Source organism: Macaca nemestrina, chromosome X (genome assembly GCF_043159975.1).
Source record: "Macaca nemestrina isolate mMacNem1 chromosome X, mMacNem.hap1, whole genome shotgun sequence".
Classification (NCBI taxonomy): Eukaryota; Metazoa; Chordata; class Mammalia; order Primates; family Cercopithecidae; genus Macaca; species Macaca nemestrina.
The window spans coordinates 87,367,705-87,439,793 of record NC_092145.1 but is presented as its reverse complement, the minus strand read 5'-3'; the positions used below and the strand labels follow the sequence as shown (position 1 = coordinate 87,439,793).

The 72,089-nt window shown below is 36.8% G+C and overlaps 1 protein-coding gene across 1 annotated transcript; it reads left to right on the top strand.

The window, feature by feature from the left end:
• The first annotated feature begins 48,713 nt into the window (after positions 1–48,713).
• Positions 48,714–60,072, top strand: LOC105476733 (zinc finger protein 681-like). The gene is given in 5 exon segments (XM_071088532.1): positions 48,714–48,844; positions 54,138–54,399; positions 58,798–58,984; positions 58,987–59,692; positions 59,694–60,072. Coding segments are annotated over 5 exon segments (1,665 nt in total).
• The last annotated feature ends 12,017 nt before the right edge of the window (positions 60,073–72,089 follow it).

The following is a 72,089-nucleotide window of genomic DNA, read 5'->3' as shown; positions in this document are numbered from 1 at the left end:
TAAACAAGAAATTAAAAATCATCTTGAGAAAAATGCAAACGGAATGACAACATACCAAAACACATGAAATGCAGCAAAAGCAGTTCTAAGAGGAAAGTTTATAGCAATAGACACTTACATCAAAAGAGAGTATCTCAAATAAACAACTTAACATTACACCTCAAAGGACTAGAAAAAGAAGAATAAACTGAAGCTTAAACTTCATAGAAGAAAGAGGAAGAAAATAATAAAAAAAAACAGAGCAAAAATAAATGAAATGGAAACTAGAAATACAAGAAAAAAGATCAACAAAACTAAGAGCTGAGTTTTTAAAAGATAAAATGAACAAACCTTTAGCTACACTAGCCAAGGAGAAGGACAGAAAAACTCAAATCAATAAAATCACAAATGCAAAAGAAGACATTATAATTGATACTGCATGAATACAAAGGATCATAAAATATAAAACTACTTCAAATAATTTACTAACAAATTGTATAACTTAGAAGAAATAGGTAAGTTCCAAAATAGGTAAGTTCCAAGAAGCATACAGCCTACCAATCATGAAGAAACAGAAAGTTTGAACAGAGCAATAATGGGTAAGATTTAACTGATAATTTAAAGTCACCTATCAAAACAAGTTCAGGACCTGAACTCAGTTTCACTGCTGAATTAGAAACATAGGACGAATATAGAAAGAAAAACTAATACCGATCCTTCCCAAACTCCTCCAAAAAATTAAAGAAGATAAAATGCTCACAAACTAATACTATGATACTAGCATTATTCTGATACCAATGCCAGACAAGAACACTAAAAAAAGTGAAAATTACAGGCCCACATCCCTAATGAAAATAGATGTAAAAATCATTAACAAAGTACTAGCAAACAAAATTCAAAAGAACATTAAAAGGATGATTCCTCATGATCAAGTGGATCAACTAATTCCACGATGCAAGGAGGGTTCAACATATACAAATCAATAAATGGGACACGGAACATTAGCATAATAAAGAATGAAAGCCATGTGATCATTTCAAAAGTTGCAGAAAAAAAATCTGACAAAATTCAACACCCTTTCATGAAAAAAAAAAAAAAAAACTCTTAATGAATTAGGTGTAGAAGAACTGTACCTCAACACAATGAATGCCGTACATGACAAGCCTACAGCTAACATCATACTCAATGGTGAAAAGTCAAAAGCTTTTCCTCTAAGATTAGGAACAAGACATGAATGTCCACTCTCATCATTTCTATTCAACATAGTACTGGAAGTTCTAGCCAGAGCAATTAGGCAAGAGAAAGAAATAAAAAGCACCCAAATAGAAAAGGAAGAAATAAAAGTATCCTCGTTTGCATATGGTATTACCTTATACTGTATATGGAAAACCCTAAAGGCTTCACTATTGAGCATTTATATGATTTCCATTTCGTCTTTACCCTTAGCATATTAGTTATATATCTTTTTAAACTGTTTTTAGTGATTTCTCTAGAATTCGTGATACAGTAGTTCCCCCTTATCTGTGGGTGATATGTTCAAAGATTTCCAGTGGATGCCTGAAACCACAGATGTGACCTTATATGGTCATTCATAACTTAAGGTGCATATCACCTTATATGATCATGCATCACTTAACAACATGGATACATCCTATAAATGCACCCATAGGAAATTTCAGCATGGTGTAAGCATCATAGAGTGTAATTACACAAACATAGATGTTATACCCTGCTCCATGCCTAGCCTATATGGTATGGGCATTGCTCCTAGGCTACAAACTTATACAGCATGTTACTGTACTGAATAGTGTAGGCAATTAAAACTCAGTGCTAAGTATTTGAGTGTCTAAATATATTTACACATATAAAATATATAGTAAAAATACCATATACCAGGTTTTTTAAAATGGTACACCTGTGTGGGGCACTTACCATGAATGGAGCTTGCATAACTGGAAGCTGCTCTTGGTGAATCAGTGAGTGGTGAGTGAATGTGAAGGCCTAGCATGTTACTGTTCACTACTGTAAATTTTATAAACATTATATGCTTGAGTTACACTAAATTTATTTTAAAATTTTCTTTCTTCAATAATAAATTAAACAGGTTGCTGTAACATTTTTACTTTATAAACTTTTAATTTTTTAAATTTTTTATACTTTTCTAATAACACTCAGCTTAAAACACGAACACATTGTACCACTACAAAAATATTTTCATTTATATCCTTATTCTGTAAGCTGTTTCCTATTTTCATTTTTGCTTCTTTTGCTTTGTAATTTTTTTGTTAAAACTAATACACAAACACACACATTATCCTAGGCCTACAGAAGATCAGGATCATCAATATCACTGTTATCCACCTCCACATCTTGTTCCACTGGAAAGCCTTCAAGAACAATGATACATGGAGCTGTCATCTCCAATTATAACAATGCCTTTCTCTGGAACACCTCTTGAAGGGCCTGTGTGAAGCTGTTTTACCGTTCACTTTTTTGTTGTTGTTGTTGAGACGGTCTTGCTCTGTTGCGCAAGCTGGAGTGGAGTGGTGCAATCTCGGATCACTGCTACCTCTGCCTCCCAGGTTCAAGCGATCCTCCCACTTCAGCCTCCTGAGCAGCTGGGATTACAGGCACGCATCCTGCTAATTTTTGTATTTTTCGTAGAGACTGGGTTTCACAGTGTTGGCCAGGCTGGTCTCAAACTTCTGACCCTCAAGTGATCCACCCACCTCGGCCTCCCAAAGTGCTAGGGTAAGAGGCCTGAGACATCACGCTGGGCCAGTTTATTTTTTTATATGTAAGTAGGAGTACATTCTAAAATAATGATAAAAAATGTGATATAGTAAATACATAAACTGGTAACATAATCATTTATTATCATTATCAAGTTTCATGTAGTACATAATTGTATGTGCTATACTTTTATATGACTGGAAGCACAGTAGATTTGTTTACACCAGCATCACCACAAACACATGAGTTATGCATTTTGATGAGAGATCTTTTAGCTCCATTATAATCTTATGGGACCACAGTCATATATGTAGTCTATCGTTGTCATTATGCAGTGTATGACTATACTATGTATCGTATATAATACTGTATTATGCACAGTACTTTGTTTTTTCTATATGTACATATCTATAATAAGGTTTAATTTATAAATTAAGAACAATAAGAGTTTAACAACTCCTAATAATAGGACAATTTTGACAATATACTGTAGTAAAAGTTACGTAAATGTAGTCTCTGTCTTCCAAAATATCTTACTTTACTGTACTCAGACTCCTCGTGATGATGTAAAATAATAAAATGTCTATGTGATTAGGAATGACATAGAAATTTTGATGAAGCATTAGGTTACTATCGACCTTCTGACAGTAGGTCAGAAGTAGGATCATCAGCATCAGGTAATCTTGGATCATCAAGCCATGGTGATGTCAATGGTTACATGTCAGGAGGAGAACAGGAGCAGAAGATGTCAATGACTAACAAGCAAGTAGCATATAAAGCATGGATACACTGGAAAAAAGGATGATTCATGTGCCGGGGGGATGGAGTAGGACAGCACGAGATTTTATCATGCTACTCAGAAAGACATGCATTTTAATATTTATTTATTTTTTAACTTTTATTTAAAGTTCGGGGTACATGTGCAGGTTTGTTACATAGGTAAACTTGTTTCATGGGATTTGTTGTATAGATCATTTTGTCACTCAGGTATTAAGCCTAATACCCACTAGTTATTTTTCCTGCTCTTCTCTCTCCTCCCACCCTCCACTCTCTGAGAGGCCCAAGGGTGTATTGTTCCCCTGTATGTGTCCATGTGTTCTCATCATTTAGCTCCCACTTACAAGTGAGAATATGCAGTATTTGGTCTTTTGTTCCTGTTTTAGCTTGCTAAAGATAATGCCCTCCAGCTCCATTCATGTTCCTGCAAAGAACATGATCTCATTCTTTTTAACAGCTGCATAATATTCCATGGTGTATATGTATCATTTTCTTTATCCAGTATAGCACTGATGGGCATTTAGGTTTATTCCATGTCTCTGCTATTGCGAATAGTGCTGCAATGAATGTACATGTGTATCTGTCTTTATGATAAAACAATTTATATTCCTTTGGATATATACTCAATAATGAGATTGCTGGATTGAATGGTATTTCGGTCTTTAGGTCTTTGAGGAATTGCTGCAATGTCTTCCACAATGATTGAACTAATTTATGCTCCCACAAACAGTCTATAGTGTTCCTTTATCTCTGCAACCTCACCAGCACCTGAAGCTGAAACCTTATAGTAGATAAAGAAGAGAGAAGGGTACGCCAGCAGCATCCCTTCATGGAAAACTGGAAGATATGCAGACAGGACGGTGAGCACCCAGCCTCAGAATCATGTCTATCATACACAGAAGTGTATGAAGGCAGGGATCATATCTAGCTCAGTGCCAGGAACCTATTAGGTGTACAATAAACAGTTAGTTTAATAAATAAATGGTTGAAATTACTTTATTTCTTTTAAATTAAATGAAATCTAATTTTGTGCATCAATTTGTGTTGGCAATTTGAGTATAGTCATGACTGGAGTCAGTTCTAGGTTCAAAGGTTCTGGGAGGCTTTGGGACATGGCAAAATACAAGGAAAACCCTCAGATACTTGGTCAACAGTAGGTACAGTTGAAGCGCCTGTCATTCTAGCTCACATGTTCCATTCAGGTACAGTGCTTCTGTGGTTTCAACACCATCTAAGGAGCAGAGAAATCTTTGCTGTGGTTAAGAATGCCAGGCCTCGAATTTCTACAACTCAAAAATGTTAACTATTCAGAAAAAAACCCAACCATCATCTCCTTCATCTAGAAGAATTTTCTCCTCTCTCACTTATGCTTTCTCCTCTACCTCAGAAAATTACATGTACTTTCCCCTTCTGTTAAAGCAGGGACTGCCATTTTGTAAACTTTTAAAAAAAAGCAATTATAGATTCACAGGAAGCTGTAAAGAAATACAGGGAGGCCCTGTGTACCATTCCCCCAGTTGTTATGTTTTATATAACTATTTATGATATCAGAAAAATTGATATTGGTACAATATATGTGTAGAGTTCTATATCAATTTATCATATATTTAGATTTCTGTAACCACCACTGAAATCAAGATACAAAACTTTCTCATGGCTACAAATATCTCAAATATGGTACCCTTTTATAATCATCCCCTGCCTGATTTTACTTAACCCCTGGCCACCGCTAATGTTTTTTATCTCTATAATTTTGTCATTTCAAGCGAACAATGACTGAGATCCATCCAAGTTTTTATTTTAGTTCTTTACAATTTTGGAATTTACTAATAAAGCTGCTATAAAAAATAGTACACACATTTTTGTATGGACATACATTTTCATTTCTCTGGGATAAATGCCTATAAGTGCAATTGTTTTTTAAAACTTTTTATTATAGAATATTTTAAAAATATACAGAAGTACAGAGAGCAACAAAATAAATCCTCATACCCATCACCAGTTTCATGTTACGACACTTCAGCAGACAGTCTGGTTTCCTCTGTCCCCTACCCACACCTTTTGCCTCTCCCGCAGACTCTTTTGATGCAGTTATTTCATTTCATTTGTATATTTCTTGGTGTTTCCAAAAAGTATAGACTCTTTTTAAAGGTATAGTAACAATATAATTATCACACCCCAAAAGAAAAATAATTCCTTAATATCACTTAATATCTAGTGAGTGTTCAAATCTGCCTAGTTATCTCTTAATTGTTTTTAAAGATTTCCATGATCCAAATCCAGTAAGGTCCATACCTACTGTTAGCAGATATGTCTCTTAACTTTTTTTTGACCCACTGCTATTCATTTTTTTTCTTCCTTAAAATGTATTTGTTGAAGAAATGGGTGATTTTTACTTTTTTTTGGCTTTTGTTTTTGTGTTTGTCTGTCTGTCCTGTAGCGTTTCCCTCAGGTCTGAGTTCTGTGGATTGCATCCCTGTTGTATTCTTCATTATTATTATTATTGTTGTTGTTGTTGTTTAAGTTCTGGGATACATTTGCAGAACGTGCAGGTTTGCTTCATAGGTGCGCACATGCCGTGGTGGTTTGCCGCACCCATCAACCCATCATCTACATTAGCTATTTCTCCTAACTGTATCCATCCCCTAGCCCCCCACCCCCTTCAGCATATAGTTGGATATTTGTCTTTAATCTCCTTTACCAATCTCCGTATTTAATTGGTGTATGTTGGTTCTTTACATTATATGTAATTTATAGTGTTTTATGGCTTAAGTCTGTCACTTTAGTTTTAGTTTTCTGTTTGTGTTCTCTGTTTTTTGTTTGTTTCTGTGGTTTTTTTTTTCCTGCCTTCCTGTGAATTTTTTGAACATTCTTAAAATTCCATTTGATTTATCTGGAGTTTTTAAATATTTCTTTTCATAGCTTTTTCATATAACTTTCTTGCTCTATACATTACATTATATATAAATTACCCATCATGTCTATTAATATCAACATTTTACCAGTTCAAATAAAATATAAAAACCTTACCTCCCTTTACATGCCTTTACCCTCTCTGATTTTCAATAAATTTTCAAAAAAATTTACTCTGCATATATCGAGAACCACATTAGAGAGTATAATAATATTTGCTTCACCTGTCAAACATAATTTAGACAACTCAAAAGGAGAAGAAAAGTCCATTGTCTTTACACATATTTTTGCACTTTCTGTTGTTTATTTCTTCCACCTGATGTTGCAAGGCTCCTTCTTTTATTCTATCTTATCTATTTAGAGAACATTCTGTAGCCAGCATTTTATTTTTGTCATAAGTTATTGGGGTACAGGTGGTATTTGTTTACATGAGTAAGTTCTTTAGTGGAGATTTGTAAGAACCTGGTGCACCCATCACCTGAGCAGTATACACTGCACGATATTTGTTGTTTTTTATCCCTTGGCCACCTCCCACTCATCCCCCCAAGCCCCCAAAGTCCATTGCATCATTCTTATCATCATTCTTATGCCTTTCCATTCTCATAGCTTAGATCTCACATATCAATGAGAACATATGATGTTTCCTTTTCCATTCCTGAGTTACTGTTTTTTGCTTCTTTGATAATGGCAATTCTTACAGGAGTACAGTAGTATTGCTTTGTGGTTTTGATTTGCATTTCCCTGACCATTAGCGATGTTGAGCATGTTTTCATATGTTTGTTGGCCATTTGTATATCTTATTTTGAGAATTGTCTATTCATGTCCTTAACCCACTTTTTGATGGGATTGATTGTCTTTTTCTTACTGATTTGTTTGTATTAGTTGTATATTCTGGATATTAGTCCTTTGTCAGTTGTATAGATTGTGAAGATTTTCTACCACTCTGTGGGTTATCTGTTTACCCTGCAGTCTGTTCCTTTTGCCATGCAGAAGCTCTTTAGTTTAATTAGGTCTCAGATATTTGTCTTTGTTTATATTGCAATTGCTTTTGGGTTTTTAGTCATGAAATCCTTTCATAAGCCAATGTTTAGAAGGGTTTTTTTCAAAGTTATCTTCTAGAATTTTTATAGTTTCAAGTCTTAGATTTAAGTTTTTAACCTATCTTGAGTTGATTTTTGTATAAGGTGAGAGATAAGGATCCAGTTTCATTCTCCTACATGTGGCTAGTCAATTATCCCAGCTCTATTTGTTGAAAAGGATGTCCTTGCCTCAATTTATTTTTTTGTTTGCCTTGTGAAATATCAGTTGGCTGTAAGCATTTCAGTTTATTTCTGGGTTCTCTATTCTGTTCCATTGGTCTATGTGCCTATTTTTATACCAGTACCATGCTGTTTTGGTGACTATGGCCTTATAGTATAGTTTGAAATCAGGTAGTGTGATACCTCCAGCTTTGTTCTTTTTACTTATTCTTGCTTGGGCTATGCAGGCTCTTTTTTTGGTTCCATACGAATTTGGGAATTGTTCTTTCTAACTCTGTAAAAAATGATCATGGTATTCTAATAGGGATTGTGTTAAATTTGTAGATTGCTTTTGGCAGTATGGTTATTTTCACAATATTGATTCTACCCATTCATGAGCATCAGATGTGTTTCCATTTGTTTGTGTTGTCTATGATTTCTTTTAGCAGTGTTTTGTAGTTTTCCTTGTAGAGGTTTTTCAACTCTTTTATTAGGTAGATTTGTAAGGTTTTTGCTTGTTTGTTTGTTTTCTTGCAATTATTGTGAAAGGGATTGAGTTCTGGATTTGATTCTCTGCTTGGTCACTGTTGGTGTATAGAAGAGCTACTGATTTGTGTATGTTAATCTTGTATCTGGGAACTTGGCTTAATTTTTTAATCAGTTCTAGGAGCTTTCTGGAGGAGTCCTTAGGGTTTTCAAGGTAAACAATCATATTGTCAGCAAACAGGGATAGTTTGACTTCCACTTAACTGATTTGGATACCCTTCATCTCTCTTATTTGAAATTGCTCTTGCTAAGACTTCCAGTTGAAGAGGAGTGGTGAGAGTGGGCATCCTTGTCTTGTTCCCATTCTCAGTAGTAATGCTTTCAACTTTTCCTGATTCAGTATTATGTTGGCTATTGGTTTGTCACAGATGTCTGTTATTACATTAAGGTGTGTCCCTTACATGCTGATTTTACTGAAGGTTTTGATCATAAAAGGATGTTGGATTTTGTTGAATGCTTTTTCTGCATCTATTCAAATGATCATGTGATTTTCTTTTTAATTCTGTTTATGCGGTGAATCACAAATATTGACTTGTGTATGTTAAAGCATCCCTGCTATGGAAACTATTGATCATTGTGGATTATCTTTTTGGTATATTTTTTGATTCATTAGCTAGTATTTTGTTAAGGATTTTAGCATCTATGTTCATCAAGGATATCCATCTGTATTTTTCTTTCTTTCTTTTTTTTTTTTTTTTTTTTTTTGGTTGTGTCCTTTCCTGATTTGGGTATTAGGGTGATTCTGGCTTCATAGAATGAATTAGGGAGGGTTCCTTGTTTCTCTATCTATTGGAATAGTATCACAAGGATTGGTACCAATTCTTCTTTGAATGTCTGATAGAATCCTGCTGTGAATCTGTCTGGTCCTGGATTTGTTTTGTGTTGGTAGTTTTGTAATTACCATTTCAATCTCTCTGCTTGTTATTGGTCTGTTCAGGTTATCTAATTCTTCCTGATTTAAGATAGGAGGGTTGTATTTTTCCAGGAATTTACCCATCTCTTTCTAGGTTTTCTAGTTTATGTTTATAAAAGTGTTCATAGTAACCTTGAATAATCTTTTGTATTCAGTGGTGTCAGTTATAATATCTGCTTCTTTGTTTCTCGGTGAGGTTATTTGGACTTTCTCTCTTCTTTTCTTTGTTAATCTTGCTAGTGGTCTATCAATCTTATTTATCTTTCCAAAGAATCAGCTTTTTGTTTCATTTATTTTTTGTAATTTTTTTTTCTTTCAATTCCATTTAGTTCTGCTCTGATCTTAGTTATTTCCTTTCTTCTGCTGGATTTGGATTTGGTTTGTTTTTGTTCCTTGAGACATAACCTTAGATTGTCTGTTTGTGCTCTTTCAGACTTTTTGATGTAGGTGTTTAGTCCTATGAACTTTCCTCTTCACACTGCCTTAGCTGTATCCCAGAGGTTTTGATTGGCTGTGTCATTACTGTTATTCAGTTTGAAGAATTTTTTTAATTTCCATCTTGATTTCATTATTGACCCAATGCTCATTCAAGAGCAGGTTATTTAATTTCCATGAATTTTCACGGCTTTGAGGGTTCCTTTTGGGGTTGATTTCCAATTTTATTCTACTATGGTCTGAGAGAGTGCTTGATATAATTTCAATTTTCTTAAATTTATTGATGCTCATTTTATGGCCCATAATATGGTCTATCTTGGAGAAAGTTCCATGCACTGTTGAATAGAATGTGTATTCTGCAGTTGTTGGGTGAAGTGTTCTGTATATATCTGTTAAGTCCATTTGTTTCAAGGTGTAGTTTAAATCCATTGTTTCTTTGTTAACTTTCTGTCTTGATGACCTGTGTAGTGCTGTCAGTGGAGTGTTTAAATCCCCCACTATTTTTGTGTTGCTGTCTACCTCATTTCTTATGTCATTAGTAATCGTTTTACAAATTTGGGAGCTCCAGTGTTAAGTGCATATATGTTAAAGATTGTGATATTTTCCTGTTGGATAAGGCCTTTTACCATTATATAATGTCTCTCTCTGTCTCTTTCAACCACTGTTGCTTTAAAGTTGTTTTGTCTGATATAAGAATTGCTATCCCTGCTCACTTTTGGTGTCCATTTGCATGGCATGCCTTTTCCCGCCCCTTTACTTTAAGTTTCTGTGAGTCCTTATGTGTTGGGTGAGTCTCCTGAAGGCAGCAGATAGTTGGTGAGTTCTTATTCATTCTGCAATTCTGTATCTTTTAAGGGGAGCATTTAGGCCATTTACATTCAATGTTAGTGTTGAAATGTGAAGTACCATTGCATTCATCATGCTTGTTGTTGCCTGCATACTTTGTTTTTTGTTTTTGCTTTCTAACTTGTATTTCTGTTTTATGGGTCTTGTGTGCTTTATGCTTAAAATGATTCTGTTTTGATATGTTTCTAGGATTTGTTTCAAGATTTAGAGGAACTTTTAGGAGTTCTTGTAGTGGTGGCTTGGTAAAGGCAAATTCTCTCAGCATTTGTCTGAAAACGACTGTGTCTTTTCTTCGTATATGATGCTTAATTTTGCTGGATACAAAATTCTTGGCTAAAGATTGTTTTGTGTGAGGAGGTTGAAGATGGGCCCCCAATCCCTTCTAGCTTGTGGCACTTCTGTTGAGAAGTCTGCTGTTAATCTGACAAGTTTTCCTTTATAGGTTACCTAGTGCTTCTGTCTTATAGCTCTTAGGGTTCTTGTCTTAACTGGATAACCTGACGACAATGTGCCTAGGTAAAGATCTTTTCGCAATGAATTTCCCAGGTGTTCTTTGTGCTTCTTGTATTTGCATGTCTCCGTATCTAGCAAGGCCAGGAAAGTTTTCCTCAATTATTCCCCCAAATATGTTTTCCAACTTTTAGGATTGTCTTCTTCCTCAGGAACTCCATTTATTCTTAGGTTTGTTCATTTAATATAATCCCAAACTTCTTGGAGGCTTTGTTCATATTTTCTTATTCTTTTTTCGTTGTCTTTGTTGGATTGCGTTAATTCAAAGACCGTGTCTTCGAGCTCTGAATTTCTTTCTTCTATCTGTTTAATTCTATTGCTGAAACTTTCAGAGCATTTCAAATTTCTAAAAGTGTGTCCAATATTTCCTGAAGTTTTTATTGTTTTCTCTTTTAAGCCATCTATTTTGTTGAATATTTCTCCCTTCACTTCTTGTATCATTTTTTGGATTTCCTTGCACTGGGCTTTGCCTTTCTCTGGTCACTCCCTGATTAGCTTAATAGCTAACCTCCTGAATTCTTTTCCAGGCAGGTGAGGGATTTCTTCTTCGTTTGGATCCACTGTTGGTGAACTAGTGTGATTTTTGGGGGTGTTAATGAGACTTGTTTTGTCATATTACCAGGGTTGTTTTTCTGGTTCCTTCCCATTTGGGTAGGCTCTGTCAGAGGGAAGGTCTAGGGCTGAAGGCTGTTGTTCAGATATTTTTGTCCCACAGGGTGTTCCCTTGATATAGTACTCGTGCCCTTTTCTTGTGGTTGTAGCTTCCTGTGAGCTGAACTGCAGTGATTTTTGTCTCTCTTCTGGGTCTAGCCATCCAGTATGTTTAGCCAACTCCTGGCTGGTGATGAGGGGTGAGTCCTGTGATGGGAACCATCTGTGGGTCTCTCACCCATGGATACCAGCGCCTGTTCCAGTGGAGGTGGTGGAGGGTGCAATGGACTCCGTGAAAGTTGTTAGCTTTAGAAGGATCATCAGGTGGGGGTGGGGCTAGGTGTGTCTGAGCTCAGATTCTCCTTGAGCAGGTCTTGCTGCAGTTGCTGTGAGGGATGGGGTGAGATTCCCAGGTCCCTGGAGTTGTGTGCCTAGGAGGATTATGGCTGCCTCTGCTGAGTCATGCAGGTTGTCAGGGAAGTAGAGAAAAGCTGACAGTCACAGGCCTCACCCCCCTCCCATGGAAACTGAAGGGCTGGTTCCACTCCCACCATGCCACCAGCAACAGCTCTGAGTTTGTTCCCAGATGGAGGGCAGTCTTGAAAACTTGCCCGACACTGTACCAAAAAAAAAGATATAGACCAATGGAACAGAACAGAGCCCTCAGAAATAATACCACACATCTACAACTGTCTGATCTTTGACAAACCTGACAAAAACAAGAAATGGGGAAAGGATTCTGTATTTAATAAATGGTGCTGGGAAAATCGGCTAGCCATAAGTAGAAAGCTGAAACTGGATCCTTTCCTTACTCCTCATACAAAAATTAATTCAGATGGATTAGAGACTTAAATGTTAGACCTAAAACCATAAAAACCCTAGAAGAAAACCTAGGCAATACCATTCAGGACATAGGCATTGGCAAGGACTTCATGACTAAATCACCAAAAGCAATGGCAACAAAAACCAAAATTGACAAATGGGATCTAATTAAACTAAAGAGCTTCTGCACAACAAAAGAAACTACCATCAGAGTGAACAGGCAATCTGCAGAATGGGAGAAAATTTTTGCAATCTACTCATCTGACAAAGGGCTAATATCCAGAATCTACAAAGAACTTAAACAAATTTACAAGAAAAAATCAAACAACCCCATCAACAAGTGGGCAAAGGATATGAACAGACATTTCTCAAAATAAGACATTTATGCAGCCAACAGACACATGAAAAAAAATGCTCATCATCACTGGCTATCAGAGAAATGCAAATCAAAACCACAATGAGATACCATCTCACACCAGTTAGAATGGTGATCATCAAAAAGTCAGGAAACAACAGGTGCTGGAGAGGATGTGGAGAAACAGGAACACTTTTACATTGTTGGTGGGAGTGTAAACTAGTTAAACCATTGTGGAAGATAGTGGGGCAATTCCTCAAGGATCTAGAGCTAGAAATACCATTTGACCCAGCTGTCCCATTACTAGGTATTTACCCAAAGGATTATAAATCATGCTTCTATAAAGACACATGCACACGTATGTTTATTGCAGCACTATTCACAATAGCAAAGACTTGGAACCAACCCAAATGTCCATCAATGATAGACTGGATGAAGCAAATGTGACACATATACACCATGGAATACTGTGCAGCCACAGAAAAGGATGAGTTCATGTCCTTCGTAGGGACATGGTTGAAGCTGGAAACCATCATTCTGAGCATACTAATGCAAGGACAGAAAAACAAACACCACATGTTCTCACTCATAGGTGAGAATTGAACAATGAGAACATTTGGACAGAGATTGGGGAACAGCACACACCGGGGCCTGACGTTGGGTTGGGGGAGAGGGGAGGGATAGCATTAGGAGAAATACCTAATGTAAACGACGAGTTGATGGGTGCAGCACACCAACATGGCACCTGTACATATGTAACAAATCTGCATATTGTGCACAGGTACCTTAGAACTTAAAGCATAATAAAAAAGAAAAAGAAAAAACAAAACTTGCCCGACACTTTCCACCTCCAAGCTGCAAAAGAAAAGGGCTTTAGTTCTTCCCCCATCTGTGAAATCTGCAAGTGGGATTCGTACCTTTCCCCAAGTTCTGGCCAGGGGGCTTCTTGCCCAGCTCAAACTGTTACAAAGTTCAGCTCAGGTAGTCCATCTCCCAGCTGGGGTTTTATGCCCCGCTCCTCTGGCCTCCCTCCTAATGGATCCCTGTGGTGCCAAGCAAGAATGAGCTACTTGCGGATTCAGCAAGCTTCCAGGACCTCCCTGCTGCCTCCTCCACCGCTGTATTTTACTGGGTTTGGCTGTCTAAACTGACTCAGCTCCGGGGAAAGTAGGGAAAGTCTCCTGAAAACAGACCCTCAGCTCCTCCAGTGGGGGTGTGTGTTCGGGACAGGAGGGTCTCCCTCTTCCACTTCTGCAGCTGGGGCACTCAGAGTATTTGTGGTGTCTCCCAGATTCTGCAGGAGCAGTCCACTTCCTTCAGAGGGTGTGTGGGTCCTTTCAGGATTGCTGATTTGTTCTTGCAGTGGATCTGAAGCTAAAATTCACAATGAAAGCCTGCACAATGCTGCTCTATCTGGAGTTGCAGTCTAGTCCTGCCTCTTGTCCGCCATGATCTACCCAACCAATATTTTAAATAAAGTCTGCAGGCAACAAATTCTTTTAGTTTCTTTTCCTCTTAGAATATCTTGTTCTACCTTTTATTCCTGAAGGATATTTTAGTATAGGGAAAATTCTAGGTTGATAGTCACCTTTTATTCCAGAACTTGAAAAATGTTGTGGCCTCTTCTTTCTGGCCTCCACGATTTTGGATGATAAATCCTCTCATTCATTTTGGTAAAGTGTCATTTCTCCCTCAAAATATTCATTTTTTTTAGTTTTCAAAAGTTTGACTCTGATGTGTCTTGTCATAAATTCCTTTGTGTTCATCCCATTTCAGTTCACTCAGCTTCTTGAAAAGACATATGTTTATATTTTTTGCTAAATTTGAGGATTTTGCAGCCATTATTTCTTCAAATACTTTTTGAGACCCATCCTTATTCTACTCTCTCTTTGGGACTCTGATGACAAAAGTATTTTGTTATACTTCCACAGGTCTCTAAGGTTCTGTTCATCTTTTTAAGTCTATTTTTTCTCTGTTGTTTAGATTAGGTAATATAATCTAGTCTATCTTCAAGTTCTCTCATTCATTCCTCTGATTTGTCCGTTCTCCTGTTGAGCCCATCCATGAAGTTTTTTTTTTTTTAATTTTGAATATTGTATTTTCATATAAATATAAAATTTCAATTCATAAAGCTTAGAGCCAGATGTGGCTCTTGGCTCTCCTATCAATGTAAGTATATACTTACTCTCCTGTCACTCTAAGTTTATGCTTTGTAGCTAATTTAGCTATAAATTAGGGGAGCCTATAAGAAGGAGATTTTATCTAATGGGTTTAGAAAAGGTTTCTTAGGAGAAATTATGACTGAGCTGAAGTTCTAAATAGTTAACTGTGTAAACAAGGGGAAAAGTACATTCCATACAAAGAGAACACACATTCTAAATTCCTGTGATGAGGAGCAGGGTGCATTAGAGAAAACAATAAGGGCCAGCGTGGTAAGGGTGTAGTACATGCAAAAAGTGAAGAGGCGATAAGTGTGAGATGAGGATAGAAGCCATGGGGCTATTGGCAAGAAAAAAATTTGATGTGCATTCTAATTGTGATGTGGTACCAGAGGAAGGTTTTAAGCAGGGAAGTGACACAATATGACTTGATTTTAATGCTCCCTTTGACTTTGCAGTGAGGAGAGGAAGAGGGAGAATTGGAAGAAGAGAGATCAATGCAGGTGATGGTGGCTTGGATTAGGGTACCAGGGTTGAAGTAAAAGTAGAAACAAATAGATAAATGCAGAATATATTTTGGAGTTAGAACCAACAGAATTTCATAAAAGGTAGGCAATAGAAGTGAAGGAGAGGGAAAGGGATGTCAGAGCCTGACAACAAACTACTTCATTCATAAATATTTTTGTAGTATCCCCACAATGTTTACCTTTACTCATAATTCTTAAAATACTTTCACATTTATTTACTCACCTGAGCCTCACAACATGAGTGGTAGTGGTCATTACTCACCACCAACACTACCATTTGATAGGTTCAAAAATTTACTCATGAAAGTAAAGTAATTTGCAAAAGGTTGAACAGCAAGAAAAATGGGACATAGCATTTCCTCACTCCAAGATAAATGAGTTTTAGTTATGTATTTTTATGTGGCTCCATATTGAACTAATTATTCTCAACATCAAGCCAAATTATCTGTGGTTGAAAGGCCTATATACAGTGCATGAGGGTCTACTAGTTCTCCCAACGGCTCATCAGGCAACAAGACTTTCCTAAAATCTTCCCTTGTACTAAGTAAGTATTCTGACCTATTGTTCTTCAGAGTGGTAATTGCTAGGAATGTCTATTCTAAAGCTCCCTAGTTTAGATAACTACTACAAAGGCATTTGCAAGGTAGACTCCATGCAAAGACTCAGTGTTTCACATGGGTCTACTCATTTGTGGGCCTTACTACCAAGACCCAGTGTCACTTCCACTACTGGAAGAAGGAAAAATGGATTCCCCACCCTGGTCAGATTTCAGCAATATGTACCAAATGCCTTCAAAATGACTATCTTCTTATACCCTATAATTCCACCTTGAGAAATTACAAAAATGTGTATATGGTCATATTCCACACCATGTTGTTTATAACATTCAGCAAACTAGAAATAGGAGAAAACTTCTTCAGCTAGATACACAGCATCAATGAAAACTACACAGCTAGTGTCACACTTAATGATGAAAGACTAAAAACTAACCCCTATTATCAGGAAGAAGACAAAGATGTCCACTCTAGAATACTTTCATTTAACATTAAAGCGGAGGCTGTAGCATGTAAGCAAGAAAAAAATTTTTAAAGACACCAAGATTGGAAAGGAATATATGAAACTATCTCTTCACAGATGACATAATATTGTACGTTGAAATTGGTAAATAATCAACAAAAAACTATTAGAAATATTAAACAAGTTCAGCAAGATTTGGGGATACAACATCTGTATAAAATAATCAAATATATATATATGTTTATATATATAAACATATATATATGTTTATAAACATATAAACATATATATATGTTATATAAACATATATATATGTTTATATATATAAACAAACAAATCCAAAATTAAATTAAGAAAGCAATTACATTTACAATAATATATATTAAAAAAAAAACAGTCTGTTTGCCTCAAACCATGGGATATACCTCTCTCTCTCTGATTTTTTCCCCAATTTTTAATAACAACTTTCTAGGTTTCCTCTGTGTCTTTACCAGTGGCTACTTACATGTCTTTCCAAGAAGACTCCAGAAAAGTAATTCTGGTAGTATGACAAAACAGAGTTCTATATCCCCCAAAAGATCACAGTTGCTCCCAAGCAATGGACTTAAACAAAGAAGAAATCTCTAAAATTCCAGACAAATAATTCAGATGGTTGATTATTAAGCTCCTTACGGAGGTACCAGAGAAAAGCAAAAACCAACTTAAAGAAATTTAAAAAATAATATAGGATATGGATGACAAATGCTCCAGAGAAATAAGTATAATAAAGAAAAAACTATCACAACTTCTGGAAATGAAAGACACACTTGGGGAAATACAAAATGTAGTAGAAAGTTTCAACAATAGAGTAAAATAAGGAGAAGGAAGAACTTCAGAAGTCAAACACAAGGCTTTCAAATTAACCACATTAGACAAAAAGAAAAAAGAGTTTAAAAATTAACAAAGCCTCCAAGAAATATGGAATTATGTTAAACAGCACAAACCTAAGAATAATTGGTATTTCTGAGAAAGAAGAGGAATCTAAAAGTCTGGAAAACTTATTTGAGGGAATAATTGAGGAAATCTTCCCTGGCCTCACTAAAGATCTAGACAACCAAACAAAAGAAACTCAAAGAACTCCTTAGAAATTCAACCCAAAAAGATTGTCACCAAATCACATAGTCATCAGTTTATCTAAAGTTGAGATGAAGAAAAGAACTTAACAGCTGTGAGACCAAAGCATCAGGTAACTTCTTAAAAATCCCTATCAGATTAACAGTAGATTTCACAGGAGAAGCCTTAAAGCCAAAAGGGATTGAGGTCCTATCTTTAGTCTCCTTAAACAAAGTAATTGTCAGCCAAGAATTTTCTATCCAGCAAAACTAAGCTTTATAAATGAAGGAGAAGATAAAGTCTTTTTCAGACAAACTGATGCTGAGAGAATGCATCACTACCAAGCCAGCACTACAGGAAATGCTAAAAGGAGGACTAAATCTTAAAACAAAACCTCAAACTACACCAAAGTGGAACCTACTTATAAAGCTCACAGGGCTTATAAAATATAACACAATGAAAAAACCAAGGTATTTAGGCAACAACTAACATGATGAATAGAACAGTACCTCAAATTTCAATGCTAGCATTGAATTTCAGTAAGCTAAATGCTTCTTTTAAAAAAATACAGAATGACAGAATGTGTAAAAATTCATGAGCCAAGTATCTGCTGTCTTCAAAAGACTCATCTAACACATAACGGCTCTTAAACTTAGGGTTAATGGGGTGGAAAATGACATTCCACACATATGGAAACTAAACGCAAGCAGGAGCAGCTATTCTTATATCAGACAAAACAGACTTTAAAGCAGCAACGATGAAAAAAGACAAAGAGGGACATTATATAATCATAAAAGAATTAGTCTGAAACAAAAATATTATCATTCTAATTATACATGCACCTAACACTGGAACTCCCAAATTCATAAAACAATGACTACTAGACCTAAGAAATGAGATGGACAGCAGCACAATGATAGTGGGGTACTTCAGTACTCCACCAACAGCACTAGACAGGCCATCAAGACAGAAAGTCAACAAATAAACAATGGACTTAAACTATGCAATAGAATAAATGGACTTCACAGATATTTACAGAACATTCTACCCAACAATGGCAGAATGTACATTCTTTTCATCAGCATATGGAATATTCTCCAAGATAAACCATATGATATCAAGACCACAAAACAAGTCTCAATAAATTTAAGAAAATAAATACCATATCAAGTAGCCTCTCAGAAGACAGTGGAATAAAATTAAATTAACTTCTAAAGGAACCCTCAAAACTATACCAATAAATGGAAATTAAATAGTCTACTTTTGAATGATCTTTGGGTCAACAATGAACTCAAGATGGAAATTAAAAATGAGAATGGATTGATAATAGTGACGCAGTTTATCAAAACCTCTGGGATACAGCAAAAGTGAGAAAAGTTTATTGCATTAAATGCCTACATCAAAAAGTCTGATAGAGCACAAATAGATAATCTAATGTCACACCTCAAAGAACTATTGGAACAAAAACAAACCAAACCCAAACCCAGTAGAAAAAAAAAAAAAAAAAAAAAAAAAAAAGAACAGAGCAGAACTAAATAAAATTGAAACCAAAAAATTACAAAAAATAAATGAAACAAAAAGCTGTTCGCTGATGATATATATAATCATATCATCGATAAACAGTGACAGTTTGACTTCCTCTTTTCCAATTTGGACGCCCTTTATTCTTCTTCTTTTTTGGTTGTTCTGGCCAGGACTTCCAGTACTATGTTGAATAGAGGCAGTAAAAGTGTGCATCCTAGTCTTTTTCTAGTTCTCATAGGGAATGCTTTCAATTTTTCCTCATTCAGTATGATGTTGGCTGTGGGATTGCCATAGATGGCTTTGAGGTAAGTTTCTTCCATGCTTTTTATTGAGGGATAAAAAGGGATGCTGTATTTTATCAAATGCTTTTTCTGGATCTGTTGAGATGATCACATGGTTTTTGTTTTTAATTCTTTTTATGTAATGTATCACATTTGTTGATTTGTGTATGTTAACCATTCCTTCATCTCTAGTATGAATCCACTTGATCATGATGAATTATCTTTTTGGTATGTTGTTGGATTCAGCCAACTAGTAGTTTCTTGAGAATTTTTGCATCTGTGTTTATCAGGGACACTGGTTTGTACTTTTATTTTTTATGTCATTTCCTGGTTGTGGTAGCATGTAGACCAGTGGAACAGAACAGGGAACCCAGAAATAAAGCCAAATACTTACATACAGTTGATCTTTGACGAAGCATACAAAAACATATAGTGAGGAAGGGATACCGTATTCAATAAATGATGCTGGAAAAATTGGCAAGCCACATGAGGAAGAATGAAATTGGATCCGCATCTCTCACCTTATACAAATAAAAACCTAAGATCAAAGACTTAAGTCTAAGACCTGAAACCATAAAAATTATAGCAGATAACATTGAAAAACTCTTCTAGACATTGGCTTAGGCAAAGACTTCATGACTTAGCACCCAAAAGCAAATGCAACACAAATAAAAATAAATAAATGCGACCTAACTAAACTAAAAAGCTTCTGCACAGCAAAAGAAATAATCAACAGAGTAAACCCACAGAATGGGAGAAAATATTTGCAATCTATGCATTTCACAAATGACTAACATCCAGAAACTACAAGAAATTCAAACAAATCAGCAAGAAAAAAAAATCCCATCTAGACATAATCAAATGACATTAACAGACAATTATCAAAAGAAGATATACAAACACCCAACAAATATATGGAAAAAAATGCTCAACATCACTAATCATCAGGGAAGTGCAAATTAATATGACAATGAGATACCAACTTACTTCTGCAACAATTGCCATAATTAAAAATTTTAAAAACAATTAATGTTGGCATGAATGTGGTGAAGAAGGAACACTTTTACACTGCTGGTGGGAATGTCAATTAGTACAACCACTATGGAAAATGGTATGCAGATTCCTTAAAGAACTAAAAAACTACCATTCAATCTAGCAATCCCCCTACTGGGTATCTATCCAAAGGAAAATAAGTCATTACATGAAAAGATCAGATGCACATGTATGTTTATAGCAGCACAATTCTCAATTGCAAATATATGAACCCAACCTAAGCATCCATCAACCAATGGGTCAATAAAGAAGATGTGGTATATATGCACCATGGAAAACTACTTAGCCATAAAAAGGAATAAAATAACGTCTTTTGCAGCAACTTGGATGGAGCCAAAGGCCATTATTCTAAGTAAATCAGGAATGGAAAACTAAATATCATATGCTCTCACTTATAAGCAGAAGCTAAGCCATGAGGACGCAAAACATAAGGAAGATATAATGGACTTTGGAGACTTAGGAGGGAAGGTTGGGAGGGGGGTGAAGGATACAAAAGACTACATATTGGGTACAGTGTACACTGCTTGGGCGACAGGTGCAAAAAAAAGTCTTTGAAATCACCTCTAAAGAACGTATCCATGTAACCAAAACCACCTGTACCCCCAAAACTATTGAGATGAAATTAAAAAATAAATAAAAAAGGAAATTTTACCATTTGTGACAACATGGATCAACTTGGAGGGAATTATGTTAAGTGAAATAAGCCAGACACACAACAAACACTACATAATCCCTTTTGTATCAGGAATCTGAGACGGTCAAACTAATAGAAACAGAGAGTGGAATGGTGGTTGCCAGGATTTGGGAGTTGGGGGAAATGAGATGTTGGTCAAAGAGTACCTAGTTTCAGTTTTGCAAGATGAAAACCTCCTAGAGATCAACTGTACAGCACAATGCATGTGATTAACAATAATGTATTGTATACTTAAACATTTGTAAAGAGGTTAGATTGTGTGTCAAATGTCCTTGTTACAAAAAAAAGAGGGAGGATGGAAATTTTACAGATCATAGATATGTTTATGGCATTTTTATGATGGTTTTATGGCTATATATGTGTTTTCAAACTCATTGATATGTATTCATTAAATATGTACAGTTTTTGGTATGTCAGTTATACTTCAATTTAAAAGAATTATAAAATGAATGAAAGTGAAGTTATAGTCCTAAAACAAAAAAAATTGATAAACTTGATGAGCAAACTACACTCCCAAATTTATAGAGCACTTGTCAGTTTTCAAAGAAATCTATTATTTTTAATTATGGCAAAATACATGTAATACAAAAGTTACTATCTTCACTATTTTAAGTGTATAATTCAGTGGTGTTAAGTACGTTCACATTGTTGAGCAACCATCACCACCATCTATCTCCAGTGCCCCTTCATCTTGCAAAACTGAAACTCTATCCATTAAACAGTAACAGTCCAATCCCCACTACCCCCATCCTCTGTGAATCTGACTACTCTAGGCTCCTCATATAAAGGGAATCATATTGTATATGACCTTTTGCGACTGACTTTTTTCATTTAGTGTAATGTCCTCAAGATTCTTTCATGCTGCAGCATGTGTCAGACTTCTCTTCTTTTTAAAAAAAACTTTATACTATTCCTTCATATGTCTATACCACATTTTCTTCATCCACTCATCTGTCAGTGGGCATGGGTTGATTTCACTTTTGGCTATTTTGAATGCCACTATGAACATGGGTATGGAAATATCTCTTTGAGAGCCTGCTTTTAATCACTTTTGGTATATATCCAGAGGTAGAATTTTTGGATTGTATATAGTAATTATATTGTTAACTTTTAAAGGAACTGTCATACTCTTTTCATAGCAGTTGTACCATTTTGTAATACTACCAACAATGCACAAGTATTCCAATTTCTCTACATCCTTGCCAACACTTGTTATTTTCTGTTTTGTTTTCATAGTAGCTATCTTAATGGATATGAGGTGGTATCTCCTTGTGGTTTTGATTTGCATCAATGGTGTCAAACATTTTTCCATATGCTTGTCCATCATTTCTGTATCTTTTTTGGAGAAATGTCTATTCAAGTTCCTGGAAAAATTTTTAGTAAATTTGTTTGTCTATTGTTGAGTTGTAGGAGTTCTTCATATATTCTGAATATCAACTTCTTATTAGATTATACTAGATATTTTGAATAGTACGTATTAGGTTCATAGCATAAATATTTGATGGGATTTAAGGCACGGTTTATAATTATTCCCAAGTCTGTAACTGAGAAGACTAATGCTCAGAGATGAGAAGGGATTTTCTGTCACATAATGAGCTCATACATATAGCTATGGCTAGAAGCAAGTTTTCTGTCTTGCTGAATCTAGAATTTAGATCTTGCAGGGCCTTTCAAGACCATTGAATCTGAGTACTGTACCTCATCTTACAGACAAAATATTGAGGCCTGAAAAGCAGGAGAGATTTATACAAGGCCACACAGTGAGTCAGTTGCAGAACATTTTCTCGGACCCAAATTTGCCGACTCTGGTTGCCTTTCCACTTAACTCTCTAACAGAGAACAATTGGACACAGTTGTACAAGACTATATCTTCTGTCTACCTTTTAAGGAATTCCCTTTTTTTTTCCCAGTCAGTCAGTCCTCTAAAAATGAAAAATGGATGATAAGATTTACAGGACCATCTGCCAGGCGCGGTGGCTCAAGCCTGTAATCCTAGCACTTTGGGAGGCCGAGACGGGCGGATCACGAGGTCAGGAGATCGAGACCATCCTGGCTAACACGATGAAACCCCGTCTCTACTAAAAAATACAAAAAACTAGCCGGACGAGGTGGCGGGCGCCTGTAGTCCCAGCTACTCGGGAGGCTGAGGCAGGAGAATGGTGTAAACCTGGGAGGCGGAGCTTGCAGTGAGCTGAGATTCGGCCACTGCACTCCAGCCCGGGCGACAGAACAAGACTCCATCTCAAAAAAAAAAAAAAAAAAAGATTTACAGGACCATCTGCGTTTCTCAGGCTTTTGGAACAACAGCAGCTTGGCTTTTGGAGGCATCATATTAAAAGGATCCAGGGCTAAGAACATAGGAAACCTGAATTTACCCTGTGTTCATAGGAATGAATAAACACCTACAGCATCTAGGATGGCTCCTCCACAGCCACTTACAGACATTCCTGTCTGCCACCTTCTGCAACAAAAGTACAGGCACCCAAGGAGTCTTAAAATGCCAAGAATTAGAGGTGGTCCAGAAAAATAAATCTGTTACTCTTTTTAAAAATGTCTTTCAACTGATGCAAAACCTTCTTGTCTTCAAGGATTTTACATGCATTGGTTTCTATGATCTTCACAACAGCCCTATGTAGCAACATCATTACCCACATTTTAAAAATGAAGAACCTGAGACTCAGAGAAGTCATATAATATTTTTGAGGTCAAATGGCTAGGAAATTGTTCCCCACCTGTCTGACATCAAGGCCTAGGTACTCATCATTGTGTTTGCTAGAGTCTATAGAAAAGAAGGTCATGGGTAGCATCAGATGTCTTTAACAGAGATGGCCTGGGATCTCGCATATAAATATTTTTTAACTACTTCATCCTAGTGGCTGGTGCATGAAAGCTTGATGTCATAAGCCAGTCATTTAAACCAATACATTGCTTACAACAGCAGTTTTCGAAGTGTGGCTCCTGGATCAACAGCATAAGCATTACTTGGGATTTTGTTAAAAATGTAAATTCCCTGTCTCCATCCCAGACCTACAGAATCTGAATCTCTGAAAGTAGGGCCTAGCCATCTGTATTTAACAAGCCCTCCAAGGAAATCCAGTGTATCTTAAGGTAAATGCAATGAAAGTGGGAACTTCATCTGAATTTTTCCAAAAAAAGCTGTCAATTATCTACCTTAATTTTTCAGTGCACATCCAGCCATGGCGTTTCCTTATGCTCCAGTTTCTCTACCTGTAAAATGGGAACTAGCATAAGTCATTGTAGCTTCTCAGATTTATAATGAGGAAGACCAAACTTGGGTAAAATGGAAAGAGTATGGAACTGAGAAACAGCCAGACCATGTTTGACTTCTAGCTCTTAGCTCTGAGATGCTTCTCTTTTTATACTCAATTTCTTTACCAGAAAGGGGAAGGATTCATCCTTCTACCAAGACCCTCATTAAACATTGATGGATCATCATTCTGTGCAGTCTGGAAGTTAGATTCCATTATTTAGACATTCTCCTTATCTTTACTGCTGCTGGTTTAGACACAAAGCCCAGAGAATGGGTAGCTATACCATTTCCAGGAAATAGATAGCTTTGTTACATCCCAGAGAATGGTTACTACACTACCACCCAAAACAGAGATGTCATGGCATTACCTAATAAGCATACATGCAGTGCCAAGTCCCTGTTCATGTCTCCTCAACTGTTCCACCCCAGAGGACAATGTTATGCCAATCCTATCTTATGGTCCCTACCCAAACCATATCTCTCTCCAAGATAAACTGTTCTTAAAACCTGGGCTGCCAGGTTTTTCACCAAATGACCTCACTCCAACTGAATCCGACCCAAGGGCAACCAATATTTAAGCAGACCTGGAACCTATAAGTTTTCTTGTCACAAAAAGATAAGCTGAGCCAATCAGATTCTCTCTGACTCTCATATTGGAACTAGGACATATTTTTTAAAATACCAAGTAGTAGTAGGTGCTTCAAATGAAAGCCATCAGATTGAGTTGGAGCAGAAAATGTTCTTGTATTGTGTTCACACTGAAGTTATTGGAGATCCTGTTGATAAGGGAATTGAAAGAAACAGAGGACAGCTGGATAACACTAATGAAAGCCATTTATGACCCCTAGTTGCTGAAGTCTCTGTAGCTTCTTAGGTTAACTTCTTCTATGTCATGTCTCCTATATGCTTGTAATAAACTCCCCTTTACTTGAAGTTCTCTGCCCCTGACTAAAACAATCACAAAGCAGCTATGAAGCTGCTACCTCTGCATAACTCTGCCTACTCTCACCCTACGTCTTTGAGCATCATGCAGAATGAGTTGAACAGATGGGGTCCATGTCATGTAGGAGTTTACAACAAACCAGGCCAAAATAAGGAAAGGACATGCCAATAAATGAGAGAACACTGTTGAGTACCTGCTACATTACCTACATTATCACCTTCAATCCCCACAGTAACCTCTGGGTACCTAATTCTATTTTGTTGATTCAAAATTGAAGGCTCTGTGAAGGGATGTGATTCACTCCAGATCAAGACTTGAACTTTGTCTGCCTGGAGCCAGAACCTGGCCTCTTTCTCCTATATCTCACCACTTTAATCAGTCTACTGGATCATTGATTTCCAAATTGATTAAATATTACTATCTTTTAGGGGTTAATGGTTGGAAATACAGATGTCCTGCTTAACTCATACTTCCTCCCTTTTCAATTCTGAACCTCAGATCCAAGTTAGAGCCTAAGCATCTGGATTTTTAAAACATTTTCCTGGTGATTCTTCTTAGCCTGTCTGAACACCAGTGTGTTTAGAAACATGTGTTTTGCACCATATTTAATTTCAAAGTAAGCCCACGATCACTCATTAACCATTCTATGATTTTCTTTCAAACATTTATCTGAATAAAGGCAGTGATACCTTCTACTGGAGTTACTTGACTCAAAGGATTAAAAATGTTCAGATCCAGTCACAAGGAACTGTTGCATAACACCATCACTTCCAAATAACTTTCATAGTTCCATACAAATAGTTGAACCAGATCTGATTTTCCTCCACTATACAGATGAGAAAACCAAGATCAGAGAAGTTAAGTGTCTTGACTAGGGCCAGCCAAAATTAATATTGTGAATCCTGGAAGCCCAGTGCTTTTCTTAATTGCTTTGAGGCTTGTTTTCTCATCTTTCATTACAGATCTTCTTCCCTCACAGTCTGGTTTCTTTTCTACCTGGCCTCATTTCTTCTCAGTTCTGGAACTGAGAACCCTAGATACTATGCATAGCTGCATTAATATATACTTGGCCTGAGGCCTGTGTTCCAGAAAAACAATGCATGGGAGAGGGTGCTGTGTCAACAAGCCCTGGCACACCTGGCTTAGCTTACTGGGGGGAGGAGACAGAGCCCATGGTTTCTGGCCCTTCTATAGGAGCACATCAATAGCACATTCTGGGCCAAAGTGAACCTACAATTTGCAGTCAATGTGGTTCTTGAATGCAACACGGGCCCTCTTATTCCTGTCCATGTAGTGTTTCCAACCTAGAAACCTGTATTCTATAACCCTATAAGGAGGGGAGGGGGTTGTAGTCCTTTTGTAAAATTGGCCAACACTTGGAAATCATGTGGTATGATGAGAAAAACACTAGCCTGGTGGTCAGCAGACCAAGCTTCCAATGTCTTCCACTCTCTGGGTTCCAGTGTACCCTACTTATAAAAAGAAAGAATTGGGCTCTGACTTTTCTAAATTACCTTTCAGCTTTGACACTTGATCATTCTATGCAATCAATTCTTTATGGAATACTTTGTATGCCTGTGAGACTTGGCTAGAGAGTGAAACAGACTCCAAGGATGAGTTGTTAAGCCTTTGGGAAATCTGGGGAATGTAAGATATTTAGGTAAAACCTCAAGACTTTGGTTTTGAGGGTATTTTCCTTCTGTTAAATACTTAAGAAAGAGCAAAGTAAGACTTTTTCTCACTAGTGGGAAATTTATACTGTACAAATGTTCTAATTAACTAGTTGAATTACTCTGAGTTGGAGCTCATTATGGCCCATCCACATCTTCTTCCACTTTTATCCATAAGTCCATTCTTCATTGACATAACTGGGAAGAATTTAGCACATGAAAAGTTGAGGTGGGAAATGGGAAAGTACTCTGAGAAAAGATTAGTCTTTTGTTCTTGGCAGAAGCAGTACTTAGAAATATTTATTTAAGCATTTAATTTACTCAATAAACATTTCACGAGCACCTATTATACGCAAGGTAGTATTCTAGACACTGGAAATAAAGAAATGAATGATGCACACAATGATTCAGAGCAATCACGTGAGCTTCCTATTCTCCTGTGCTGGATTACAGAATTCATGCCTGGCCAAAACGCTGGTGCTGGCTAGGATTCTGATCTTCCGAGGGGGACAGAGAAGTGGTGAGGAGAGATTTTTAGTTACTTCTTGAAAGCCACCAATTGGCTGAAGGAGCCTAGAGCACAAAGTAACTAGCTGAAACACATCAGTTGTACACTACAAAAAATATATCCCATGAAGTTTCAAGTTCCCATAGCAATACACCTCTGTGAATTGCACTAGTTCCATGTGAAGGATCTGAAGTACAACCCAGGACTGTGACATTTTCTGCCTTCTTGATCTTAAATAGTTTAATTTAAAAATCCCAAAGGATATATCCCCAGTTCTTAAGTTATCCATTCTTCTCTCTTGACAGGATTTCCCTACTACCTATCCCCACTCCATTTGCCTGATTAAGAAATAAACTACCTTTTTCTACAGTATAAAAACCCAAGCATCTCGTAGGTTTCAACTGAGAAGAGCTCAGGCTGAGTAATGAAAATGAAAGAGCCAATTCCTCAATAAAAGAGTGTTTGGGATGCTGGAACCACTGTCTTTTCTCACATAAGGACCACCTCGTCGCCCCCCGCTCCCCCCGCCCTCCGCTTTCCGCAAAAAAGAATTGTTTCGTGATCGCTACTGAGAGCAAGTCATGATGAATTTTTATGAGGATGGGACTGAAGGCTTTTAGAGACCTTGACATTTAAGTTTTTTCCTACTTACCCTTTCAACATGAGCGATGTGCTTTCTGTTCTGGTACAAATAATAGGGTCAGGGATTCAAGACTTATCCAGGTATTATCAATATAGGGCTGGTTGATAATGGGGACTAAAGTAAGAATCACAATTCATCATAACTTATCTCACATCATTTAACAAAAATTAATAATACAGATAACCTTCTGAGGAATTTTGGCCAAGTCGACCTGTCCAAAAGGGCCATGCCCATTTGTCAAGATAACAAAGAAATTTGGAAGATTTAAAACAAATAAAACATTCCTAATTGGCTTCAGTGGAGTGATCACTCCTGCCTTTTACTTACCACTGGAAAGATGATATCAGAAAGACTGGCTTTCCTTGATTCCTGCAAACCTTTAGTGGGCTTATAAACGAGATCCCAGCCCAAGCAGAAGGATGACCAAGGTATGAGAAAAACTTTAATGCTATGGTTAAAAGACCAATTGAGCTCTGTTCTTGTATATTTATTATACAACAGTAATTCATGTGAAGCCACCAAATATGTCCTGCATGGTTGACTTTGTCCCACATGGCTATGCCAAGACACTGGGAGTTGCCTGAATTCTGTGCCAGGCTTCAGGGAAAAGCTAGCACTCAGCTCTTTCCTTCCTGCTCTTGGAACTTCAGAAGTTCATGGTCAGAAGCAAAGTGGACTGCCAAGTCAGGACTCTCTGGTCCACCCAGAGGCCTTCTCCTGGCGATGTATGGCAGGCAAGCCCTAAAGTGGAGCTTAGCCTATGAGAGTTCTTGCCTTTGCCCAGGAAAGAATCCAAGGGCAAGCTAGAAGTAGAAGAAAACAGCTTTATTGAAGAGGCAGTGTTACAGTTCCAGCAGTGTTAAAGCTCTGTGACTGTACCAGAGAAAGGCTACCCCTTAGGCAAAGAGTGGGGCTCAAGGCAGTTTTGCAGTCATATTTATACCTACTTTAATTGCATGCAGATCAAGGGATGTTTTGTGCAGAAATTTCCACAGAAGGGGAAGTAACTTTTGGATCATTGGGTCATTGTCATGGAAAGGGGCAGTAGCTCCTGAGTTTTGCCATGGCAAAGGTAAATTGACATGGCATGCTGGTGGGCATGTTTCATTGAAAACTGCTTCCTCCCCTGCCATTTTACCTAGTCCCCAATCTGGCCCAGTGTCTAAGCCTTGCCTCTAAAGTTGAGCCCTGCCTTCTACCTCACTAGGAAGCAGAAGCCTAGTATGTAGTAAGACTCAGATTGTACCAGAAGAAGCATCCCCCAGTGTGCTGATTCTTTTTTGGCCTGACACACTAGAGACAGGCCTTAATTGACAAGCAAAGGGCAGGGGAATGGAGACATGACTTGTTCAGGCTTAAGTGTCTCTATCTAATAGATGTGCTGGGAATTCCCTTGTCTTTAATCTGCCTAAGTACAAAAGTGTGTGGAGGCACTGGCCCAACCTCAATACCTTTTCAAGCCTGGACTCTTGAACTTGGAGTACCAATGCAATAGACTTGTTGAGAGTAATATAAAGCCTGATGGAATACATGGGTGCTGATGGTACAGCTGGGGAAGCAGAAGAGAGAGGGGAGATAGAGCTTTCACTGTGCCACATCAAAGATCCCAAACACCCATCCATAGCCTCCTTCAAGGATAGGGGAATCTATTGTAGTTGCTCTAATGTTTGGCCTATTGCATATCTCATGGTGCTCTTTTTAGCCTTGTCTTCTCTCTTCTTCACAAAATAGATTAAAAGGATGTAAATTTTCTTTTTTGTTTGGGTCCAATCTAGATAGGTGGGTTCAAACCTTCCTCACTCCCAAGTCCAGACTAGGTTCCTGATTTCTCTCTCTACCAAACTCTGCTCTCCTACACACACACACACATTGCCTGGGCAACTTGACAAGTTAAAGGCTCAATTTGAGTCTTCATTTAATCCTGGAGGATTTAGTCAAGGTCCTTTAAGGGAAAGAGCACTGAAATAGAATCAAAAGATCTGAGTTTGAGAGTCACCTCATGCTGTGTGGCCTTGGGTGAATCACTTTATGTCTCTGAGCTTCAGTTTTTGATTTGTAAAGTAAAGCCACCTGTCCCTGACCATCGTATGGCCCAGTTTTTCAAATCCACATGAGATGACAGAGATAAAAGGATCTTGCAAACAGTGAAAAACTTTGGAAATAGCAGTTATTATAAACTGAGTGTATTAGAAATTTCATGGGTCCTGTCAGAGCCAGACAATCACAATAATCATCTAATTGAATACTGAGATATGTTTTCCCCACCATCAGTCAGCCAGGGAATGAGTCACCAGGGAGAAATTGTGGATGTGTGCCCTGGGGTATTCTCAGGATAAATACCTTAGTATTGTACCAAACTTTAAAAAGCATGTATTTGAGAGTCATCTCTGTGGCCAGGCCACTATATAAACTTGAGCATAATATCAATTTAAAAAAAACTAATAGGAGCCACAATTTACCAAGTACTTCTTATAGGACAAGCATGAGCTAAGTGCTTTGTTATGTGCATTCTGTAATATAAGCCTCAGAACAGCCTATAAGAAAGAAACTATTTTTATCCTCCTTTTTATATATGAGAAAACCAAGGCACAGAGAGGTCCCACAGAATACAGAAGAGCTGGAATATAAACTTTGGACATTTCAATAGAAAACTCATTGTCTTAAGCATATGTGATACCACCTCGTCCCCCTCTGAACCTAGGAGAGCCTGAAAGTGTTTCCAAGGGCCCATGTCTCTCTTTGGTTCTTACCTTTTGTCCAAGGGTCTCTGCTTTTCTAAGATGTTTAGCCTGATTTTTAAGTTTATGTTTATTTGATCTGGAAAATACAGTTCTTCTTCTCATGGCCCCTCTTAGACTTTTACCTTTTGGCCAAGGGTGTTCTCTGATCAAGGAGTGGACATCTACAACCTAGTCAGCCTTCCAAAAATGGCTATTTTCCCTACTCTCCACACACCTATGCCACCTTGGCTTGGTCACTACAGTGCCCACTCTCACCTAGGCACCTTTGCTCCCACCATTCTTTGCAGTTATTTTCCCCACATCTCTAAACACTAACTCTTCTTTCAAGATATAACTCAAACACAACCTCCTGCAGGAAGCCCTGAAGCTCTCCCTGACCACCCTTTCCCTAGTCTTATCATAATTGGCTCTTAATTATACATTTCATGATGTGAGTTTCCTAAAGTATTGTATCTTGTTCATCTCTACTTCCCCACCACAGTGACTAGTACAATGCCACAGTGACTAGTACAAAGCTAAAGAAGTCACAGATGACCAGCTCATTTAATAAGTATTGATAAAAAGACTCAGGAGAGTCTTCCTAAGGTCATTGTGTCCTCAACTCATGTCTTCACAGTGACAGGCAGCATATTCCCTACCTTGTAACTAAGGAGTTCCTCAAGACTGCATTCTTGTTTTACCTTGTCATCTGAGATAAGAAACAGATACCCCATGACTTCCCCTATTTAGAGTCTTTGCATGGCTTGGGCTCAAGTAGAAAAACTCATTTCTATATAAATTGGCCTCCCTTCTTGCAGGTGAAATAGATGTGGTCTGAATTGGGAGCAAAGTTTATGCCTAGAGCAGCTCTAGGTCACTTGGAGCTAATTTGGAAGCTTCATTCTAACTGACTGGGCTTCCTGTGCCTCTAGGCTCTGAATTCAGAGTGGTGAAGCCTACATAGTTTTTCTACAGTAGATGTAGCACAAGTTACAAAACACTTGGGGCCTAGACGTGTAATTGACTTTGCTAGCCCAAGGAAAGTGGGACGATTACACAGGTTATGTGAATGGAGAAAACATTGAGAAAGACTGATTCCCTACAAAATTAATGGAAGAGAGCTGTCTGGGAAAACACTGAACTTAATTTTTTTTTTTTTTTAGACAGAGTCTTGCTCAATTGATGTTGTTGAGTAGATGAATAGTCTATCTATCTCAAATTTTAATTGTAATGTAATCTAAACTCTGTGATAATATAGTAGAATGATTCTGTGAAGCTTAAGACCTGAAAATATTTTAAAAGTTTAATATGCATTTCAGACAGATGTGGCTGTTATTTGTTATTTAAGAAGCTGAAATTGAGTTCACAGTAATTGTTCCCTTCACTCAAACTGGCCCAACCCTGTGGCATTTATTACGATATATAGCAGGATGGGGTTCCATGGAGCTCAAGGCCATGACAATAGTAATGAGATGGTAAATATGAGGTAAACTGAGCCCAGCCAGATATCAGAAGACAATAGTCAAGATGGCAAATCTTAGCCAGCTGAGTGAGAGCAGAAACAAGAGGAGAGCTGAGATTAGGCATCAAGTCATGAGGCAAAAGCCCAATTCTGAACAAGAATTAGGAAGAAACCAAAATACGATTCTAAAGGAGAAAATACATGATTCAAGCTAACAGAGATAATTTTGGAGGAAAAGTCCATGAATTTGCAGAGAAATTATTCTGTAGTGGTATAGAGTCTTGGAAGGCCAGGAGTCCCACCTTCTTAGACAACCTTCTGCTAGCTTTAAAGACTTTTATACTTGAGAACAAACTTATCACATGCACACACACAAAGAAACCCATAACAAAGCAACTGATCTAGATCCAGATCTCTAGAAAACCCATTCTGTTGACAACTGTTTCTCTGGATCAACGGGCCTGTAGCAAACATTGTTGGTTGTCTACCTGACATCTTTTTCTCACTTTCTATGCCTCTGATGTTCTTTCAGTATCCACCTCTCCCTCTAAGCATTCCTGTGCTTCGGGGAAATTTAGTCCAACCTGAGCTCTCCCCTCAGCCTTAACCTCAGTACTAGGGCCAGGGTAAACTAGTCTGTGGGTGTTATCCCCCTTGCACCAATAGTCAGTTCAGAGCTCCAGGCTTAGGAAGACAAATGAGTGGCATTCTCCTAACCATTAACAGTTGGCTCAGGGATGATCATGTGACTCAATTCATGTCAACACAATGTGAGAAAAGTTTTGATGGAGACTTTTGTAGGAAAAAAAAATCAAACAATGGCTATACCCTTTCTTTTTGTGGACATTATGGGCCTGGAAGTGCTACAACCATTTTGCTTCCACAAAAAAATCCAGACTGAAGGAAATATCAACATGCAGAGGTGAAACAACCAAGGAACCTGCAGAAATACAGAAACAGAAAAGATTCCAAGAAGACTCCAAAGTTTTCAACTGAAGTGGTGGGGTGATTGGTGTTGTCAGTTGCAAAAATGGGAAAAGTAGAAGTTGGATAGGTTTGAACAAAGGATGGCCAATAGGACTTGGGATAGGTTGAATTTGAATAAATAATTATTATCTAAATTAAGTTAATATATTGGTTTAAGGGCACTACCAAAGATTGGATACAGCCAATCCAGAAGCCAACCTTATTATATTTCTGCTGAAAGGACTAGGGTTTATATTGGTACAAACCAATAGAAGTATTTAATTAAGTCTCTTTCATTTTGCTTTCTACTACTTGAAGCTAAATTATCATACTTCTTACCTAGTCTGACAAGACACTTTCTTTCTTCAGGTCCTTACATGGCCTGCAAGATATTTAGGTATTCAGTAGCATGACATGCTGCTATTGTTGCCAATCTAGCACCCCATCCAGTACTGAAAGAAGCCACATAATATGGAAAAATGTTATTTTTGTATACAATTCATAGGCCTTTCTTTCCCCTTTAACAGCTCCAACGCTGAAATCGAACACTTGACATCCAACCATAAAACCATGCCTGCCATCTGTCTTGTCTGTTTCTGTTAATATAATAGAATACTTGAGATTGGGTAACCTATTAAAAAAAGCAAATGATTCCTCACAGTTCTGAGAGCTGAAAAGTCCAAGATCAAGAAATCATCAGCTTCAATGTCTGAATCTTCTCTTCAGACATTGAAGCTGCTGATTCCTTGATCAGTACCAAGATGTCACCTTGTTCCAAGATGGCACCTTGTTGCTGTGTCCTAACATAGCAGAAGGGCAAGAGAAGGCAAGAGGGAAAAAATGGCAGAAGTAACTAATCCTGTCATGATGGCATTAATTCCACCCATAAAGGCAGAGTCCTCATGGACTAATTCCCTCTCAAAAGTCCCACCTGTTATTATTGTTACAATGGCAATTAAATTTCAACATAAATTTTTGAGGCGACAAACAACAGCAGCATCCTTTCTGTTTCATATAGATAATTAAATGAGGCATCTTTTACGTCATTTGCTTATGGTCAGTACCCTCTTTCTTGAGGGAACTGAAACTGATTCAAAAGGAACAGTTCAACATGAAATAGCCAATAGTACCTTCTCTCTATTGCAGTATATGATCTTTCAATCCCTAACTTGTGTACTTCACCTTCTCAAAAAGGTAAATTACTTTTATGCCAAGGTCTTAGCTTGGGAGGAGGTATGGGGCCAGGGGAAGACACAGGGGTGACCTATGAACCTGATATTTGAAAGTTCTTATCCACGAGGTCTGGCTATCAGCCCCAGAAGTAGTCAGTCACTTTTGCTTTCCATAAAGCTTCTTAATTTTTCTTGGAATGAGACCCTTGTCAAGAAACTCCACCAGCACTCTGGATACTTCAAAATATATCCGAATAGGCTAAAGGTGTCCAGACAACTTCTAAGAATATTGACATGAATGTCATGGCTCTTCATCTCAAGTGGTTCCCAGCCAAGTGGAAGGGATGCCAAATAAACAGAAAATTCTAGGTACACTCATTAAAATAATTCTGACTTGAGGCAATGAATCAGCTGGATGAGAAGGCTGAGAGTAAGATGGCCAAACAAGAATCTACAGGTAGAAGATACAATGGACTGGACTTAAAGACTGAAAAGATACAGACAATGAAGGAAATGAATGATTCCCAACAAACTCCAGAATTTCTAGTCTAAATGATAGAGTGGTGCTGTTATTGTCAAAAATAAAGAAACTTGGAGGGAGAACAGATAGGGAGAAAAGATGACTAATATGTGTGCTGCATTAAAAGTAAACAACCATGTACTGAATATCTACAATGAGTCAGACAAGATTATCCAAGTTTTGAAGCCCTATCCTAACCCTCCTCTAACTGTGCTTCTATCCATAGGGTGAAGAGTTCATAAACCCTAGGAACATGCCCATTAAGAGTCTACACTTCTGTTTTCAGGCCACATTGCAGGGATCTACACATGTCTATGGAAAATTTCTCTCGTCTTGGGCAGAGCCAGTCATGGGAAGAGAACATGGATGAACTGCAGGCTAAGGGATAGCTTTCCCACATACCAACACATTTTGGCATGGCACTCAAATGCGTCCAAGAATTCTACATTTAAATATGATCTTCAAAGTTGTTAGAAAAATGTATTTGTCAAGGTAGGAAGCTAACATCTTATTTAACAGTTAGTCGACTTGATTGACTTCTAAATATTTAAGCAAATAATTTGTGGGCCTCTATTTGTTATCCTTGCCCTAGGCCCTACTGCTGTTAGAGAAAATGAATCTTTTCTGCCAGTGACTGTGCACATATATGATTTAATTTAAGCCTTATAACCAAACATTCAGTGTGGCTAAGGTTTACTAAGTCATGTTAAATTTTTATATTACAGGAGATTTTGAGGAACAAGGGTTATTAACACTGTCAAGTACTGCAAAAGACTAGGAGAAAAAGGTGATAGAAACAGGACACGGGGCTTAACAAGAAATATTTAAACACAGTCTTCAAGGATGGAGGTTCAGTGCACTGGTGGAGTTCAAAGCTAGACTGTATAACAGGAAAAGCACAGTGATGGAAAATAGAGGCATCAAGTTAAGGCTTCTCCTTGAAGTTAGGCAACAAAAAGAGGAAGTATGATGTCTGCCTAACATAGAGGAGGTAACCATAGTGAAGACAGAGAACTAAGTGTTATTGTGAGGAGAAAATGTGATGACACTGGAGGAAATGGGGGTGAATATCAGAAGATATAGCTCAGCATGGTATGAGAATGTTCAAACATGCCTTATCTTCTCTAGGCCATTAAGCCTTTAGAGATGTGCAAATGAATGGTGTGATCCCAGATCTCAAGCAGAATGGAAAGTCTACAAGTTCTCACAAGTCAAGCAGGAAAAATAACAAATAACTAGACAATTACAGTAGAGGCTAATGAATGTTTTAATGGGGATAAGCAGGAGGAAAAGGGAAATGAGTTGGTTTGTAAATAGGCTACTCTAGCAAGGCAATGCTGATTAGTAAAAAGATAATATATTTGACATTTTGCTAAAGAGTTGGGAAGCTGAGGAAACAGTTGTAGTATGATAGAACACTGAATGGCCAAATTTGCAAAGTTCTTACACAACTTTACAAATCATGCTGGTGTAGATATAATACAAACAGAAGTGGCAGGTTAAATTTCAAGGTTCTTTTATAGTTGTATGCATTCTCTCAACAAATATTTGCAAATTAGGTCCTGCTGAGGGGAGGCTTACCCTTTAGTGAGGCAAGGCAGGCTAAAAACCATTCAAAAACCAAATGGTGTGATCAATGTCCTCAGATGGGAGGTCTGGGAACTGTGGGAGCCCACAGAGACTTGCAGAGCCCTAATACTTGCATTTCTCCTTATTCACATATGCTTCCCTGCTAATGACCAAGTAATCTGAGGCAAGTTTTCTCCCAGCTACACCCTGAATTCTTTGAAATAAACCAAATACGCTTATTTGAGTGTATTTCCTGAGTTGACATCTGGGACGATAGCTGCTAGGTTGTGCCCTTAGTGTCACATAGATTACATAAACTGGAGAGCTCCAACAGTTAAGAAACTGAATTCAGTTACCTCTTGGGGAGCTGAGTGGCTATTCTAAAAAGAGCTGGAGTGATAGAAATTTCTGTATTCAGAATTAGTCCACCTCCCAGGCCTACTCCTGCAGTATTCCAACTGGTCCCTCCACTTGTAATTTGCCCTTCTCCAACATACATTTTAAAATAGCAGTTAAGTGTAATATTTCTTAAAATCCTTCAATACCTTCCCATTTAGAGCAATAACTAAGTTCTTTTCTGTGGTCTACAAAATCCCACCAGATATAGTCCCTGACGCATTACTCTACCTTATTCTTTTTCAAAGCATGTATTACCATTGGAAATTCTTTGTTTATTTCTCACCTATCTACTTCTCTACAATGTAAGCTTCACAAGGACAAAGACAAGCTGTGTCCCTGGAGCCTACCAATGTCTGGTGGATAAATGTTTGTTGTATTATTAAATGAATAAAGAACTGAATAAATATGCCTTCTTATTACCTGAGAAAATTATACCCATCTTTTATACTGAAGCTAAATGTCACCCTTTCTATAAAGGTGCCCCTGATTCTCCTGCCAAAAGTCATCTCCCTTTGAGTCTTTATGTTTATGTTTAAGGGGTTGGATTCCTTGCATGACTGTCTGAACTTGTATGCAGTCCCGACACGCCATAAAATGCAACTTCAGAGGCTTCTGCTAATCATTTTACTGCAGCCATTTTACTATTTCTTTTGGTAATGTGATAGGGACTCATTTCTCTAATATTATTGCTTAGGGTAAGCTTCTGCAATCACTGAATTTTTCTGGATAAAGTATACTAGAAACTGCCAGCTTAAATCCAATAGATATCTCAGATCTGGCACTCAGAATTAGTTATCCTCCAGTAGCCACTTGGTATGAATATAGACCTGAAATTAGCAAATTGTTCAAAGATTAGTCACTTGGATATTTCTATCTTAAAATTTGCAATGAAGCTCTGCTTTAAAAGACACAATTTTTCTATTGTTAGTCATAGTTGATAAGTGCAATTCATCCATAGTTTGACAGTGAGATAATACTGCCTTTTGTCTTGATTTTTTTTCATAAACTTTTATTTTTATCCATTTTCTTCAGCTAGTATTCTTCTTCACATACTAGAAAGAGACAAATAAGCCTAAAACTACAGCAGGGAAAAATGTACAATTACAGCATCTCAGAAGTGTAAAGAGTCTTAGATCTAGTAGTGCAATCTTCCACACAATAGCGGAATCATTTCAACATTATCCCTGTGAGATGCATCATCCAACCTTTGCATATCTCTGGTGTTGAACAGCTCACTATTTCCAAAAGCAGCTTCTTTCATCTGATGACAATTCTTCCGCCTATTGAGCTGAAACCAACCTCCCTGTGGCTTTCACCCACAAGTCCGAGCTCTACAACCTGTAATCACACAGTTCCTGTCTTAGTCCATTCATGCTGCTATCACAAAATACCATAGAATGGGTAATTTATAAACAAAAGAAATTTATTTCTTACAGCTGTGGAACCTGGGAAGTCAAATATCAAGTTGCTGGCATTTAGTGCCTAGTGACGGCATTCTTGCTGCATCCCCATATGGTGGAAATAATTTTTTTAAGGCAAAAGGGGGATAAATGCTGTGCTCTCACATAGTGAAGAGCAGAGGAGAACAAACCTGCTCTCCCAAGGCCTTCCTTCCTTAAGATCCCTAATCTCAGCCATGAGAGTTCTGCCCTCATGACTTAACTTTATCCCCTAAAAGCTCCACCTTTGAATACTATCACATTGGCCATTATGTTTTAGCACATGAATTCGGAAGGACACATTCAGGCCACAGCAGACCTCATCTTCTTCTTTACAATGACAGCTCTTCAGAGGTCTGAAGACAGAGACCACATTTCTGAACCTTCTCTTCTCTAGACATGCTGCCCCAGCTCCTTTAAACCACTATTTCTGGAATCTGAAATTCAGCTTTGTCCCCAGCCTACTTACTCCTATACAGTTAGTCTGTTTCTCCTTTAAAGTTCACAGTCAGGGTAGAAGAGATCAGAACCATCATAACCCACTTTTAGCCATTTTGGCCTAAGGCAAAGACAGACTGGATGTTCATTTAACATGTTTTACTTTACTGCTTGTCACACATTTAACTACATTTTCTAACCGCTCTTGTTGCCGCGTGTAGCCATTTAACTGAATTCTAGGAAATGGAATATAGGTAGAAGTGATACTCACCACTTCTAGCCCTGGCATGTAAATACTTCTATGCTTTTTTTCTAAACTCCCAGCTGGGTATTAACTCCCATTAAAGATCTTGAGAGTCACATTTTGAGCATGGCAGAACCTCCAGTCAGTCTGAATGAAGATCAGTAACTGCGTGAAGATCAGTACCTTTCTCTGTTGCCACTTATTAAACTTTCTATTGGTGAAAAAAATCACTGTGTTAAGTGACTGAGGTTTTAGAATTATTATTCAAAGCAGTTTTGTTACCTTAGCTAAACACACACACAATAGCTTTTATAGCTACACTTTCCACTGCTGAGCTTTGCTGAAACACCTTCTCTTACTTTTCCTCACATACCAATGCCACCCCAGAATTTCCCTTTCTGTGTCTGTGCAATTTTCAAGACCAAATGGCAGCTTTACACAAACCTCTCTTCAATTCCATCTGGTTCTACCTAATCTGTCATTGTGTAGCCTGTGGACATCTTCTAGGATCCTGACTTTATCTCCTAATTCATTTATTCTACACTCCCTGACCCAGCTTTTTATCATCTGCAATTGTTATATGCTATTAAAGTCCTCAACAAAAGTTATTTAAAAATTTTTGAGTCGGAGTTAAGGACCGACACCTGCAGCACACTTTAAAAAACTCCAACTGGGTTGACTGAATTGACTCTACTTGGTTATGAGGCTTTAGCCATTCACAAATCTTCACTGCACTGTCAAGTGCATTTTTTCTCAATCATATCAATAGAAATATCCTTAGATACTTTGCCAAACACTAGGCCAAAATTGAGATACCTTCTAAGCAAGTGATTATATTAAACTTTTAGTCTGGTAGTCTGAGTAATAAAATCAGTGACTTAAGTCCAGTATAAAATGCATAGAGAGTACATTGCTGCCTCGTGTTGTTGATCACTTACCATTCTGAGATTGCAAAACTGTCACATATCTATATTTCAAAATTAATTTCATGTAATTAAAACATTGATCTGGGACTGAAGAGATCTGTGTTCTGGTTTGTTACCACTATCTAATTGTGCAACCATAAACAACTCATTTCACTTCTGCATCCATAAGCTATGAAATAGAGTAGATATAATAAATAGCTTCTAAGATCTCCTACAAGTTTAATTCTGCTTTCTATCAATCAGTTTGGTATATGTAGTACCAAATATGTTCAAGGGATTTTTTTCATTTTTAATTTTACCTGTCAGTCGTATTTTTCCATATTATAAAATATTTGTCATAAAGGCTCTCTCATGTGGAGGTTAAGGCAGGTATCTGTAAACATAAATGAAAACATGTACATTTTTACTTTCACTAACGTTTAACTGAAACTTAGCTTTCCCTTCAATTATGAATGTACACAACAAACCAGAGTAGTTTTGATAATGTCTGAGTTCTACAACCAGTAGACATCACAAAATGCTCACATCACACAACTGTTGTTGCATATCTTGGAATATCATGTATGCTCATCACTACTTTGAAATTATGGTGGTTATTAAACCTGTAATTAGATATTGCTATTTAGTGTACTAATAAAGAAATATATATATTTATTTATCACAAACTTTGTTTTGTATAATTTGATAAGTACTTTTAAACACAATTTGTTTTCATTGTAATCTTCTATATTTTATTTAATCCATTCAAAGTATTATTCTAAGAAAGGTCAGTACACTTTATCAGACTGCCAAAAGTGTCTATGTTGCAAAGTAACTGCAGTAATGACCTACTACGTTAATGCTCAGTTCATGCTAAGGAGAACAAAACAAATGCTCAAGGGGAATTATACAAAATAAAACAGAATGGGCCAATGTTCAAATTGCTTTTCGTTCATCTTCCAATGTTACCAAATTTCTCACTTCTCCACCAGGACCTAATTGTCTTCATGATGTCCATGAGTGTCTTTACCCAGACAGGGTTGTGTACAGTAGATGTCTATAAAAGAAAAGAAGGAAAAACAAAAAATAATACTGAGCACTTACTATGTGCCAAACAGTTTCACAGAAACTATGTCAATGACTTATTTCTGTATCTTTAAGAGGAAGTATGATTTTTCCCATCTTACAGTTGAAAAAATGATGCTGAGAAATTTTATGGACTCTACATAGTATGACACAATTTATAAGTGACTGAGATGAAATTAGACCCTAATGATTTTTAAATCTGAAGTCTCCTTCCATATATTCAGGTCTTATTTTATTCTTAAAAATAATCATAATTACTTGACCATCTCCAATGTATGTTTGAAATCCTTCTCTCACTGAACATTACCAACATCTCTTAAAGGTCAATATTGTCGCCATTTTACACATGCAGAAAATGGAAAATTGATTCCTAGGCAAGATGGCTGAATAGGAACAGCTCTGGTTTGCAGATCCAGGTGAGACCAATGCAGAAGGCGAGTGATTTCTGCATTTCCAACTGAGGTACCCAGTTCATCTCATTGGGACTCGTTAGACAGTGAGTGCAGCCCATGGAGGGTGAGCAGAAGCAGGGTAAGGTGTCATCTCACCCAAAAAGTGCAAGGAGTCAGCGAACTCCCTCCCCTAGCCAAGGGAAGCTGTGAGGGACTATGCCATGGGGGATAGTGCTATCCGACCCAGATACTATGCTTTTCCCACAATCTTCACAACCCACAGACCAGGAGATTCTCTTGGGGGCCTATACCACCAGGGCCCTGGACTTCAAGCACAAAACTGGGTGGCTGTTTGGGCAGATGCAGGAGTTTTTTCTCATACCCCAATGGCACCTGGAATGTCAGTGAGACAAAACTGTTCACTTCTCTGGAAAGAGGGCTGAAGCCAGGGAGCTGAGTTGTCTTGCTCAGTGGATGCCACCCCTCTAGGATCCCAGCAAACCAAGATCCACTTGCTTGAAATTCTCGCTGCCAGCACAGCAGTCTGAAGTCAACCTGGGATGCTCGAGGTTAGTTGGGGGAGGGGCATCCACCACTTTTGAAGCTTGAGTAGGCAGTTTTCCCCTCACAGTGTAAACAAAGCAACCAGGAATTTCAAACTGGGCGGAGCCCAACACAGCACAGCAAGGCCTCTGTAGCCAGACTGTGTCTCTAGATTCCTCCTCTCTGGGCAGGGCATCTCTGAAAGAAAGGCAACAGCCCCAGTGAGAGGCTTATAGATAAAATTTCAAACTTCCTGGGAAAGAGCACTTGGGGGAAGGGGTGGCTGTGGGCATAGCTGCAGCAGACTTAAACATTCCTGTTTGCTGGCTCTGTAGAGAGCAGCAGATCTTCCAGCACAGTGCTTGAGCTCTGCTAAGGGACAGACTGCCTCCTCAAGTGGGTTGCTGGACCTTGAGCCTCCTGACTGGGAGACACCTCCCAGCAGGGGTTGACAGACATCTCATATAGAGCTCCAACTGGCGTCTAGTGGGTGCCTCTCTGGGATGAAGCTTCCAGAGAAAGGAGCAGGCAGCAATATTTGCTGTTCTGCAGCCTCTGCTGGTGATACCCAGGCAAACAGGGTCTACAATGGACCTCCAGCAAACTCCAGCAGACCTGCAGAAGAGGGGCCCAACTATTAAAGGAAAATTAGCAAAGAGAAAGCAATAGCATCAGCATAAAAACATAGGATGACCAGGCAAAAAACCCATTTGAAGATCACCAACATCAAAGACCAAAGTTAGATAAATCCACGAAGATGAGGAAAAAACAGTACAAAAAGGCTGAAAATTTCAAAAATCATAATGCCTCTTTTCCTCTAAAGGAACACAACTCCTCACCAGCAAGGGGAAAAAAAAAAAAAAAACTGGATGAAGAATGAGTTTGACGAATTGACAGAAGTAGGCTTTGGAAGGTGGGTAATAGCAAAATCCTCTGAGTTAAAGGAGCATGTTCTAACCCAATACAAGGAAGCAAAGAACCTTGATAAAGGGTTATAGGAAATGCTAACTAGAATAACCAGTATAGAGAAGAATGTAAATGACCTGATGGAGCTGAAAAACACAGCACGAGAACTTTGTGAAGCATACACAAGTGCCAATAGCTAAATCAATCAAGAAGAAGAAAGGGTATCAGAGATTGAAGATCAACTTAATGAAATAAAGCATGAAGACAAGATTAGAAGAAAAGGAATGAAAAGAAAAGAACAAAGCCTCTGAGAAATATGTGACTACGTGAAAAGACCAAACCTACATTTGATTGGTGTACCTGAAAGTGATGAGAAGGATAGAACCAAGTTGGAAAAAACACTTCAGGATATTATCCAGGAGAACTTACCCAACCTAGCAAGAAAGGCCAACATTCAAGTTCAGGAAATACAGAGGACACCACAAAGATACTCCTCGAGAAGAGCAACTCCAAGACACATAATTGTCAGATTCACCAAGGTTGAAAGGAAGGAAAAAATGTTAAAGGCAGCCAGAGAGAAAACTCTGGTTAACCAAAAAGGGAAGCCCATCAGAATAACAGCAGATCTCTCTGCAGAAAGCCTACGAGCCAGAAGAGGGTGAGGGTCAATATTCAACCTTAAAGAAAAGAATTTTCAACACCAACTGTCATACCCAGCCAAGCTAAGTTTCATAAGTGAAGGAGAAATAAAACCTTTTACAGACTAGAAAATGCTGAGGAATTGTGTCACCACCAGGCCTACCTTACAAGAGTTCCTGAAGGAAGCACCAAATATGGAAAGGAAAAACCTGTAGTAGCCACTGCAAGAAGATACCAAAATGTAAAAACAATTGATACTATGAAGAAAGAACATCAACTAATAGGCAAAATAACCAGCTAGAATCATAATGACAACATAAAATTTACACATAACAATATTAACCTTAAATATAAATGGATTAAATGCCCCCAATAAAAAGGCACACACTAGCAAATTGGATAAACAGTTAAGATCCATCGGTGTGTGGTATTCAGGAGACCCATCTCACATACAAAGACACACATAGGCTCAAAATAAAGGGATAGAAGAAGATTAACCAAGCAAATGAAAAGCAAAAAACAGCAGAGGTTGCAATCCTAGTCTCTGATAAAACAGACTTTAACCCAACAAAAATCAAAAAAGACAAAGAAGAGCATTACATAATGGTAAAGGGATCAATACAACAAGAAGAGCTAAGTAATCTAAATATATATACACCCAATACAGGAGCACCCAGATTGATAAAGCAAGTTCTTAGAGACCTACCAAGAGACTGAGACTCCAGCACAACAAGAGTAGGAGATTTTAACACCCCACTGTCAATACTAGACAGATCAAAGAGATAGAAAATTAAGGATATTCAGGACTTGATCTCAGCTCTAGACCAAGCAAACTTAATAGAGATTTACAGAAATATCCACCCAAAATCAACAGAATATACATTTTTTTGCAGCATCACATAGCATTTATTCTAAAATTGATGGCACAATTGGAAGTAAAATACTCCTCATCAAATGCAAAAGAATGGAAATTGTAGCAAACAGTCTCTCAGACCACAGTGCAATCAAATTAGAACTCAGGATTAGGAAACTCACTTAAACTGGACCCCTTCCTTACACCTTATACAAAAATTAACTCAAGCTAATTTAAAGATTTAAATGTAAGACATAAAACCACAAAACTCTAGAAGAAAACCTAGGCAATATCATTCAGGAAATAGGCAGGGGCAAAGACTTCATGACAAAAACACCAAAAGCCATGGCTACAAAAGCCAAAATTGACAAATGGCATCTATTTAAACTAAAGAGCTTCTGCAAAGCAGAAGAAACTATCATCAGATTGAACGGGCAACCTACAGAATGGGAGAAAATTTTTGCAATCTATTCATATGACAAAGGGCTAATATCCAGAATCTACAAAGAGCTTAAACAAATTTACAAAAACCACCAACTCCATCAAAAAGTGGGTGCAGTATATGAACAGAGACTTCTCAAAAGAAGACATTTATGTAGCCAACAACCATTTAATAAAAAGCTCATCATTACTGATCATTAGAGAAATGTACATCAAAACCACACTGAGATAGCATCTCGTTCCAGTTAGAATGGTGATCATTAAAAAGTCAGAAAACAACAGAGGCTAGAGAGCATGTGAAGAAATAGGAATGCTTTTACATTGTTGAGGGGAGTGCAAATTAGTTCAACCATTGTGGAAGACAGTGTGGCAATTCCTCAAGGATCTAGAACCAGGAATACTATTTGACCCAGAAATCCCATTACTGGGTATATACCCAAGGGATTATAAACCATTCTACTCTAAAGACACATGCATTGTGGCACTGTTCACAATGGCAAAGACTTGGGACCAACCTAAATGTCCATCAATGATAGACTGGATAAAGAAAATGTGGCACATATACACCATGGAATACTATGCAGCCATAAAAAAGGATGTGTTTATGTTCTTGCAGGGACATGGATGAAGCTGGAAACCATCATTGTCAGCAAAATATCACAAGGACAGAAAACCAAACACCACATGTTCTCACTCATAAGTGGGAGTTGAACAATGAGAACACATGGACCCAGGGAGGGGACCATCTCACACCAGGGACTGTTAGGGGGTGTGGGACTAGGGGAGGGAAAGTGTTAGGAGAAATGCCTAATGTATATTGGACATGTTGATGGGTACAGTAAACCGCCATGGAACGTGTATACCTATGTAACAAACCTGCACGTTCTGTACATGTATCCCAGAACTTAAAGTATAACATAAATAAATAAATGAAGTATTAGATTTCTGGGGAAAAAAAGGAAAAAATCTCACTCAAAATTGCACAACTACAAGGAAACTGAGCAACCTGCTCTTGAATGACTACTGGGTAAAAAATGAAATTAAGGTTGAAATAAATAAGTTCTTTGAAACCAATGAGAACAAAAACACAATGTGCCAGAATCGCTGGGACACAGGTAAAGCAGTGTTTAAAGGGAAATTGATAACACTAACTGCCCACATGAGAAAGCAGGAAAGATCTAAAATTGGCACCCTGACATCACAATTAAAAGAACTAGAAAAGCAAGAGCAAACAAATTCAAAAGCTAGCAGAAGACAAGAAATAACTAAGATCAGAGCATAACTGAAGAAGATACACACACACACACACACACACACACACACACACACACACACACACACCCTTCCAAAATCAAGGAATCCAGGAGCTGGTTTTTTGAAAAGATTAACAAGATACATAGACTGCTAGCCAGAATAATAAAGAAGACAAGAGAGAAGAATCAAATAGACACAACAAAAAATGATAAAGGAAATATCACCACTGATCACACAGAAATACAAACGACCATCAGAGAATACTATAAACACCTCTATGCAAATAAACCAGAAAATGTAGAAGAAATAGATAAATTCTGGGAAAAATACACCCTCCAAAGACTAAACCAGGAAGAAGTCGAATCCCTGAATAGACCAAAAACAAGTTCTGATATTGAGTCAGTAATTAATAGACTACCAACCAAAAAAATCCCAGGATAAGACAGATTCACAGCCAAATTCTACCAGAGGTACAAAGAAGAGCTGAAACCTTTTCTTCTAAAACTATTTTAAACAATAGAAAAAGAGGAGATTTTTCCTAAATCATTTGACAAGGCCAGCATCATCCTGATATCAAAACCTAACAGACACACCACATCGACAACAAAAAATTTCACGCCAGTATTCCTGATGAACATTGATGTGAAAATCCTCAACAAAATACTGGAAAATCAATTCCAGCAGCACATTATAAAGTTTATTCACCAAGATCAAGGTGACTGCATTCCTGTGATGCAAGGCTGGTTCAACATACACAAATCAATAAACTTAATTCATCACATAAACAGAACCAATGACAAAAACATCTTGATTATCTTAATAGATGCAGAAAAGGCCTTCGATAAAATTCAACACCGCTTCATGCTATAAACACTCAATGAACTAGGTATTGATGGAAAGTATCTCAAATTAATAAGAGCTATTTATGAAAAACCCACAGCCAATATCATACCGAATGGGCAAAAGCTGGAAGCATTCCCTTTGAAAACTGGCACAAGACAAGGATGCCCTCTCTCGCCACTCCTATTCAAAATAGTATTGGAAGTTCTGGCCAGGACATTCTGGCAAGATAAAGAAATAAAGGTATTCAAATAGGAAAAGAGGAAGTCAAATTGTCTCTTTATGCAGAAGACATGATTCTATATTTCAAAAACTCCATCATCTCAGCACAAAAACTCCTTAAGCTGATGAGCAACTTCAGCAAACTCTCAGGATACAAAATCAATATGAAAAAATTACAAGCATTCCTATACACGAATAAGAGACAAGCAGAGAGCCAAATCATGAGTGAACTGTTATTCACAATTGCTACAAAGAGAATAAAATAACTAGGAATACAACATACAAGGTATGTGAAGGACCTCTTCAAGGAGAACTACAAACCATTGCTGAAGGAAATAATAGAGAACACAAAGAAATGGAGAAACATTCCATGCTCATGGATAGGAAAAATCAATATCGTAAAATGGTCATACTGCCCAAAGTAATTTATAGATTCACTGCTATTCCCATCAAGCTACCATTGACTTTCTTCACAGAACTAGAAAATCTACTTTAAATTTCATATGGGACCAGCAAACAGTTTGTATAGCCAAGACAATCCTAATCTAAAAGAACAAAGCTGGAGGCAACATGCTACCTGACTTCAGACATACTACAAAATTACCGTAACTAAAACAGCAGGGTACTGGTACCCAAACATATATATGGATCAATAGAACAGAACACAGGTCTCAGAAGTAACACCAAACATCTACAACAATCTAATCTTTGACAAAACTGACAAAAACAATCAATGGTGAAAGGACTTCCTATTTAATAAATGGTTTTGGAAAAACTGGGTAGTCATATGCAGAAAACTGAAACTGGACCCCTTCCTTACATCTTGTACAAAAATTAACTAAATATAGATTAAATATTTAAATGTAAGAATTAAAACCATGAAAACCCTAGAGGAAAACCTAGGCAATACCATTCATGACATAAGCATGGACAAAGACTTCATGACTAAAACACCAAAAGGAATGGCAACAAAAGCCAAAATTCATAAATGGGATCTAATTAAACTAAAGATCTTCTGCACAGCAGAAGAAACTCTTATCAGATTGAACAGGCAATCTACAGAATGGGAGAAATTTTTTGCAATTGATTTATCTGACAAAAGGCTAATATTCAGAATTTACAAGGAACTTAAACAAATTTACAAGAAAAAAACAAACAAACCATCAAAAAGTGGGTAAAGTATATGAGCAGACACTTCTCAAAAGAAGACATTTATGTGGCCAACAAATACATGAAAAACAGCTCATCATGCCTGGTCGTAAGAGAAATGCAAATCAAAACCTCAATGAGATACCATATTACGCCAGTTAGAATGGCAACCACTAAAAAGTCAGGAAACAACAGATGCTGGAGAGGATGTGGAGAAATAGGAACACTTTTACACTGTTTCTGTGAGTGTAAATTAGTCCAACAATTGTGGAACACAGTGTGGCGATTCCTCAAGGATGTAGAACCAGAAATTCCATTTAACCCAGCAACCCCATTACTGGGCACGTACCCAAAGGATTATACATCATTCTACTGTAAAGACACATGCTCACATATGTTTATTGAAGCACTATTCACAATAGCAAAGACTTGGAGCTAACCCAAATGCCCATCAATGATAGACTGGATAAAGAAATGTGGCACGTATACCATGGAATACTATGCAGCCAGAGAAAACATTGAGTTAATGTGCTTTGCAGGGATATTGGTGAAGCTGGAAACCATCATTCTCAGCAAACTAACACAGTAACAGAAACCCAAACACCACATGTACTCACTCGTAGGTGGGAGTAGAACAATGAGAACGTATGGATGCACGGAGGGGAACATCACACACCAGGGCCTGCTGAGGGGTGGGTCAAAGGGAGGGATAGCATTAGGAGAAATACCTAATATGTATGATGGGTTGATGGGTGCAGCAAACCACCATGGCACGTATACCGATGTAACAAACCTGCATGTTCCTCACGTGTATTTCAGAACTTAATATATAATTAAAAAAGAAAAGGAAACGGAAAATTACTTGCCAAGTATTCAGTAGAGTGAGGACTTTAATCATGGTTCAAGGCAACTGCCCCAGTTCGCACCATGTCATCTGTATTCTACCCAGCAAAAGAGGGAGCCGCTGAGAAGCTATTTATGTCATTTCTATTCATATCTATTTGCCAATCATTAGTCATATAGCCATACCAACATCCAAAGGAGGATCAAAAATCCAAAATTTCGCTGAGTGACTGCATAACAGCTAAAATTTTTATTGCCATGTAATCAGAGAATATAACTGTAAGAGGATAATTAGCAGTCTCTGATACAGGTGGTTTTTTTTTTCAGATTTGGAAACTAAAACTCAAAGAGATGAAGTAATTTGCCTAATGACTATTCTCTAGTAAGTGACAAAACTAGGATTCTAACCCTAGTCTGACTGGCTGTGAAGTTTCTGTCTTTCAACAGAAGATTTCAATAGGCAGAAAAACAATCAGTGTACTTGAAGAAAATAAAATTTAAATTAGAAATTCAGAGGAGCAGAGAAAAAAATTGAATATAGAAAAGTTAACAGAACTTGCAGGACTTGAGAGACACCATCAAGCAGACAAACATACATATAATGGGACTCCTAGAAGAAGAGAGAGAGAAATAGGCAAAAAGATTGTTTGAAGAAAGAATAATGAAAAAAAATTCTCAAATTTGAGCAAAGACATGAATTTACCAAAAACTAGGATAAACGCAAAGAGAATTACATGAAGACATTAACAAACCCTGTATAGTTGGATGTACAAGAGTGTCAGTTTAGATATAATAATACAAATAGGCTGAAATGAAAGGATGAAAAAAGATATCCATGTTAACAATAATCAAAAGAAAGCTGGGTTGCCTTTACTAATATCAGACAAAATAGACTTTGAGTAAAAAACTGTTAGTATAGAAAAATCTGATATTATATAACAATAATAAGGTTAATTAATTAAGTAGATACAAAAATTATAAACACATGCACATTGAAATTAATGTTCCAAAACATGAGGCAAATATTTTTTAATTGACAGAATTAGAGGGAAATAATACACTTATACATGAATAGTAGGGAACTTTTTCTTCTTCTTTTTTTTTTAATCTAGCATTTATTTTCGTTATTACACATGTATATATTGATAGTTTGGAGCACTCAGCACTTTTTTTTTATTATACTTTAACTTCTAGGGTACATGTGCATAATGTGCAGGTTTGTTGCATATGTATACTTGTGCCATGTTGGTGTGCTGCACCCATCAACTCATCAGCACACATCAACTCGTCATTTACATCAGGTATAACTCCCAATGCAATCCCGCCCTCCTCCCCCCTCCCCATGATAGGCCCCGGTGTGTGATGTTCCCCTTCCCGAGTCCAAGTGATCTCATTGTGCAGTTCCCACCTATGAGTGAGAGCATACGATGTTTGGTTTTCTGTTCTTGCGATAGTTTGCTGAGAATGATGGATTCCAGTTGCATCCATGTCCCTACAAAGGACAAGAACTCATCCTTTTTTATGGCTGCATAGTATTCCATGGTGTATATGTGCCACATTTCCTCATCCAGTCTGTCACTGATGGACATTTGGGTTGATTCCAAGTCTTTGCTATTGTGAATAGTGCCGCAATAAACATATGTGTGCATGTGTCTTTATAGCAGCATGATTTATAATCCTTTGGGTATATATCCAGTAATGGGATGGCTGGGTCATATGGTATTTCTAGTTCTAGATCCTTGAGGAATCGCCATACTGTTTTCCATAATGGTTGAACTAGTTTACAATCCCACCAACAGTGTAAAAGTGTTCATATTTCTCCACATCCTCTCCAGCACCTGTTGTTTCCTGACTTTTTAATGATCGCCATTCTAACTGGTGTGAGATGGTATCTCATTGTGGTTTTGATTTGCAATTCTTTGATGGCCAGTGATGATGAGCATTTTATCATGTGTCTGTTGGCTGTATGAATGTCTTCTTTTGAGAAATGTCTGTTCACATCCTTTGCCCACTTTGTGATGGGGTTGTTTGTTTTTTTCTTGTAAATTTGTTTGAATTCTTTGCAGGTTCTGGATAGTAGCCTTTTGTCAGATGAGTAGATTGCAAACATTTTCTCCCATTCTGTAGGTTGCCTGTTCACTCTGATGGTGGTTTCTTTTGCTGTGCAGAAGCTCTTTAGTTTAATTAGATACCATTTGTCAATTTTGGTTTTTGTTGCCATTACTTTTGGTGTTTTAGAAATGAAGTCCTTGCCCATGCCTATGTCCTGAATGGTATTACCTAGGTTTTCTTCTAGGGTTTTTATGGTATTAGGTCTAACATTTAAGTCTCTAATCCATCTTGAATTAATTTTTGTATAAGGAGTAAGGAAAGGATCCAGTTTCAGCTTTCTACTTATGGCTAGCCAATTTTCCCAGCACCATTTATTAAATAGGGAATCCTTTCCCCATTTCTTGTTTCTCTCAGGTTTATCAAAGATCAGATGGCTGAAGATGTGTGGTATTATTTCTGAGGACTCTGTTCTGTTCCATTGGTCTATATCTCTGTTTTGGTACCAGTACCATGCTGTTTTGGTTACTGTAGCCTTGTAGTATAGTTTGAAGTCAGGTAGCGTGATGCCTCCAGTTTTGTTCTTTTGACTTAGGATTGTCTTGGCAATGCGGGCTCTTTTTTGGTTCCATATGACCTTTAACGCAGTTTTTTCCAATTCTGTGATGAAATATTGGTAGCTTGATGGGGATGACTTTGAATCTGTAAATTACCGTGGGCAGTATGGCCATTTTCATGATATTGATTCTTCCTATCCATGAACATGGTATGTTCTTCCATTTGTTTGTGTCCTCTTTTATTTCACTGAGCAGTGGTTTGTAGTTCTCCTTGAAGAGGTCCTTTACATCCCTTGTCAGTTGGATTCCTAGGTATTTTATTCTCTTGGAAGCAATTGTGAATGGAAGTTCATTCCTGATTTGGCTCTCTGTTTGTCTGTTACTGGTGTATAAGAATGCTTGTGATTTTTGCACATTAATTTTATATCCTGAGATTTTGCTGAAGTTTCTTATCAGCTTAAGGAGATTTGGGGCTGAAACTATGGGGTTTTCTAAATATACAATCATGCCATCTGCAAACAGGAACAATTTGACTTCTTCCTTTCCTAACTGAATATCCTTCATTTCTTTCTCTTGCCTGATTGCCCTAGCCAGAACTTCCAACACTATGTTGAATAGGAGTGGTGAGAGAGGGCATCCCTGTCTTGTGCCAGTTTTCAAAGGGAATTTTTCCAGTTTTTGCCCATTCAGTATGATATTGGCTGTGGATTTGTCATAAATAGCTCTTATTATTTTGAGATATATTCCATCAATACCGAATTTATTGAGCGTTTTTATCATGAAGGGCTGTTGAATTTTGTCAAAGGCCTTTTCTGCATCTATTGAGATAATCATGTGGTTTTTGTCTTTGGTTCTGTTTATATGCTGGATTATGTTTATCAATTTGTGTATGTTGAACCAGCCTTGCATCCCAGGGATGAAGCCCACTTGCTCATGGTGGATAAGCTTTTTGATGTGCTGCTGGATCCGGTTTGCCAGTATTTTATTGAGGATTTTTGCATCGATGTTCATCAGGGATATTGGTCTAAAATTCTCTTTCTTTGTGTGTGTCTCTGCCAGGCTTTGGTATCAGGATGATGTTGGCCTCATAAAATGAGTTAGGGAGGATTCCCTCTTTTTCTATTGATTGGAATAGTTTCAGAAGAAAATGTACCAGCTTCTCCTTGTACCTCTGGTAGAATTCAGCTGTGAATCCATCTGGTCCTGGACTTTTTTTGCTTGGTAAGCTATTAATTATTGCCTCAATTGCAGAGTCTGCTATTGGTCCATTCAGGAATTCAACTTCTTCCTGGTTTAGTCTTGCGAGAGTGTAAGTGTCCAGGAAGTTATCTATTTCTTCTAGATTTTCTAGTTTATTTGCATAGAAGTGTTTATAGTATTCTCTGATGGTAGTTTGTATTTCTGTGGGGTCGGTGGTGATATCCCCTTTATCTTTTTTTATTGCATCTATTTGATTCTTCTCTCTTTTCTTCTTTATTGGTCTTGCTAGCGGTCTATCAATTTTGTTGATCTTTTCAAAAAACCAACTCCTGGATTCATTGATTTTTCTGGAGGGTTTTTTGTGTCTCTATCTCCTTCAGTTCTGCTCTGATCTTAGTTATTTCTTGCCTTCTTCTAGCTTTGGAATGTGTTTGCTCTTGCTTCTCTAGTTCTTTTAATTGTGACGTTAGAGTGTCAATTTTAGATCTTTCCAGCTTTCTCTTGTGGGCATTTAGTGCTATAAGTTTCCCTCTACACACTGCTTTAAATGTGTCGCAGAGATTCTGGTATGTTGTATCTTTGTTCTCATTGGTTTCAAAGAACATCTTTATTTTCGCTTTCATTTCATTATGTACCCAGTAGTCATTCAGGAGGAGGTTATTGCAGTTTCCATGAGCTGCATTCCTTTGCAGGGGGAGATGCGCTCTTATTTTTTGAATTTCCAGCTTTTCTGCACTGCTTTTTCCCCATCTTTGTGGTTTTTTCTGCCTCTGGTCTTTGATGATGATGTACTGATGGGGTTTTGGTGTGAGTGTCCTTCCTGTTTGTTAGTTTTCCTTCTAACAGTCAGGACCCTCAGCTCTAGGTCTGTTGGAGATTGTTTGAGGTCCACTCCAGACCCTGTTTGCCTGGGTATCAGCAGCAGAGGCTGCAGAAGATAGAATATTGCTGAACAGCGAGTGTTGCTGTAGGATTCTTGCTCTGGAAGCTTCATCTCGGGGTGTACTCCACTGTGTGAGGTGTGGGGTGTCGGTCTGCCCCTAGTGGGGGATGTCTCCCAGTTATGCTACTCAGGGGTCAGGGACCCACTTGAGCAGGCAGTCTGTCCGTTTTCAAATCTCAACCTCCGTGTTGGGAGATCCACTTCTCTCTTCAAAGCTGTCAGACAGAGTCGTTTGCATCTGCAGAGGTTTCTGCTGCTTTTTGTTGTAGTTGTTGTTGTTGTTTAGCTGTGCCCTGTCCCCAGAGGTGGAGTCTCAGTTGAAAATGCAGAAATCACCTGTCTTCTGTGTCGCTCGCTCTGGGAGCTGGAAACTGGAGCTGTTCCTATTCAGCCATCTTGCTCCGCTGCCCAGGAACTTCCATACACCAATTTCAATAACAGATAGAAAACTCACCATAAACCAATTAGATTTAGCAGACATATACAGAAACTCACTCAAAAACATCAGACTGCACATCTTTCTCAAGTGCACAGGAAACATTCTCCAAGTTAAATATTTCCTCCAAATACATTGAAAATAACATCAATTTTATAATTTTTGCTTCAGCTGCCTAATATAATTTATAAGACTCAAGAGAAAAAATAGTCTGTTTTGGCTGGGCACGGTGGCTCACGCCTATATCCCAGCACTTTGGGAGGCCGAGGTGGATGGATCTCCTGAGGTCAGGAGTTCGAGACCAGCCTGACTAACATGATAAAACCCCGTCTCTACTAAAAATACAAAAATTACCCAGGTGTAGTGGTGGGCTTAAAATAAAAGTTAACTTAAAATAAAAGTTAAAGGAAAAACTTTAGGGTTTTTCCCAAGCTGCAGAGGGTAAATCTAATTAGTCTGAGAAACCCATAATAATCCCATTCTCCTAGCCAATGATTGGTTTACAAATGGGTAAGCAGTGCAATCTGGACAACTAGATGTGAGGAAAAAGCTACCAGTGTGTGCATGGAGAGAGAGGAATTCTGGAAAAAGCTTCCCCACTCAAAAAAAGACACACAAAGGTATTTCTTTTTCTGTCTGCCCTTGGTTTCTATTGTGTGAGAATGTGATGCTTGGGTTTTCTGCAGCCATTTTATGAACATAGAGGGCCAACCTAAGGACAAAAACAAAGAAACTGAAGATGACAAAGCAGAAATGAAGAATGTATCTTGGACATTGATGATAAATTGTTTGATTAAGCATTTGTTTATGAAAAATTACTTGTAAACTTTTCTGAAAATGTAATATAGAAGAAGAGGAAAGGCGGAGGCTTTCCAAAACCTTCTCCTCCATAAAATTATTGACAACACTGCCAATAAATATATGTACCTAAAGTAACTGTAAAAATCAGCAGCCTAGCAACCACTGAGAAGTGGAGACCAGGTTAAGAACATCTCAAAAATACCCATCCCCATAAAATTTTCACTATTTGACTTGTCTGGAAACTCTCTAGAGAGTCCCTTTTAATGGGTCTTGTCATTTGATTTGACTCAAAGCCTGTTTCATACAAAAAGGCATACATCCATGGAATTTGGCAAAAATAATCACTGGTAATCATTTAATGTTGCAGCTACCTGAGGTGGTGATTCAAGTTTGGTTAACAAAAAGGCTGGCAAAAAAATAAAAGAAAATTAATAAAATGTACATGGGGGAGTGGGAAAGATCCTACATATTCCTTGTAATCTGATAGGCCATGCACATGTGCACATGCTCAAGAGAGATGTGACAGAGACCCACTCTTCTAGTTCTAGCTAGACCTGAGGCTCCATGCAAGAAGAAAGTGAACTTTAAGGCAAAATTGTATATTGCTAACATATTGAGTGCATGCCACAAAACACACATATTCTCTCCTCTCTCTCCCCACCCGCCACACACATAGTTAGCAAAGGATTGAAGATTTATTGTTTCAAAATATTTAAGAAGATATCTGTCCAATTGTTGAAGATTTATTGTTTCAAAACATTTAAGAAAATCTCTGTCCAATTGTTGGCTGAAAACTAAGCTAGTTAAGCAGACTTCAGTGGATACAAATGATATGGAATACGGATGTATAGAACTAATTCAGGAAAGTTACTAAACAAATAAATAACAAGAAAATACTGGGGATAAAAGAATCTGATTTCCACATTTGCAATATTATATTATTTAAAATATCTGATTTTCAACTAAAATACTAAAGCGTATGCAATGAAATAGGAAATTATGGGCAAAACAAAGAGAAAAAAACAGTCAATAGAAACTCACTGGGAGGTAGCCTAGATTTTGGACTCACAACACAAAGACTTTACACAAGGTATTACAAAGTTTCTCAAAGAACTGAAACAAATCATGGATAAAAAGTAAAAGAAATTATAAGAATGGTTTCTCACCTAATAGAGAATACAAAGATAGAGGAATAAATTATTACAAAGAACAAAATAGAAATCCAGCATTAAAATAACAACCTAAATTTAAAAAATCTATTAGATGAGCTGAATAGCAGGTATGAAACAGGAAGCTAACCCACAAACTTGAGAATAAATTAATTTAAATTATTCAGACTGAGAAACAGAATAAAAAAAGAATAAAGAAAAATAAGCACAGCTTCAGGGACTCATGGGACCTAGAAACATTTTAGCAATTAAATTAAGAGCACCTTGAAACACATTAGTAATAAAGTGCATTGGTAGAGGTAACTACATTGATAAAGGTAACGACAGAAGTAAATATAAAAATTAGTATAAATGTTTTTCTTGTAACTTTTTTTGTCTGATCTGATTGAATGAAACTGCATAAAGCAATAATCGTAAATCTTTTGGACAGGTTTTTAATATGTAAAGATATATTTTCACAATAATAACTTAAAGAGGGAGAAAGAAATTGACCTATAGTGGAGCAAAGTTTTTAATTCCATATAGCTTATTTAGTATTAAACTGAACTAGATTATTTTAAAAGGTTTACTGTAATTGTCATTAATAAATTATTTTAAAACTGCATAAAGTAAAATAAAAATTATTTTAAAATAAGTAATTTATAAGGGAATATACATTTATTACAAAACAAAGGCATAATGGAGAAAAAGAGGAAAATAACATAAGATGCATCAAAAACAAATAGCATAATGGCAAAATAAATCCTACTTTTACAGAAATTGCATGAAATGTAACTGACATAAATGCTCCAATAAAAAGGCAAATAGTGGCAGAATGAATAAAAGATGATCCTTATTTTTCATAGTGTCTACAATAGATGTGCCAAATTCTGTCAGAGTTTAAAATAAAGGATGGAAAAGATAAGTCATGAAAGCAATAACTAAATGAATGCTAAAGTGGCTATAATAATATCAGACAAAATAATTTTTAAGACAAAATTTTTTATCATAGTAAAAATAGTTATCAGAAAAATATAACAACTATAAATATACATGCACCTAATAACAAATTCCCAAAATAAAAAGGCAAAACTGAACATAATTGAAGTAAGAAATAAATAATTAAGCAATAATAAAGATGTCAATATCACAACTTGATCATGGTAAGAACAAGATGCAGAAAATATATATGTGTGTCTGTATATATATATAAACAATACCATACCACCTAGATTTCAACAAGTTTTCAGGATAATAGGTCAACGTGCAAACATCAATTGTATTTACATACATTAGCAATAAAAAAAAAATTATTTAGGCCGGGCGCAGTGGCTCAAGCCTGTAATCCCAGCACTTTGGGAGGCCGAGACAGGCAGATCACGAGGTCAGGAGATCGAAACCATCCTGGCTAACACGGTGAAACCCCGTCTCTACTAAAAATACAAAAAACTAGCTGGGCGAGGTGGCGGGCGCCTGTAGTCCCAGCTACTCCGGAGGCTGAGGCAGGAGAATGGCGTAAACCCGGGAGGCGGAGACTGCAGTGAGCTGAGATCCGGCCACTGTACTCCAGCCCGGGTGACGGAGCAAGACTCCATCTCAAAAAAAAAAAAAAAAAAAAAAATTTTATTTAAAATGCATCAAAAAGACTAAAAAACATTGAAATGAACTTTTCAAAGTAGTGCAAAACTTGCAAATTGAAAAACATTGTTGAAGGAACAAAAGGAAATTTAAATAAAATGAAAGAAACATATTCATGGATTGGCAGATGATATTTTAAGATAACAATAATTTCCAAATTGATCTACATATTTAAAGCAATTTCTATCAAAATTTCAGACTCCCATTTTCAGAAGTTTGGCAAGCTGATTTAAAATCCATATGTAATTTAAAGAAACTCAGAATAGTCAAAAATAAATTTTAAAAAGAACACTACCTAATTCAAAACCTTACTACCAAACTACAGTCATTTGAACAATGTGACAGTGATATATGGATTAGCATATACATAAGTAAAACAGAATTGTGAATCCTGAAATAAACTCTAACTTTTATACAAAATTAGTTTTTTACAAAGTTTCAAAACTGTTCAATGAAATAAAAACTCTTTTCAATAAGACTATATGAAAAAAAGTATGTAGTTAGACTGTTTTCTCTCACCATATTTAAAAATTAACTCCAAATGGTTCAGAGACATAATGAATAAGATAAATATATAAAACTATTAGAAGAAAATGTAGCAGTATTACTTTGTACACTTGCATTAGGCAGTTGTTTCTAATATACAATAATAATTCACAAGCTATAAAATAAAATAAATAAATTGGATTTCATGAAAACTAAAATCTTTTAGTCTCTCTGCAGCTGTAGCTCCAAGTCTTGTCTTTATTTCTCTGTGTTCTCTGTTCCTAGAGGTCCAGTTTCTGCAACCCTCTAACCTGCAAGTGTTGGGAGATACACAGCTAAGATGCCAGGGCCCCCTGGAAGCCTAGGAATTGTTCTATTTGATGTTCTGGGCAGAAGCATCCATGTCATTTTAATAAAGTGCCCAATGTGACTCTAAGGAAAAATTGAAATTTAGGGATGTGGTCATAGAATTCTCTCTGGTGGAGTCACAATGCCCGGACACTGCACAGTGGAATTTATATAGTAATGTGATGTTAGAGAATTACAGAAACCTGGTTTTCCTTGGTATTGTTGTCTCTAAGCCAGACCTGATTACCTGTCTGGAGCAAGAAAAAGAGTCTTGGACTACAAGAGACAAGAGATGATAGCCAAATCCCCAATTATGTGTTCTCATTTTTCCCAAGACTTTTGGCCAGAGCAGATCATAAAAGATTCTTTCCAAAAAGTGACATTGAGAGGATATGGAAAATGCAAACATGAGAATTTACAGTTAAGAAAACATGGTAAATGTGTGAATGATTGCAAGGTGCCAAAAAGAGGTTATAATGGACTTGATCAATGTTTACTCACTACCCAGTGTGAAGTATTTGAATGTGATAAATATGTGAAAATGTTTCATAAATCTTCAAATTTAAATGGACATAAGACATACTGGAAAAAAAAACCTTTTAAATGTAAAGAATGTGACAAATTATTTTGCATGTTTTCAAACCTAACTCAACATAAACTAATTTATACTAGAGTAAATTTCTACAAATGTGAAGACTACGGAAAAGCTTTTAATGCGTCCTCAATCTTTAGTAAACATAAAAGAATTCATATTGGAGAGGAACCGTACAAATGTGAAGAATGTGGCAACACCATTAATCAGTTCTCAAACCTTACTATACATAAGGTAATTTATACTAGAGAGAAACCCTATAAATGTGAAAAATGTGGCAAAGCGTTTGATCTTTCCTCATATTTTACTACACATCAAATAATTCACACTGGAGAGAAACCCTGCAAATTTGAAGAATGTGGCAAAGTCTTCAACCAGTCCTCAATCCTTACTACACAAGATAATTCATACCAGAGAAAAATTCAACAAATATAAAGAATGTGGCAAAGATTTTAACGAACCCGCATACATTAGTGAACATGAGAAAATTCATACTAGAGAGAAACTCTCCAAGGGTGTAGAATGTGGCGAGGCTTTTAACCAGTCCTCACACCTTACCAGACATAAGATAATTCATCCTACAGAGATACTCTACAAATGTGAAGAATATTGCACAGCCTTTAGGCAGTCCCCACACCCTATTACACATAAGATAATTCATACTGGAGAGAAAACCTGCAAATATGAAGAATGTGACAAAGCCTTTAACAAGTCCTCACACCTTACTAGACATAAGAGCATTCATACTAAAGAGAAACCCTATCAATGTTGAAAATATGGCAAAGCTTTTTATCGATCTTGAAAACTTACTGAACACAAGCAAATTCATACTGGAGAGAAACTGTACACATATGAAGAATGTGGCAAAGTCTTTAACCATTTCTCACACCTTTCTACACATAAGATAATTCATACTGCAGAGAAATCCTATCAATGTGAGAAATGTGGTTAAGTCTTTAATCAGTCCTCACACCTTACTAGATAAGAGAAATCATACTGGAGAGAAACCGTACCAATGTGAAGAATGTGTCAAAGATTTTAACCAATACTGAAGCCTTGCAGGACATAAGAAAATTCATATTTGTGAGAAACTCTACAAACCTAAAAGATATAACAGTGATTTTGACAACACCTCAAACTTTTCTAAACATAAAAGAAATTGTACTGGTGAGCAAATCATAGAAATGTGAAGAATGTAACAAAGTTTTTAAATGGTTGTTACACTTGATTATACATAAGATAATTCATACAAAAAAAACTTGTACAAGTGTGAAGAATGTGGCAAAACTTTTAACCAATGCTCACACTTTATTGCACAGGAGATCATTTGTGCTTGAAAAAATCTTTACAAATATAAAGAATATGAAAAATCATTAATATCTGCTCACATCTTACTCAACATCAGAGAGTTCAGACTTAACAAAAGTATTATAAATGCAAAAAAATTAAAAACTTTTGTACTTGAAAGTACAGCACTGAAAAAATAAAAAGACAATTCACAGAATGGAGGAAAATATTTCCAGGTTATTTATGTGGTAAGGGATTTGTATCCAGAATATATAAGAAATGCTTACAACTCTGTAATTAAAATAAAAACAGAAAATACCTCATTCAGTTGGGCAAAGTTATCAATAGACATTTCTCCAAAATACATAAACAAATGGCTACTAAGAACATAAGAATGCTCAACATCTTTAGTCGTTAGGGAAATTAATATTAAAACCACAAAGAGTATTCCTCTTTTGGATTACAGCCTGAGGAATTCCATGAACCCTATACCCAGCAAAACAAGCAAAACTGGTCAAAATATTATGAAGAACAATTTCAAATGTTTGGAAATGGACTAAAGTGCAAAGAGCAAAGTAGAAAACATCTATTTAAGAAAATATACTAAAAATCAGCAATAACGCCCAGAATCAAAAGAATTTGAGCCACAATTCATTCTTTCTCACCTTGTCCAACTCAACATTATGGAACTTCTATTCTCAGCAAGTATAGCAAAGAAAACAAAATTAGTGGTTACCATATATCATCAGGAAGGAAAGTCTGCCAAAATTTCTCATTCCCTTCAATTTTAAGTAGAAGACACTAAATTTTTGGTGAGTATGGCAAAGTGTTAGGAGTCTCCCTTCCTCCGCCCAGCCCTTATCTAAATGATAGAGGCTCTACCAGAAGCATGGATGGCCAGTATAATAAAGCTTTGACTTCCCTTGCATGACCTTATTTATAAATGCAACTGAGATAACCAGAGGGTATACCACCAAACCTATTGCTTAGAGAGTTTGTCCTGAGGGAAAAGCAGTCTATAAGAAAAGAGAGTTCCTAATTTCTCTCAAACATAATTAACTTTATTTGAAGCACATAGTGAGGAAGTTGAATCTTAAAGCCATTCTTGAAGAAAAAAAAATAGTTATTCTTAGTTAAGGGCAGAAGCAAAACTATAGGCCAGCAATTTCACCAAAAAGACCCAGAGAAAGAGACAGTCAAGAGTCCTTCTGGTGTCAGAATAAATATCAAAAACCAGTCTCAAAAACATCTTCAACTGAATTTAATTGAATCAGACTTCTAAGCAGTTTATGCAATGAGAGAATTGTCAAAAACAATAGAGCAATCAACTGGTAATTGACAGTGTCTGACTGGCAGGATGCATTACCAAATGAAGAATACAACTTAACAGAGAGATTAGGAAAATAGATTCTAAGAAGTCCATTCTTATATCACTGGCATCCTAACACAAAACACACTGAAGATTGTAGGATTTGAAAAATGACACCAAAATGACACTGTTTCCTTCTCAATATGGAGCAAAAAGATTTTCCTAAATTTACTAGAATACTTTAGCAAAGAAACAAAAAGTGAATGACAAAATAAGCCACAAAGAGGTATGGGAGAATTAGTATCCAAGGTTACTACAATATACTACATAAAAATTCCAGGTTTTAAGGGGAAAAAAAAGACACAGAATTTTTCTCAGCCATTTTGCCAACTGGGGAACTTCATGTCCAGTGACACACTCCACTCCCCCAGGCCTCACTCAACCCTGGGCCTGCCACTTGAGGCCACTGGAGGCACCCCACCCACTTGGCCTGGCTTGTACCTATGAAGCCATTGTGGCTTGTACCTATGAAGGTATTTTATGACTTGTACCTATGAACTATGTTCATTAGTTCCTGATGTCTTGTCCTGTATCCAAGAAGAATGAGGATACAGTGACAATTCAAAGGGTGAAGGGAGCAGAGGAGCATTTAAATTGATTGACAGAGCAGCTCTCAGTTGAGAAGGAATGAAGAGCTGTCCCCTCACCCCTGCCGTTGAGGCTTTTATGGGCTCAGAATACAGGTGTGCATGCTGACTGGTTTGTAAGTATGCAAAGAAAGGCTAAAGCAAAGTCATCACATAAGGTGGACATTGCAGTGTACAAAACCAATTAGGAAAGGGTAGATACGTGTAAAATAGGTGAAGAGGGGGATCAATCAAAGAAAAGCATGCAAAACAGGAATATGCACATGTACCCTAGAACTTAAAGTATAATAATAATAAAAAAAGGAGTTTATAGCAATAAATGTCTACATCAAAAAAGGAAACAAACAAACAAACAAACAAACAGAAAACAGGAAGGCAGGTTTTCAATCTCGTCCATGGATTTGACTTGTAGCTTGGCTTTCAAGTTTTAAACTGTCTTTGACTTGTAGCTTGGCTTTCAAGTTTTAAACTGTCTTTGACTTGGAGGTTGGGTTTAACCAGGCACCCACCCCTATATGCCTAGACATTTGTGTGCCTCCTGTTGCTATCAAAAGTTCAAAACTCGCAAAGAAACAGAAATATGTGTCCCATGCAAAGGAAAAAAAACATAGGCAATAGAAACTATCTGTAAGAAGAAAGAGATGTCAGATTTAACAAAAATTTCAATGTAACCATTATAAATATGATTAAAGAACCAAAGGAAACTGTGCTTAATTAAGAAAAGTAAGATATAAAGAGAAGGTCTCATCACATATATAAGGGAAAAGATGTAATATAAGTGATAAAATATAAGTGAAAAAGAATAACATGGAAATTCTGGAGTTGAAAATTACAACAACCAAACTAAAAATTTATTACAAGAGGTCAGCAGTAGATTTGAAAAAGCAAGAGAATGAGCAAAATTAAAGATATATTAATAGCTATTATGCAATCCATAAAACATAGAAATAATAAAATAAAGACAAGTTAACACAGCCTCAGATAAATGTGGGGCACATGTAAGCACACCACAACATAACAATTGAGTACTGAGCTTAATAACTGAGTGATGTAGTAATATGTACAACAATCCCAAGTGACACGTGTTCATCTATGTAACAAACCTTCACATGTACCCCCAAACCTAAAATAAAATTTTAAAGAAAAAATGAAAAATCAGGAAACTAAATTATATCACCAGAGAAAAATCATCTTCACTAGAGAAAGACAGGAAAGAAAGAAGAAAGAGAAGGCTGCAAAATAACCAGAAAATAATAAGAAAATGGCAGAAGTAAGTCCTTACTTATCAATAAAAACATTGAGGGTACATGGATTAAATTCTCCATTCTAAAGAAATAGACTGAATGAATACATGAAAAAACAAGACTCATAGTTCTGTTGCCTACAAGAAACATAAATCACAATAAAGACATAGAGAAACTGAAAAGTAAAAAGATGGAAAAACTTACTTCATGCCAATGGAAACCAAAAATAGCAGGAGTTGCTGTATTTATATCAGAAAAATAACTTTCAAGATAAAACTATAAAAGACTAAAAAGAAGGTCACTACATAATGGTGAATGAAAAAGAAACTCACTACATAATGATGAATGAATGACTTCAGCAAGAGGACATAGTAATATCAAACATGTATGCACCCAACACTGGAGTACCCAGATATATAAAGAAAATATTATTAGAGCTACAGAGAGATGAGTCCCAATACAATAATAGCTGGAGAATTCAACATTCTGCTTTCAGTGTTGGTCAGATCTTCCAAACAGAAAATCAAGAAAGAAATAATTTACGTCATCAGATATAATTTGCACTATATACCAAATAGATCTAATATATATTTACAGAACATTTCATCCAAGAGCTGCAGAATACACATTTTTTTCTTGGCACATGGATTATTCTCAAGGACAGATCATATATTAGGTCGCAAGTCTTAAAATATTCAAATAATTGAAATTATATCCAGAATCTTCTATGACTACAATGGAGTAAAACTAAAAATTAATAACAACAGGAATTTTGAAAACTGTAGAAATATATTGAAATTAAACACTATGCTCCTGAATGACCAGGAGGTCTATGAAGAAATTAAGAAGGAAAATGAAACATTTCTGGAAACAAATGATAATGGAAACATGACATACCAAAACCTATGGAAAACAGGAAAAGAAGTACTAAAATGGAAGTTTATAACTATAAATACCTACGTCAAAAAAGGAAGACTTTAAATTAACAATCTAACAATGAATCTTAAAGAACTATAAAAGGAAGACCAAACCAACCTCAAAATTACTAGAATAAAACAAATAATGTAAGTAGGAGCAGAAATCAGTGAAATTAAAATGAAAACAACAAAACAAGATTGATAAAATGAGAAGTTGTTTTTTTTGAAAAGTTAAACAAAATTTACAAACCTTTAGTCAGACTAAGAAAACTAGAGATAAGATCCAAATTAATAAAATCACAAATGATAAAAAGGGATATTATGACTGATACTGCAGAAATTCAAAGGATCATTAGTGGCTACTATGAGCAACAATATGCCAATAAATTGAAAAATCTAGAAGAAATGGAAAAATTCCTAGATACACACAACCTACAAAGATTAAACCAAAAATAAATTCAAAGCCTAAACAGACCAATAACAAGTAATGAGATTGAAGCTTATCAATCTCACCCAGTAAAGAAAAGCCCAGGACCTGATGGCTTTACTGCTGAATTTTTCCAACCATCGATAGAAAAATTAATATCCATCCACCTCAAATTATTTCACAAAATAGAAGAGGAGGGAACACTTCCAAATTCACCTTATTAAGACTGTATTAACATGATACCAAAATCAGATAGACACATCAAAGAAAGAAAACCACTGACCAATATATCTGATAAAAATTGATGCATAAATTCTCAACGCAATATTAGCAATCTGAATTCAACAATACATTAGAAAGATCATTCATACACACCAAGTGGGATTTATTCCTGGGATGCAAGGATGGTTCACGATAGGCAAATAAAATGATTTGATAGGTCATATCAACAAAATGAGGATATAAACCATAGGATTATTTCATTTGAAGCTGAAAAAAATCATTGAATAAAATTCAACTTTTCTTCATTATACAAACTCTCAAGTAAATGGCCTAGAAGAAAGTTTAGATAATAAAAGACATATACACCAGACCCACAACTAGTATCATACTGAATGGAGAAAAATTGAAAAGTTTTTCTCTAAGATTTAAAACACATGAGAATGCCCACTTTCACCACTGTTATTCAACATAGTACTGGAAGTTCCACCTAGAGCAATTGGAGAAGAGAAAAAAAAGGACATTAATTTAGAAAAGGAAACGTCTAATTATTCTTTGTAGGTGATATAATCTTATATTTGGAAAAAACTAAAGACTCCACAGGAAAACTATAAGAACTGATAAAAAAATTTAATGAAGTAGAAAGACACAAAATCAACATACAAAAAATCAGTAGCATTTCTATGTAACAATAGTGAACAATGTGAAAAAATAAAAATTGTAATCCTATTTACAATTCCCAAATATAAATTAAATACTTATCAATTAGCTTAACCAAAGAAATAAAAGATCTCTATAATGAAAATTATAAAACACTGATAAAAAATTGAAGAGGACACCAGAATATGGAATAATATGCCATATTTACAAATTGGAAGAATCAATATTGTTAAAATGTCCATACTACCTAAAGAAATCCACAAATTCAATGCAAACCTATCCAAATATAAATGACATTCTTCACAAAAAAAAAAAAAAAAAAAAGTACTAAAATATACATGGAAACACAAAAGACCAAAAATAGTCAGGGCTATTCTAACCAAAAATAACAAAACTGGAGGAATCACATTTCTTGACATCAAATTATGCTACAGAGATATAGTAACTAAAACAGCATGGTACAGGCATAAAACAGACACATAAATAAACAGAACAAAATAGATAACCCAAAAACAAATTCACACACTCACAGTGAACTCATTTTTGACAAAGGTAACAAGATAGAACTTACACTGGGAAAAAGATAGTCTCTTCAATAAATGGTGCTGGGAAAATCGGATATTTGTATGCAGAAGAATAAAACCAGACTCCTATCTATCATGATATACAAAAATAAAATCAAAATGAATTAAATACTTAAACCTAAGACCTCAAACTATGAAACTACTACAAGAAAATTGATGAAATCCCCTAGGACATTGGTCTGGATAAAGATTTCTTGAGTAATACTCCACAAGTAAAGACAACCAAAGCAAAAATGGGCAAATGGAATCACATCAAGTAAAGAAGCTTCCGCACAGCAGAGGATTCCAGCAACAATGTGAAGAGACAATCCACAGAATGGGAGAAAACATTTGCACAGTACCCATCTGACCAAGGATTAAAAATCAGAATATAAAAGAAATTCAACAAATCTGTAGAAAAAAATTAAAACCTTATAAATTTTTTTAGCTTTACCTCTGGTAAAGGTAGTGATGAGCCAAGAAAGAGGTAGGAATGGTTAAAGAATAAACAAAAAAACAAGAAAAAAGTAATACAAGATGGGGAAAAGATTTAAACAGACATTTCTCAAAAGATGGTATACAAATGGCAAACAGGCACATGGAAAGGTGCTCAACATCACTGATCATCAGAGAAATGCAAATCCAAAACTGCAACAAAATATCTTCTCTCTCCAGTAAAAATGACTTACATCCAAAAGACAGACAAAAACAAATGCTGGCAAAGCATGTGGAGAAAAGGAAGCCTTGTACACCATTGATGGAAGTGTAAATTAATACAACCACTATGGAGAACAGTTTGGAGGTGCCTCAACAAACTACAAATAGAACTACCAGTGATCCAGCAATTCTATTGCTCGGTATATACCGCCAAAAAACTAAATCAGTATATCAAAGAGATATGTGTACTTCTATGTTTGTTGCAGCACTGCTTGCAAAAACTAAGATTTAGTAGCAACCTAAGTGTCTGTCAACAGATAAATAGAGAAAGTTTGGTCATATATACAATAGAGTACTATTCATAAAAAGGAATGAGATTCAGTCATTTCCAACAATATGGGTGAAACCGGGGATCATTATGTTAAGTAAAATAAACCAGTCACAGAAAGACAAACATCACATGTTCTTACTTATTTTTGGGATCTAAAAATCAAAACAATTGAACTCATGGATATAGAGAGTTGAAGAATTGTTAGCCTCTGGTAAAGGTAGTGGTGAGTCAGGAAGGCGGTAGGGATAAAGAATAAAAAAAGCTAGAAAAATTTAATAAGACCTACTGTTTGATAGCACAATAGGGCAACTATAGTCAATAATGACTCAAATTTTACATTTTTAACTAACTTGAAAAGTGTAATTGGATCATTTGTAACACAAAAAAAGAAATGCTTGGCAGGATGAATACATTCCCTATGATGTCCTAATTTCACATTGAATGCCTTTATCAAAACATCTAATGTACCTCAGAAATATATACATCTACTATGTACCCACAAAAATGTGTTAAAATAAAAATAATAGTAATAAAAATAAATAATACAGTATTTATAAAAAGTATAAGAATAATAACACAAAAAAGAAACAAATCTTCATAGGAGGATTATTTTATAACATTAGAATTAAACTAATATAAAACTGCTCAATATGAAAAAATTAAAATTAATATGGTAATTCTAGAGCAACCACTAAAAAATAACTTTTAAAATGTATAGTGAGAAGTAATTATTAAAAGAATGCACATGTTACACTAGAATATATTTACTTAAAGCAAAAGAAAACAGAAGAAAAGTTGAAAAAAAAAACACATGAGAGATTTAGGAAACAAAATGGGGTACAGCAAAACTAGCACTCAAAGGAAAATTTACATAGGCAAATATTTACCTCAAGAAAGGAAATCAAGCCAATAACCTAAATTTTCACCTTAAGACACTAGAACAAGAAGAGAAAACTAATCTCAAAATAACAAGAAGAAAGAAACCAATATAGATTAGAGCACAAGTTAATAAAATAGAGAATAAAAAAGCAAAAATGAAAATCTGTGAATTCAAAAGTTAACTCATAAAAAAGATTAACAAAATTGGCAATCATTAGCTAGAGTTACCAAAAAGAAACTCCAAAACACAAAACAAAAGATAAGATTCAAATTATAAAAATTATAAATTACATAACTAGCATATCATTAACTTTACAAAAATATAATGAATTATAAGGGAATACTATTAGCTATATACTAGCATATTATATAACTTAAATAAAATTCTCAAATTCTAAAAAGGTGCAAGTATCAAAACTGACTCAAGAAGCAACTGACAATCATGAAGAGACTTGAAACAAGTAAGGAGATTGAATTAGTGATTAGAAAACCTTAACCACACAAAAAAGTCCAGAACCAGGTGGATTCGCTAAAAAGTTATTACCAAATATTTGAAGAATTAATATCAATCTTCACAAACTCTTCCATAACACAGAAAGGGAAGAACACCACTCAACTTACCCAATGAGACCAATCTTACATACATCCTAAATCTAGACAAAGACATGACAAGAATAGCTAATTTAGGACCAAAATATTTTATGAATATAGACACCAAAATCCTGAAATCCTCAAGAAAAATACTAGCAAACTTGCTATACAGGAGACCAGAGTTCAATTCCTGATGAAGAGGAAAAAAAAATTAAAATTACAAAACTAAACACAGCAATTTATTTGAAAGATTATACACCATTGCCAAATGAGGTTGATCCTAGGAAGGTAAGATTGGCCTAACATACAAAACTCAATTAATGTAATACACTACAACAGTAGAATAAAGAATACAACCACATAACCATCTAAATAGATGCAGAAAAATACCTGACCAAAACCAATACCTCTGCATAATTTATAGTTTTTAAAAAACCTTAAACTGTGAATACAAATACAATTTCTCGGGGCGGAGCAAGATGGCCAAATAGGAACAGCTCCAGTCTCCAACTCCCAGCGTGAGCAACACAGAAGACCGGTGATTTCTGCATTTTCAACTGGGGTACTGGGTTCATCTCACTGGGGAGTGCCAGACGATCGGTGCTGGTCAGCTGCTGCAGCCCGACCAGCGAGAGCTGAAGCAGGGAGAGGCATTGCCTCACCTGGGGAGCGCAAGGGGGAAGGGAATCCCTTTTCCTAGCCAGGGGAACTGAGACACACAACACCTGGAAAATCAGGTAACTCCCACCCCAATACTGCGCTTTAAGCAAACAGGCACACCAGGACATCATATCTCACACCTGGCCGGGAGGGTCCCACACACAAGGAGCCTCCCTCATTGCTAGCACAGCAGTCTGTGATCTACCGGCAAGGCAGCAGTGAGGCTGGGGGAGGGGCACCCGCCATTGCTGAGGCTTAAGTAGGTAAACAAAGCTGCTGGGAAGCTCGAACTGGGTGGAGCTCACAGCAGCTCAAGGAAACCTGCCTGTCTCTGTAGACTCTACCTCTGGGGACAGGGCAATAACAAACGCAGCTGAAACCTCTGCAGACGCAAACGACTCTGTCTGACAGCTTTGAAGAGAGCAGTGGATCTCCCAACATGGAGGTTGAGATCTGAGAAGGGACAGACTCCCTGCTCAAGTGGGTCCCTGACCCCTGAGTGGCCTAACTGGGAGACATCCCCCACTAGGGGCAGTCTGACACCCCACACCTCACAGGGTGGAGTACACCCCTGAGAGGAAGCTTCCAAAGCAAGAATCAGACAGGTACACTCACTGTTCAGAAATATTCTATCTTCTGAAGCCTCTGCTGCTGACACCCAGGCAAACAGGGTCTGGAGTGGACCTCAAGCAATCTCCAACAGACCTACAGCTGAGGGTCCTGACTGTTAGAAGGAAAACTATCAAACCGGAAGGACACCTACACCAAAACCCAATCAGTACATCACCATCATCAAGACCAGAGGCAGATAAAACCACAAAGATGGGGAAAAAGCAGGGCAGAAAAGCTAGAAATTCAAAAAATAAGAGCGCATCTCCCCCGGCAAAGGAGTGCAGCACATTGCCAGCAATGGATCAAAGCTGGACGGAGAATGACTTTGACGAGTTGAGAGAAGAAGGCTGCAGTCCATCAAACTTCTCAGAGCTAAAGGAGGAATTACGTACCCAGCGCAAAGAAACTAAATATCTTGAAAAAAAAAGTGGAAGAATTGATGGCTAGAGTAATTAATGCAGAGAAGGTCATAAACGAAATGAAAGAGATGAAAACCATGACACGAGAAATACGTGACAAATGCACAAGCTTCAGTAACCGACTCAATCAACTGGAAGAAAGAGTATCTGCGATTGAGGATCAAATGAATGAAATGAAGCGAGAAGAGAAACCAAAAGAAAAAAGAAGAAAAAGAAATGAACAAAGCCTGCAAGACGTATGGGATTATGTGAAAAGACCAAATCTACATCTGACTGGGGTGCCTGAAAGTGAGGGGGAAAATGGAACCAAGTTGGAAAACACTCTTCAGGATATCATCCAGGAGAACTTCCCCAACCTAGTAGGGCAGGCCAACATTCAAATCCAGGAAATACAGAGAACACCACAAAGATACTCCTCGAGAAGAGCAACTCCAAGACACATAATTGCCAGATTCACCAAAGTTGAAATGAAGGAAAAAATCTTAAGGGCAGCCAGAGAGAAAGGTCGGGTTACCCACAAAGGGAAGCCCATCAGACTAACAGCAGATCTCTCGGCAGAAACTCTCCAAGCCAGAAGAGAGTGGGGGCCAATATTCAACATTCTTAAAGAAAAGAATTTTCAACCCAGAATTTCATATCCAGCCAAACTAAGTTTCATAAGTGAAGGAGAAATAAAATCCTTTCCAGATAAGCAAATGCTTAGAGATTTTGTCACCACTAGGCCTGCCTTACAAGAGACCCTGAAGGAAGCACTAAACATGGAAAGGAACAACCGGTACTAGCCATTGCAAAAACATGCAAAATGTAAAGACCATCGAGGCTAGGAAGAAACTGCATCAACTCGCAAGCCAAATAACCAGTTAATATCATAATGGCAGGATCAAGTTCACACATAACAATCTTAACCTTAAATGTAAATGGACTAAATGCTCCAATTAAAAGACACAGACTGGCAAACTGGATAAAGAGTCAAGACCCATCAGTCTGCTGTATTCAGGAGACCCATCTCACACGCAGAGACATACATAGGCTCAAAATAAAGGGATGGAGGAAGATGTACCAAGCAAATGGAGAACAAAAAAAAGCGGGGGTTGCAATACTAGTCTCTGATAAAACAGACTTTAAACCATCAAAGATCAAAAGAGACAAAGAAGGCCATTACATAATGGTAAAGGGATCAATTCAACAGGAAGAACTAACTATCCTAAATATATATGCACCCAATACAGGAGCACCCAGATTCATAAAGCAAGTCCTTAGAGACTTACAAAGAGACTTAGACTCCCATACAATAATAATGGGAGACTTCAACACCCCACTGTCAACATTAGACAGATCAAGGAGACAGAAAGTTAACAAGGATATCC